The 72,089-nt window shown below is 44.2% G+C and overlaps 2 protein-coding genes and 1 non-coding gene across 3 annotated transcripts; 2 read left to right on the top strand and 1 right to left on the bottom strand.

Moving 5' to 3' along the window:
• Positions 1–9,991: 9,991 nt before the first annotated feature.
• On the top strand, positions 9,992–10,433 carry LOC144670221 (histone H2B-like). Its single transcript, XM_078532708.1, has one exon. It carries the CDS (start codon positions 9,992–9,994, stop codon positions 10,367–10,369), a length of 378 nt encoding a protein of 125 aa, XP_078388834.1. The 3' UTR covers positions 10,370–10,433.
• A 29,440-nt stretch (positions 10,434–39,873) lies between these two features.
• LOC144670390 (histone H1-like) lies at positions 39,874–40,542 on the bottom strand. Its single transcript, XM_078532872.1, has one exon. The coding sequence runs from the start codon at positions 40,540–40,542 to the stop codon at positions 39,874–39,876; it is 669 nt and encodes a 222-aa protein (XP_078388998.1).
• A 29,379-nt stretch (positions 40,543–69,921) lies between these two features.
• Positions 69,922–69,993, top strand: trnag-ucc (transfer RNA glycine (anticodon UCC)). Its single transcript has one exon. It is a non-coding gene; the product is annotated as a tRNA-Gly (tRNA).
• The last annotated feature ends 2,096 nt before the right edge of the window (positions 69,994–72,089 follow it).

Raw genomic sequence — 72,089 nt, 5'->3', positions numbered from 1 at the left:
ACAAGCTGGGAGAACATCAAACCTATTGGACCATTGCAGAGGCTCACACTCCTGCCCTCTGGGTCCCATTACCTGCCTCATTCGCAGTCACACCCTCCTGTCCCTGACCATATCAGAAGAACCTACTCTAAGATGTGTGACTGCCTCCTGGTATAAAGCATCAAGGAAACTTCCCCTCTCGCTGATGTGTCACAGAGTCTGCAGCTCAATGAATCTGAGCTGAATTTCCTCCAGCCGCGAACATTTACTGTAGACATTTCCTCTGGATCGCAATGTTATCCAGGAGTTTTCACTTGCTGCAGCTTGGACACGTCACCTATCATGCCATCCTTAATGTGTTTTAAATAATTACTTAATTATGTTATTCAGTTATGTATATTACATTCTTATATATTTTATTTACTTTACCACAAGTTTGTGTACTATTTTCAACCTTAGGGATAGAATCGACCTTTCACACGTACCGGATATTCATCAAACAGCTAGCTCCTTTCCCTGTAGTAGAGCAAGAACCAATTCCTATGGGGTGAGAAGGATAGAAGAAGGGAACAATTACCTGCTTTCCTCCCCCACCCTTCACCGAGCTCCCCTCTCACCAAACTCCAAGTCTTCACTCAGTTAGCTCAGCTGCACTCGGTCTACCTTGGCTGCACTAAAGAACCCTGAATTTATAGTAAACTGAACTGGGGCAACAGTAACCAGATTGAAAACAAAAACAAAAATACCTGGAAAAACTCAGCAGGTCTGATAGCATCTGCAGAGAGGAACACAGTTAACGTTTACCAGATTGAACCAGTTAGCTAATTAACTACTCAGCTCCGACAACTGAGAGTGAGCTTGCCCTGTCTAAACTGAAAGAAAGAATTTAGCCTGTTTACACAGTACTTTCCAGTTACTGATAATTACAGACTAGATTAGATTTTAAGAGTAAAATTTAAGAACGAAATTAACACTTACATCTCTCCCCCCCCACCCACCACCCCCCCGCCCCCCACCTTCCCCCCACCAAACTCAAGCCTTTAGCCAGCTTGATCAGCTGCACTCTGTTTGGTACTGTATGTATGAGTGGGATTAGTTCTGCTTATCTGTGGTATGGCATGTGAAAGTGGGATTAATTCTGTCCAGCGGTGGTACTGTATGTGAAAGCAAGATTCATTCTGTCAGTCTTTGATACCACATGTCAATGTGGGGTTAATTCTGTCAGTCTGTGGTACTGTACGTGAGAGTGGGATTCATTCTGTAAATCGGTAGTATGTTTGTGAGAGTGGGATTAATTCTACTGGGTGGTGATACTGTATGTGAGAATAAGATTGATTTTGTCTCTGTCAGGCTCCTGGACTCTGTCCGAGTGTTAGATACATTCTGTAACTCTCAATTCTTGATGCTGTGCATGTTTGTGGGATTCATTTGTCTCTATCAAACCTTAGTTCTGAACGTGTGTTCATGAATGTTTTGTGTGTGTGTAAGTTTGTGGCACTGTGTGAATTTCAGATTCTTTCTCCATCTCTACATCTCTGGGACTGTTTGAGGTTCATTCTGTATCTATCAGTCAGTTCACTGTGTGAGACATGGGATTCATTCTGCAGTTGTCTATCTCTGGCACTGTCAGTGAGTGTGTGATTTATTCTGTTTCTGTGTATGTCTGGTGCTGTGAGTGCCTTGGACTTCATTCTGTATGTGTCAGTGCCTGGAAACGTGTTGGATTTGTTGGGTACTTCACAGTGTCCAGTTTTTTGTGGATGTGGAGTTTATTCTGTCGCTCTCAATCTTTGATGTTGCTTGTGACTCTGGGATTAATTCTGTATCTATATTCAATAGTTATCTCAGGCATGGTGTTGGAAATGAGTTAACATCTTAAACCATCCAAATCCTTACCCAGACTGGTTTATATGTGATCTCAGAACAAACCTCAGTTATCAGCTTATCCCTGAACTGCCATCTACAATATCCAAGCAAACCATTCTGTTCTATTCAAGAAGGCCGCTCACCAATACTTTCTCCAGGGCAATTAGGAACTGGACAACATCCGGTGATTTAATAGAAAGCTCACATCTCCGACAGCCACCAGTCTGAAAATTTCGCCACTCCAGCTTTAAGTTCAAATATTCATGATCCATTCCTTCTTTTCAACAATACAACAAGATTGTCAGTCTTATCAAGCGGCATTGATACATATAACTGTTTAAACATGTCAGACTTATCAAATGAACTTTAAACTTATCTGACCTCATGATGTGAATGATGAGTCTCACTAATGAATAGTGCAAAATGGAAGTCTGGATGCAAATTAAATTCAATGGTTGGAAATCAGGTAGGGTGTGTGTGTGTAAATCTGTCATTTACATCCTGGACAAATCAAGCTTCTTAATGGGATTGTGAACTTGGAAAATTATGTTCTAAACCAAGCAAACCACAGGAGCTACCTTGAGTTAAAAGAAGGAAACATATTAAACTGGAACCAAACTAGTTAATTACTCATTTCAGAGGAGTAATCAAATAATAGCAGGGGTACTTCAGTAGGAGGATTGGAATAGGGAACAGACACAGCTGAGGGCAACCATATCTGCTATCAAAGAATGTACAGGGTAATAGAGAAGAGAACGGGAGCTGACTGCAGTGGGGTGGATCCCATGATAAAACTGAGGGTTTATAAAGCTGCTTTGTAACAGTTTTGCAGACTGAAGCTGATGCCGAGTTATCCCTATTGTGGTTGAAACCCCATTAGTAATCAGCATTGGCTGAGACAATTAACCCTGGGAAGCATTCATTTTCAGTGGAAATGATTGATGTCTGTGAAGGCAGCCAATCCTGTACAACGTGGATAGATTATTTGAGTGGGATAGGCAGGAGATGTATGTTTTCAAGGAGTTAGATATAACTCTTGGGGTGAAAGGGATGAAAGGATATGGGGAGAAAACGGGAGCAGGCTATTGAGCTAGATGATCAGCCATGATCATGATGAATGGTGGAGCAGGCTCAAAGGGCCGAATGGTCTACTCCTGCTTCTATTTTCTATGTTTCTAGGAGGGACATAGAAAAAAAGGGAATTAAACAAAAAAAAGAGTTAAAATAAGTCAAAAGAGGAAGAAGTTTTACTGCATGAGAAAAGGATGCTGATTGGTTGGCAAGTTGATTCCAATTGTTCGAGGTGTTGCCATGAAGAATTCACCAGGAAACTGTTGCCCTGCATGTTGTTGTTTAATTCAAGGTAGGCACAATAGACATGCTCCTTTTGCCTGCTGATAACAGGGCCCTGCACATGGATATATGTAACCTCTAGCATCTGTAATTGAGCCACATTGTGAAGAATAAGGAACTTCAGTTACTTAGTTGGTGAAGAAGTGGCCACTTTCCTCAGAGGAGTGAAGGTTGAGAGGAGAGGATAGAGGTATTCAAAATTATGATGAGTCTGGACACACCAGATTGAGAAAAACTGTTCCAACTACTGGATGGGACAAAGACCAGAGGGCACAGATTTAAGGTAATTGACAGAAGCAATGGATACTTTTTGGAGAAACGTTTTTATGCAGCGAGTGGTTAAAATCTCACATGTGGGTCCTGACATTGCTAGAGGCAGATGCAATCAAGGTAGTCAGGAGAGAATTGGATTATTATCTGAAAAGGAAGAATGTGCTGGGTTGTGGGCAGATGGTGGGGAATGACACTAGATGTATCACTCATTTGAAGGCCTGATGTAGACTCAAAGGGCTGAACCTCATTGTGTGCTGTGACAGTAATACTGTGTGTGTGAGCATGTGCATGCAAGTTTATGTGCGCTTGATTATCCTTTTGTCAAACTCTGGTGCTGCATGTGAATGTGGAATTTATGTTTCTGTCAGGAGTGCTAGTGGGTCTGAACGTGGGATTATCTAGATTATGTTAAGACAGTTCAGTCATCCTGTGTGCAAATCTGAAAATCAGACTGTAAGTAGCATTCTTTAATAGTGTCTATGTGTGTGTGTCATTCCATGTGTATTTGTGATCATTTCTGACTTTCATTGGTACCATATGTGTGTGTCAGATTGATTAATATCATTCAGGCTCAGGTATTGTGGGTGAGTGTAGTAAAAGTCTGCATCTGTCAGTGTCTGGTAATGGACATCTGCTCAATAATGATTCTGAATCTGTCAGTCTCTGCTACTCTGTGACAGTGTGGGATTCATTACAGTGCCTTCAGTCTTTTGGATTGTTTAACAATCTAGATTCATTTCATGTTGAAATTTCAGTACAAGAATAGGCCATTGATATTCTTGGTTTAATGGAATAATTGCGAGTTTGGCCTTATATGAAATCCCGTTCTGTGTAATTTTTTTACATGAAACTCCATTGTTATGCTAGTGTAACTCAGTTTATACTAATCAAATTAACGATGTGTCATTCAATCTGTTTCTGAGTGAGAATTTTAAACTTGGCTGTTGAGCTCAGTTTGCAGTGATAGAATTAATACAACATCTATCAGTCTGACACTCGGTTTTTCGGATTGCTCTGTGATTTGTATCTCAATCTGTACTAATCATTTTGATACAGTATCCCTTAGTTTAATAATTTGGGTGAGTTTCAAACTAGAATCTGAGTTTGTATCTTTCAGTTTTATCTGGTAATAATGTAATTGCAGCTAAGACTGATTCCCTGATCGGTGCTGCCACCATCACCTCCACTTTTTCCTTCTCGATCTTTTCCTGAAATCCATATTTCTAAATATTCAGCATCCAGTTCTCCCTCTTTTTAAACCACATTTCTTTCATTGCCAGTACATCATATTCCCACATTGCCGTTTGTCCTTCAAGCTCATCAACCTCATTTATCACACTGTTTGTTTACATACATGCATTGTAAACTGATCTTTGCATTCCTCATAGGCTTCTTAATCTGCCCCTATCTAATATGGCATTGCTTCCTTCTCCAGTATTATCCATCACTCTCCCTCCTCTCTGTCCCTATTACTTTCTGGTTCTGCTGTAAATTGATGACCAACCCCCTGCCAGTTTAAATTAAATCTTCACCAACCAGCCTAGTGAACCATAAACTAAAATTGGGTTTGGCGCCTGTGATTGCAGAGCACAATGGATCAGAACTCCAACAAGTTAACCTCTTGGCCACCTCTGCTCCCTGTGAGTGACACTGTACTTACTGTGTGTGAGGAGCTGACTGCACTTCCCCTTGTGTTGTCGAATCACGACATTTATTCTGCTGCTTTCAAGTATTTGCCTCTCGAAGATACAAAGAAACCAAAACAGTTATTAAATTAATAATCATTCCGAACAACTGCAAAGTCAGAGGTTCAAGAAGGCAGCTCACCACCACCTTCCCAAGGGCAACTCGGGATGGGCAATAAATGATGGCCCAGCCAGTGAAGCCCACATCCCGTGAATGAATAAAAAAGGTAAGACAAACAGAGTCAGTGTCTGAATCCACTGCAGTCCTGCAGCACTCAGCTCCTAAACACCAGGGACTTTGTTCCTGTTACAACAATTTCCTGCCATCCAGAAACAATCCACTGCTCCAGGAGTGGGACTGAGTGACGGAGCAGGGACTATTGTGTAGGTCAGATTTCTAATTGCCGCTCCCATGGACTAACCGTTCAAGTGAAAGCAAACAGCCGCTGTTTAAAATGTGTCTCTGCATTAGCGGCTGTTTTAAACCATCTTCTTCCACTCACAGGCAGTGCTGGGGAGGGCAGCGCGCATGCGCAGAATGATGCACAAATTCCGGACACACAAATATTGAAAATTTCAAGCACAGAACGAGGACATTCGGCCCATCGTGTCTGCACCAGCCCAAAAATAGTTTGATCCATCCTCACGTCACTTTCCAGCTCTTGCTCCGTGAGTCCTGTCGGTCCCAGCAGCTCAGTGCAGATCCAAGTGTTTGTTAAAGGCAGTGATGCGCTGCTCTCCCCCAGCTCTGCCTGGGACTGGAAGAAGATGGTTTCAAACAGCCGCCAATGGAGAGATCCCGCTCCCGGGGGAAGGGAACAAACAGCAGCCTCCTGGGAGGAGGGAGACAGAATGGAAAGAAGCTGTTATTGAAAATCATTGCTGCTTTCTCTCCACAAAACAACAATGAACATTTCTGATAAAAGCAAAATACTGCGGATGCTGGAAATCTAGAACAAAAACAAAAATACCTGGAAAAACTCAGCAGGTCTGACAGCATCTGCGGAGAGGGATACAGTTGACGTTTCGAGTCCGTATGACCCTTCATCAGAACTAAAAAATATAGAAATGAGATGAAATATAAGCTGGTTGAGGGGGTGGGGCAGGTAGAGCTCGATAGGGGGCCAGTGATAGGTGGAGGCCAAGAAGAGATTGCCAAAGATGTCATAGACAAAAGGACAATGGGGTGTTGGCGGTAGTGATATTATCTAAAGGATGTGTTAACTGGGATGTTAGGGGGAAATAAAGGGTTACAGTAATTATTAGGGGGAATCTAGGGGTACAGTAAGAACTTATTGAAAGGGAATGAATTACTTAAAATCTCCAAGCACATTGGCAGTTAAAGGTTACTAGATGAACCTTGCACAGCCTTAACGGCCTGCAAACAACAGAAAGGCCTTGGATAAAAGCAAAAAACTGCGGATGCTGGAAATCCAGAACAAAAATAAAAATACCTAAAAAAACTCAGCAGGTCTGACAGCATCTTTGGAGAGGAACACACTTAACGTTTCGAGTCCGTACGACTCTTCAACAGAACTAAGGAAAAATAGAAAAGAGGTGAAAGAGAAGCTGGTTGAGGGGGGTGGGACAAGTAGAGCTGGTTACAGGGTCAGTGATAGGAGGAGATAGCCAAAAGATGTCATAGACAAAAGGACAAAGAGGTGTTGAAGGGGGTGATATTGTCTAAGAAATGTGCTAATAGGTGACATTAAGGGTAGAAAGCAGGGCGAGCAAGGTACAGATAGCCCTAGTGGGGTGGGGTGGGGTGGAGGGAAGGGATCGAAATAGGCTAACAGGTAGAGATAAAACAATGGATGGAAATACATTTAAAAATAATGGAAATAGTTGGGAAAAGAAAAATCTATATAAATTATTGGAAAAAGGGGGGATCGGAAAGGGGGTGGGAATGGAGGAGAGAGTTCATGATCTAAAATTGTTGAACTCCATGTTCAGTCCGGAAGGCTGTAAAGTGCCTAGTCGGAAGATGAGGTGCTGTTCCTCCAGTTTGTGTTGAGCTTCACTGGAACAATGCAGCAGGCCAAGGACAGACATGTGGGCATGAGAGCAGGGTGGAGTGTTGAAATGCCATTGAAATATAGTATAACCTCAGCTGCAAACTCAGAATCCAGTTTGAAACTCACCTAGACCATTAACCTCAAGGATACAATAACAATTTGATTAGTACAGACTGAGATAGAGACCACATACCAGTCTGAAAAGCTCAGAGTATCAGAATGGCAGATACTGTATTCAGTCTCACAGAGCAAACTGAGCACAACAGGCAAGTTTAAAATTCTCACAGTCTGCTTAAATAAAAATGTATCAATTTGATTATTACAAAGTTAATTACACTTACACAGCAATGGAGTGTTAGATCCAAAGATACCTGAGCTTTCATAAGTGTGTTCACACACAAAGGGATTTAATACTAGGTAAAACTCAATTACTTTATTAAAACCTGCAGCATCAATGGCCTGTTTCTGTTCTGAAATTTCAACATGGACTGAACCTAGACTTGTAAACAGTCTCAGAAACTGAAGGTTATGCAATGAATCCCACACTGTCAGAGTAGCAGAGACTGACAGATTCAGAATGATTATCAACGACATGTCCAGTACCAAAAACTGACAGATACGTACTAAATACTACACTCAAAATTCCTGAGCCTGAATAATATTCCATTTACCTGACACAGATATAAAGTAGCACTGACAGTGAAAGATAGTCACAAACTCACATCACACACAAACTCACATGTTGGTGCGCTGCCTTTTTGAATACAACTGAGTGGTTTACTCGGCAATTGTAGATGGCAGTTCAGAGTCAACTTCATTGCTGTTCTTGGTCCTAGGATCCAATATAAGCCAGACCAGGTAAGGATGGGGATGATAAATCTACTTTCCTAAATATTTGAAGGTGTTAAACTTAGCATTTTGAACACTATTTCTGAGATAAATATGACATACAGATACACAATCAATCGTAGAGTCACATGCAGCATCAAAGACTGAGAACTAAACAATAACTGTCTCTCTCACATACAGTCAATTCACTCACCATCCTGAATTGGAATTGTATCGCTCTTCCTTCACTGTTGCTGGGTTAGAATCCTGGAACTCCCTTCCTAACAGCACTGTGGGTGCACCCACAACACATGGACTGCAACGGTTCAAGAAGGCAGCTCATCACCACCTTCTCAAGGGCAACAAGGGATGGGCAATAAATGCCGGTCCAGCCACCAAAGCCCACATCTCATGAATAAAAAAAAATACAGCACCAGAGACTACTCAGCAAATCTTACACAACACCAGACACTGAGACATACAGTATGAAGACCAATACATGCACAGTAAAAAAGAGACTAACACAGAATGAATCCCAGCATGCACACCATGCCAGAGACTATCAGAAACAGAATGAATTCCACAGTCACAATGTACTGGAGATTGAAAGATATACATTAAAAAAAAACCCACGTTCACCACAGTGCCAGAGAGTGACAGATACAGAAGGAATCCCACATCACACAAAGCACATTGACTGATAGATACAGGGTGATTCTCAAATTGTCCCAGAGATGTAGAGATACAGAATGTATCTGACATTCACACAATGCCACAGACTAAGAAACACAGAGGAATCTCAGAGCCAAGGACTGATAGAGACAAAATGAATCCTTGATTTCTGAAGACATCAGGCACTGAGTTACAAAAAGGCATCAACGCTTACACAGGGTACCAGAGTCCAACAGAAACAAAATGAATTGCAAGCTCCCATACAGTGCCACTGATTGAGAGAGAATTGATCCCACTCAGATCCTATACTATCCATTGAGGCAAATTCAACATTTAACACTCTTTGGTGCTGTAAGTGACAGTGGGATTACTTCTGTCAAAAATTGCAACAGATGGGCCTGTTGAGATTGAATCACACACTCTGAATCAGTACCAGAGACTGACCGATACAGACTGAATTTCACACTCCTATTCAGCAACGGATGTTGACAGGTACAGAGTTAATCTCACATTCACACACATTATCAGACATTGACAGTGAATGAGAAGTTCAGACTCAGAGACAGTACCACACACTGAAAGACATCGAATCAATACAACTCTGACCTACAATGCCAGAGACTGACAAATAAAAAAAATCATTAACATACAGTTACAGAGACTGACAGGTACAGAATAAATCCAATAATTTTCGTGGCGGAGAGAAACACATACTGATTTAATTTCGCACTGGCGTGTAGTCCCAAGAAGCGAATTATTTCATTTACATGCACCAATAACGGACAGATGCACAATGAGCCTCAGGATATCAAATGAATCCAACATTGAGACATGGTCCCATCAAGTCACAGATACAGAATAAATCCAGGCCACGCACACTGTACCACGGCCTTCCAAACAGTGAAGGAACCCCACACTCACACACAGCATCAGACAGTGAGTAAATCACGCACATTACCAGAGCCTCACAATTCCTGAATGAACCCACATTCCTATACAGTCCCTCGCACCGACAGCCAGGCGCCATTTCCCGGTGTATCTTTACACACTGAGAAACTCCGGCTGGAGAGGGGCTTTGTAAAATGTATTTCCTGATTGTAGTAAGGAGGCTTATGATTGGTGGAGAAAGCTAAATATAATTGGTCTATTGATCAATCCATACGGAAAATCACAAAAATAGATGACGTGTTTAGTTTTAGAAATGTCCAATCAGAATCATTGTCTCTCAATTCCTCATTAGCATATATCTGTCATACTGTCTATATAATAAGCGGACGGAAGGGGTTTGGTTTATTTCTGTGTCTGAAATTGAGATTGACGATGGTTGAAGAGAAGAAGAAACCAGTTGCTAAGAAGGGCGCCAAGAAAGCGGTGAGTAAACCGGCAGGAAAGGGCGGCAAGAAGCGGCGAAAGTCGAGGAAGGAGAGTTACTCCATCTACATCTACAAAGTGATGAAGCAGGTTCACCCCGACACCGGCATCTCCTCCAAGGCCATGAGCATCATGAACTCGTTCGTCAACGATATTTTCGAGCGCATCGCGGGTGAGGCTTCCCGCCTGGCCCATTACAACAAGCGCAGCACCATCAGCTCCCGGGAGATCCAGACCGCCGTGCGCCTGCTGCTGCCCGGGGAACTGGCCAAGCACGCCGTGTCGGAAGGGACAAAGGCGGTGACCAAGTACACCAGCTCCAAGTAAAACCCCACAACGGACTGAAAAACACTTGAAACACAACGGCTCTTTTAAGAGCCACCCACAATCTCTCTGAAAAAGCTATACGATTGCTTCACTTCTAAAGTTATGATTTTTACTGTGAAGAATTTTGAATTATCTAATTGTTATTTTCTTTTTGTTTCAATCACAGCAATTCTCGGTGATGTAGATTTAACCCTCGTTCAATTATTGAGTCTGGTTAATAATGCCTCATCAATTAATGACTTGCCGATTCCCCTCGGCGCTTTGTTTTAAGACGCGTTAATATTCGGCCCCTTTCCCTGGTTTTGGAGAGAGAGAGAATAGAAGCAAATGCTTCAGTCTGCAGTTCTAATCAAGTTTGGTCTCAATAATCGATCAGTTCACTTCCTATCAGCCCCGGTTGTGTAGGAACCTTCAGTCTCAACGCTGGCAAAAATGTTCAGTTTTTTCTGTCATAAATATCTACAATATACCGTCCGTTTGCAGAACGATGTAAATGGGACTTTCTGCGGCTGCTGACAGGGTTTCATAAAGGATCGAGATTGACCCCCGGATCACGGATTCGAAAAGCGATTTGGAACATGGGATAAAATGTGAAATAGTCCCATCAGGGACGCGTAATTTTAAAGCTTCGTCGTCATTTCCAATTCGTACTATGTTCTAAGAAGTCCGTTCTTTTTCTATTCTTTTTAAAAATTTGGCGGGCTTTTAAAATTTGAAAAAAGATCGTTTGAATTATCGAAATTTGGCGCCGTTATTTTCCGCCCTCAGCCCGTGGAGTCTCCGGATTGGTGAGTTCAGTAGATATCTGATTGGTGATATGAACAACATTATGAGACGCAGCACAAAGTGACCAATCAGCAATGCCCGCAGCACCATTCCTCCCGAAGCTATAAGAGAAGCGAATGTGAGCGGATTTCCTCATTCTGTGTGAAAGTGTTTTTTAGATTGTGAAATGTCTGGAAGAGGAAAGACCGGCGGTAAAGCTCGCTCCAAGCCCAAGTCTCGCTCCTCCCGGGCTGGACTGCAGTTCCCGGTGGGCCGTGTTCACAGGCACCTGAGAAAGGGCAACTATGCTGAGCGTGTGGGTGCTGGAGCCCCGGTCTATCTGGCTGCTGTGCTCGAGTATCTGACGGCTGAAATCCTCGAACTGGCCGGTAACGCGGCCCGGGACAACAAGAAGACCCGCATCATCCCCAGACACCTGCAGCTGGCCGTCCGCAACGACGAGGAGCTCAACAAGCTGCTGGGAGGGGTGACCATCGCTCAGGGCGGGGTGCTGCCTAATATCCAGGCCGTGCTCCTGCCCAAGAAAACCAGCGCCGCTGCGGGCTCCAAGACCAAGTGAAGCGGACATTCTTTAATCTAATAACCCAAAGGCTCTTTTCAGAGCCACTCACAGTATCATTGAAAGGGCTGCTCACTGTCAGGAGATGGAGTTATTGTAACGGTGGATTTATCTGTTTCTGATTTGTTTACTTGTGTTTTCAGTTCCCTCTCTGCATTGCGCTGTTTCTCTGCTCCCACATCTCCCGCTTTAGTGAACTGAAGAATTGAAAGACAGAGTCAGAGTCGACATTTTCATAAATATTTCATAGTCATAAATATCGAGTTTGTCCCGGTACATTCATGAAAACTATGAAAAATGTCACGACTGGTGCATTAAATGCTTTGTTTTTACTCTCGGGCGATCTGAGCGCCGCTCCAGAAATGGAGTAAACTCGGAAACGGAGCGGACATTTTCGGGCTCATCTGTTTATTCCGCAGTTTTCCCAGAGGCCGGAATCAGTGAGAGTTGAGCACTCGCAGGACCTGAGTCCATTTCTGCGGTTTCAGATCTGCACCCGCCCCCCTCCCCCCGGGTCTCCCTATTCTCCGGACACAAAGCTGCCTGTCCCAGGCGGTTTGGTGTCGGCGATTCTCTCCGCACTCCCTGTTGTAACATTCCCGGCCGCTTTTAACGGAGAGGATCAGAAATCAGCCGCTTTTCTCAGCCCCCGTGAAGTCTGTGTGAAGGCGTTGGTTGGTAATCTATACGTTTTTGCTTTTCCACTGATTTGAGCTGATTTAAATTGCTGAACGGGGTCTTATTACCGCCGGTTACAGATAAGAGGTTGACACATTCAAACTTGCGTTCAGTTATTTTGTATTTTTCCTGTACTGAAATTGGCGGGCATTTCGAATTTGAAAATGTAAGCCAATCCAAACTTCCAATTTCTTCCCCCTGGCTCTCCGATTGGTTAGGAATTTGATTGAGAACAGAGTATCCAATTAGAGCTACAGACTCTCAACCCGTTCATAATGATTATTAATAGACAGATTAAACTAAAGGAATCGGTGTCTTCAACCTCAGTTGCACTTGAGTTCAAAAATATACTCTATATTCTAAAATATACAGGCAAATAAATGAAGGAACCCGGAATAAATGTGATGTTTCCACCAGCCAAGTTAGAATGAAGATTCCCGCCAGCTCCTCTCACACAGTACGTACTTTATAACTGACAGAGCACAGAGACACAGGCAGGTCATCAGTTCCAGAGTGATATTTTCAATCCATCAATCAAACAAAGCAGGAGAGACAGACGCTGTTTCCATTTCAACATTTAAATATCAGAAAAAACGGACACAACGGTGTCAGTTTCAAGTTTACAGAATAAACCTGAATAATATACTCTGAGATTCATGTGAATTACCAGTCCAATATTTGCACACATCACGGGTTTATAAATTGCAGTGTCAATTCCCATTGTCTGTCCTCACATATACATTAGATGCGAATCCAAAACTCAAGTACATTTTCAGAGCGAGATATTCTGAAAGCGAGTATAACCTGAGATACAAACGTTGATTCCAGTTTTATGAATCAAAAAGATACAATATCATTTCGATGAGTATGAACTGAGCTGTAACTTTCATACTAATCCTAAATTTTCAATGTCAGATTGAGAATACTGTGCCAGTTCCAGACTGATCTCCATTTTACATCCATATCAAAATTCTTACTCAGAATCAAACTGAGTGTCACAGATCAAATCGATCAGTATAACCTGAGTTACACCCGCATCCCAAGTGAGTAGCAGGTTGAAAGATACATTATCTTTCACAAATGTGTTCACAGTGACAGACATTTAACACTGGGCCATAACTTACAAACATTGCTTGCTTAATAGCTACCACATCAGTGGTCTGTAACTGAGCTGGAAATTTGCATCGAATGAATCAAAACGTAAACAATCCCAGAGACTGCATGTTATACAATGAATCCCATACTCAGTCACATACACTGATTGACAGGGACTGACAGATAGACAATAATTCTCAACACACGTTCAGTGCCAGATGCTGAAAGGGGCAGCTGTTTTTTTCTCCCTATATTAATTCATGGGATGTGGGCATCGCTGGCTATGCCAGCATTTATTGGCCATTCCTAGTTTCCCTTGAGTAGGTGGTGGTGAGCTGCTTTCTTGAACCGCTGCAGTCCATGTGGTGTATGTACACCCACAGTGCTGTTAAGAGAGGAATTTCAGGATTTTGACCCAGCAACTGTGAAGGAATGGCGGTATATTTCCAAGTCAGGGTGGTGAGTGGATTCGAGGGAAATTTCCAGGTGGTGGTGTTCCTATGTGCATGCTGCCCTTCTCCTTCTAAAAACTGGTGGTTGTGGGTTTGGACGGTGCTGTTTCTGGAGGACTGGTGAGTTTCTGAAATGCACCTTGCAGATGGTACACACTGCTGCGACTGTGCATCAGTGGTGGAGGGAGTGAATTTTTTTGAATGGGTTGCCAATCAAGTGGGCTGCTTTGTTTTGGGTTGGGTCTAGCTGCTTGAGTGTGCTTGGAGCTGTACTCATCCAGGCAAATGGAAAGTATTCCATCACAGTCTTGACATGTGCCTTACAGATGGTGAGTAGGCTTTGGAGAGCCAGGAGGTTTGTTACTTGCCGCAGTATTCCTAGCCTCTAACCTGTGCTTGTACCAACTGTATCTATATGCCTAGTCCAGTTCAGTTTCTGATCAATCAACCAGGATGTTGATAGTTGGGAATTCAGCAATGGCAATGCCATTGAATGTCAAAGAGCGATGATTAGTTTCTTTCTTGTTGGAGATGGCCATTGCCTGGCTCTTCTGTGGTGCGAATGATAATTTCCACTTGTCAGGCCAAGTTTGATTAATGTCCTTGTCTTGCTGTATTTGGACATGGACTGCATCAGTACCTGAGGAGTTGCGAATGGTGCTGACCATTGTGCAATCATCAACAAACATGCCCATTTCCCGCAGTTGATGGACAAAATTCATTCCTAAAGCAAATGAAGTTGATTGGGACTTGGATACTCCCCTGGATAACTCCTGCAGTGACATCCTGGGACTCAGATGATTGTTCTCCAACGCTCACAACCACCTTCCTTTGTGCTAGAAATGACTCCAGCCAGCGGAGAGCTTTCCCCCTGTTTCCCATTGACTCGTGTTGCTAAGGTTCCTTGATGCCACACTCTGTCAAATGCTGCCTTGATGTCAAGGGCAGTCCCTCTCGCCTCCCCTTTGGAGCTCAGCTCTTCTGCTCATGTTTGAACGAAGGCTGCAATGAGGTCAGGAGCTGAGTAGCCCCGGTGGAATCCAAATTGAGCGCCATTGAGTAGGTTATTGCCACTTGTTAGCACTGTTGATGGCCCCTTCTATCACCTTACTAATGATCGAGAGTAGACTGATGGGGCAGTAATTGGTCAGGTTGGATCTGTCTTGCTTTTTTTATAGAGGACGTGCCCGGGCAATTATCAACATCACAGGATAGATACTAGTGTAGTAGCCATACTGGAACAGCTTGGCCAGGGGCGCAGCAAGTTCTGGATCACATGCCTACAGTGCTATTGCTGGAACATTGTCAGGGCTCATAGCCTTTGCAGTACCCAGTGCCTTCAGCCGTTTCTTCGTATCACGTGGAGTAAATCGAATGGACTGAAGATTGGCATCTGTGATGCTGGGGACCTCCGAACGAGGCCGACGTGAATCAGCCACTCAGCACTTCTGCATGAAGGTTGTTGCGAATGCTTCAGCCTTATCTTTTGCACTGATGTGCTGGGCTCCTCAAACTTTGACGATGGGGCTATTTGTGAAGCCTCCATTCATGACTGGATGTGGCAGGACTGCACAGTTAGATCTGACCCGTTGGTTGTGGAATAGCTCAACTCGGGACTATCACTTGCTGCTTATGTTGTTTGGCACGAAATTAGTCTTGTTTTGTGGCTTCAGCAGGTTGACACCTCCGTTTTAGTTATGCCTGGTGCGGTTCCTGGAATGCCCTCCTGCCCTCTTCATTAAACCAGGTTTGATTCCCTGGCTTGATGGTAAGGGTAGAGTGGAAAATATGCCGGGCCATGAGGTTACAGATTGTGGCTAAGTTCAATTCTGCAGCTGATGACCCACAGCACCTCATGGATGCCAAGACTAGAGGTGTTAGATCTGTTTGAAATATATGCCATTTAGCACGGTGGTAGTGCCACACAACACAATGGAGTGTATCCTCGATGTAAAGATGTGTCTTCATCTCCTTAGGGACTGTACAGTGTTCACTCCAACAGCTCCTGCCATGGATAGATACATCTGCCACAGGCAGGTTGTTGAGGATGAGTTCAAATATGTTTTTCTCCTCACGATCTGCCGCAGACCCGGTCTGCGGTGGTGCTACAATGACATTTTTGGTGATGGACCCACCCAGCTTGCATTCTGTGCCCTCGCCATCCTCAGTGCGTCCTTCAAGTGGTGTTCAACATGGAGGAGTATTGCATCATGAGCTGAAGAGTGGATGGTGGGCGTCAGTACGTATTAATCTGCAGGGGGTTTCCTTGACCATGGTTGACCTGATGCCATGAGACTGGAATCGATTTTGAGGACTCACGGGGCAACTGTTATACCTGCCGGTGATCTGTCCTTTCAGTGGTGGTGGTATCTGGGAGATTGTCAGGAATGTTCCCATGAGCAGGTCTATGTGAGGTTGTTGCTTGACTAGTGCCAAAACGTTGGTAAGGATTGACAGGGATTCCAGTTGATGCTAAGTGGTTCATTCGGTTTTATTCCTTTAATAGAACTGAGTGGCTTGCTGCCATTTTAAAATCAAGCATATTGTTGCGGGTCTGTTTGAAATCTATCCCATTTAGCACAGTGGCAGTGCCACACAACACAATGGAGTTTATGTCCCAGAGCAGGTTTCACCATTTATCGTGGTAGGATTCTAAACCCTGGAATATTATTCTGGATCAGCAGCAATACCAAGCCACCACTGCTGATGACACGCCAATTCTACCTCTGATAGATTTATAGAGAGTCCAAGACTCACATATGCTAACAGGTGCTGACAGATACAAATGGACGAACACACACACAGACACACACACACGTGACTGAAAAGCAATAAATGAATCCCACAATTGCATACAGTAATAGAGAATTATAGATACAGAATTAATCCCACTGACAGATAGAGAATTAATCCCATACTCACAAAAAGCACGAGGAACTGAAAGACACATATGATTCCCACACTGACATTGCATCACAGACATAGAATGCAATTGACTGAACTAGAGTGAATATCAATTCACTCACAGTACGAGAACTTTATATATATATCCTTGTGACAGATCCAAATGCCTGCCAAACTCAGACACAGCTCCAGAGAATAACAGATGCAGACTGATTGCTGCACTCCCATGCAATACCAGAGATTTCAGATTCAGAATGATTTCCACATTCACATGCGATAGCACTGGCTGATAAAGAGTCAAACACACACTCAAACTAACATGAGGTAGTTAAATATTTTTAAGGCAGGGGTAGATAGATGCTTGATAAGCAAAGGGGTGAAAGGTTATCGGGGGTAGACTGGAATTTGGAGTTCAGGCTAAAATCAGATCAACCATTATCTTCTTGACTATCGAGCAGGTTTGAAGGACTGAGTGGTCTCTTCATGCTCCCAATTCGTATGTTCACACACATTCTGAGATTCAGAACGAGTCGCAAATTCACTTACAATCCCAGAAAGCGACTGATAGAACAAATCCCTTGCAGGAGAGAGTTCATGGTCAGAAGTTGCTGAACTCAGTGTTATGTCTGGAAGGCTGTAAAGTGCCTACTTGGAAGATGAGATGCTATTCCTCCAGTTTGTGTTGGGTTTCACTGGAATATTGCAGCAGGCCAAGGATGGACATGTGGGCATGAGAGCAGGATGGGATGTTAAAATGGCAAGCGACATGAAGGTCTGGGTCATGCTAGCAGACAGACCAAAGGTGCTCCACAAGGCGATCACCCAGCCTACGTTTGGTCTCTCCAATGTAGAGGAGACTGTATTGAGTGCAGCGAACGCAGTAGACCAAATTGAAGGAAGTGCAAGTGAAGCGCTGCTTCATCTGAAAGGAGTGTTTGGGCCTTTGGATGGTGAGGAGGGAGGAGGTAAAGGGGCAGGTGTTGCACCTTCTGTGCTTGCATGGGAAGGTGCCGTGGGAGGAGGCTGAGGTGTTGGGGGTGATAGAGGAATGGACCAGGTTGTCCCAGAGGGAAAGTTCCCCACAGAATTCTGACAGTGGGGTGAGGGGAAGATGTGTTTGGTTGTGGCATCATGCTGGAGTCAGCAGAAATGGCAGAGGATGATCCTTACTAAGCAATCCTCACTGAGCTAAGAATTACACTTGCAGTGTGAACTAGAAGGGCAGAGTTTTAAAAATAAGGGATCTCCCATTCAAGGTGGAAATGAGGAGGAATTTCTTCACTCAGATGATTGTTAGTCTTTGGACTTTCCTTTCCCAGAGAGCAGCGGAGGCTGGATCATTGAATATATTCCAGACTGAAATAGACAGATTTTACAAGGAAATCAAGGAATGAAAGAGACAGGCAGGAAAGTGGAGTTGAGGCCATAATCAGATCAGCCATGGTCTTATTTAATGGCAGAGTAGACTCGAGGGGCTGAAAGGTCTCCTCTTGCTCCTATCTCTAATGTTCTTATGCCTGTAAGCTCTTCCCCTTTCTGGTTCCTTTTTCTTTGCACGTTTGGTTTTAATCTCATTTTTCTCTTGTTTTTGCTTTCGGATGGCAGCTGTTCATCATTCCTCCATTCACACTCCTTTAGACTCATCTCTGGTTTTTGTTACTTGTTCCTTTACCATTCCCTGTAGCCTTGCAGCACCAATTCTTTTGCCATTGAATCTCTCCTGCCCTCTACCCTGCAGACTGAACCACAAGAAAAAAGATTTTTAACTAAATTCACTAACGAGTAGCGAAGGAGAATTAATTAAAATCTGATAGTAAATGAGCATCTAAAAATCCCACAATATGTTAGGGACAGGCATTCAGATCGAGGAGAATGGTCACACACTTGCTACAGTTTTCACTTTAAGCAAGTCCGATAAGGAGGGAATGAGCGATAAACTGAACTCGTTAAAATTTGATCGGTGATTAACAGATAAAACAAGACAGGAAGCAATCAGACACTCAAAGAATTATTTAGCACAATATGTAGAATGCAAGCCCGAGGGAATGAAACTTCACGTTCTTGGTTCATGATGATTTGGGGGACAGAATTCCATGATTTGAGTCAGCGATTAAGAAGGAACCTGTCCAAATATTGATTACAAAAACAGAATTACCTGTAAAAACTCAGCAGGTCTGGCACCATCGGCGGAGAAGAAATCAGTTAATGTTTCGAGCCTTCATGGCCCTTCGGCAGATTGCCATGAAGGCTCGAAACGTTAACTGATTTCTTCTCCGCCGATGCTGCCTGACCTGCTGAGTTTTTCCAGGTAATTCTGTTTTTGTTTTGGATTTCCAGCATCCGCAGTAGCTTTTAGCTTTTTGTTTTTATCCAAATATTGATTAACTGTGTCTTTGACATGATGCTGTCTCCGCTATGCTGATACTCTCGATGGGACATGTCGAAGGGAGGACACTGTTGTCCAAATTAGCATGGTGAATTACTGCAGGGTGTCCGGTAGATCGGACATACTGCAGCTTATACGTATAAACTTCATTATATATATTATTTCCATTTAAGGGAATAGCTTTTGCACTTCAGGCAATAATAGCGTGTTAGAGAACAAGAGAAGGCCATTCGGACCATCATGCCTGTGTCAGCTTTTTGGGAGAAATGGGATGAGAGAAAATCTAGGCTTCTGTGTGTTTGCCGCATTTGCAGCTTGTGTTCTTGTGTGAATAAAAAACATGACAGAGATTTGTTACAGATTGAAGTGGTTACTGGAAGCGAGAAGCCGATTAAAATTGCTGTGTACGGTAAAGAAACATCAGGTATATTTGTGGGGAGAGGCCAAATGTTTCTTTCTGCTTTTAATGAAAACGTAAATAGCAGAGAATGGTTTCAATCCATCGACCTCTGGGTTATGGGCCCAGCACGCTTCCGCTGCGCCACTCTGCTAGCCCTTGATATTTTCCTGCTACGTTTTGTTGTGTCAAGCAACGTTCATTCCTGTTTTGTTGTTCAACAAGAGCACACGTATTCGGCGGCACGCCCTGGCAACTCAATTCCACTTTGCAACACTCCCAAGAATGTAACAGACAGAGCACGACACAGAAGAGCAGTAAGAGTCTGTCCGCGCACACGACGATAGGAAGGCAAAGGAGCATGGAATGAATCACCATTGATGTAAAGGCGTTCTCTCTTGCATAAATATGTCCCGCATTCGTAAGGACTTTGCTGTTGCCTAAATTAGCTCCCTGTGCATGTGTACTCTTGTTGAAAGGTGTTGCGGTGTTTAAAGTGCTTTCCCTTTTTAAAAAAAATATCTTCCCTGCTGTGCAACTTTGCTGTCTGCTTGGAACTGTGTTCACTGCTGAGTTAGAATCCCACCACGGCAGATGGTGGAACTTGAATTCAATAAAACATCTGAAATTAAAATTTTAATGATAACCATGAAACCATTGTCGATTGTCGTAAGTATCCATCTGATTCATTAATGTCCTCTAGGGTAGGAAATCTGCCGTCCTTAACTTATCTGGCCTAGATTTGACTCCAGACCCACAGCAATGTGTTTGATTCTTAAATGCCTTCGGAACAAGGCCAATTAAGGTTGGGCAATAAATGCTGGCCGAGCCAGCGATGTCCACGTCCCATGGACAAATAGAAGAAAAGAACTCTGCTCTCTGCTGTAGAACTGTGCTCTCTGCTGCAGTTCTGTCCAGTCTGATGTGGAACTGTGCTCTCTTCTGTGGAACTGTTGAGAGATATTCTCTGTTCTGTAAAATACTTTCCTGTCGTGCAAATCTGTTCCAGGTAGTGTAAATACGATCCCCTTTGTACTTCTTTTCTTCTCCATTCTGTAAAATGTGACCTGATCAGAAGGTGTCCCCTGTTGTCGGAAGATATTACCTGTTGTTCTTTGAAGACGTTTTCTGTGGGTAAATATTTTCTTCCTGGTCTCATAACGTCCCTCAGTCGTGTTAAAATGCCTCGTGTTATGTTTAAAATTTCCCATTTCCTATGTGAAAATCGTGATATGCCACAACTGGTCAGTTGTCAAATCTAAATTGCATCAATTAGCCTCTGGTCGTGAATGTGACTGTGGGGTACATATCATATCCATCAAACTCTGTTACTGTATGTGAGCGAGATTTGTCCTGTATCTGTCAGTCACAGGTAGTGCCTCTGAGTGTAGGATTCATTCTATAACTCAGTTTGTGGAACAGTTTGTGAAATAAAGGCAAAATACCGTGGATGCTAGAAATCTGAAACAAAAACAAAAAATGCTGGCACAACTCAGCAGGCCTGACAGCATTTGCGTAGAGAAAGACAGGGTTAACGTTTCGAGTCCGTATGTCTGTTCCTCAGAGCTGAATAAGAGTCAGACGGACTCATAATGTTAACTCTGTCTTTCTCTCCACAGATGCTGTCTACCCTACTAAGTCTTTCCAGTTTTTTTTTTCGTTTTGTTTTTGGACAGTTTGTGAGAGTGGGGTTTCTTCTTTATGGGTCATTGTCTGGTACTGTATGTGAGGGTGGGATTAATTCTGTATCAGTCAGTGGCACAAAACGTCCATGTGGGAATCATTCTGTATTTATAAATTCTCATTACTGTTATGGAAAATGGGATTAATTCTGTATCTGAATGTCTCTGGTATTCTATGTGAGTTTTGGCAGCATTATTCAGCTCTCAGTTACTCATACTTTGTGGGAGGTTGGAATTAATACTGTTTCAGTGAGTGGTATTGTGTGGAAAGTATTATTCATTCTGTGTTGCTCAGTCCCCCATATCAATGGAATGGTCAGGTGAGCAGAAAAGCGGCAACTGGAATTCTACCTGGGGAAGTGTGAGGTGATGCACTTAGGGAGGTGAAACAAGGCAAAGAAAAATAAACTACACAGTTAATGGGAGAATGTTCAGAGTTGTAGAGGAAGTGATGGAGTTAAAGTGAATGTCCACAGATCCTTGAAGGTACCAGTAGAGGTCGATAAGGTGGTTCAGAGGGCATGTGGAATAATTTCCTTTATTAGCTGACTGTAGAATATAAGAGCGGGGGGAATACGCCCTATCTCCATCAGAAGGGTCTCACTGCGCAGCTGCGGGAAGGCCCAGCCAGCGGAAAACGCCTGCTGCGCGGAGCATGCGCGGTGCGGCACCAGGAAGCTGAATGTGGGTGATCGTCGTCTCATTAACACCGACTCTCAGCGCCGCCGCCGCGGGGACGGGGAGCGGGTCGGCGCCGTGAAGCCGATGGTGCAGCGCCTCCCCCATCCTCACCGCCGCTTCCCGGATTCTCCCGTTTGTACCGAGTCTTTGATGCGGTAACAGAGAGGGTTGGGGAGGGTGATGCTGTTCATGTGGTTTACATGGATTTCCAAAAGGCATTTGATAAAGTCTCACACAACAGACTTGTCAACAAAGTTACAGCTCATGGAATAAAAGGGACAGAGCAACATGGATATGGGATTGGCTGAGTGACAGGAAACAGAGGGTAGTGGTGAATGGTTGTTTTTCAGACTGGAGGAAGGTTTAAAGCGGAGTTCCGCAGGGGTCGGTGTGAGGACCCCTGCTCTTCCTGATATAAATGAATGTCCTAGACCTTGGTGTACATTTCAAAATTTGCAGACTTGTTGAAAGTTGGAGGTATTGTGAACAGTGAGGAAGATAGTGTTAAGCTTCAACTGGATATAAGTGTAAAAACAGAAAATGCTGGAAAAACTCAGTTCTGACATCATAATCTGTGGAGTGAGAAACAGAGTTAACTTTTCAATTCTGTATGACCCTTCTTCAGAGCTAAAGATATAGAGAGGATATAGGCAGGTTGGTGGAATGAGTAGACAAGTGGCAGTGGTAAAAGTTTGGGATCAGAATGCCTTGGGGCCGGCTCTGGGGAACATGCACACTCTGTGCCTGGGAAAGTCAATGCATTGGATACAGCGGTTTCTCGGGCACAGAATTGTGGGAGTTGCAGCCACCATGAGCAGATGTCAGTAAGTGTTTTATTACAGGCTGATTGTCAGTGACCTGAAATATTAATTCTGTTTCTCTCACCACAGATGATGCCTACCTGCTGCATATTTGCAGAATTCTCTGTCTTTATTTAAGACTCCCAGCAGCCATGTTATTTTGACAGTGAATTATTGCAGGTGTTGCTCACAAACCCAAGGCCAGAAACACAAACTGACAAATGAAGAGTCCTTTTGCATCAGGGTGGATGTTGGATATGGAAGTCGGTGTCTAGCTTTCTGTGAAGGTATGTTCTTGTTGGCTGACTTTCAACTGGAGTGTAGATGGAGGAGAAGTTGATATGTTTAACCTTGAGTACTTTTGAGATAAGTAGAGCCTATCTATTTCTGATAAAAGGACACAAGCAAAAGTCATTAGCTGTTTCCTGTACTGTAAGAGACTGACAGAAAGTAAATTCCACACTCTGATTTGGTGACAGAGAGTGACAAACTGAGTTAATTCCACCTAGAGTCATATACTGTAAGAGAGATTGACAGGTAGTTCATTCATAGAACGGTCACAGTCCAGGAGGTGGCCATTCAACCTCTCATGTCTGTGCTGGTTATATTCATCTTGTGCCACTTCACCATCTTTTCCTGTAGCTCTGCACATTTTTCCTTTTCAGTTAATCCAAATCTCTTTTGAAGACATTGTTTGAACCTGCCTCCATCACACTACATAAGAACGTAAGTAATAGGAGCAAGAGTTAGCCATTTGTCCACCCTAGCCTTCGATGCTATTCAATAAGATCATGGATGATCTGATTGTGGCCCTTGTTATTCACAATAAGAGGTTGTGGTGGAAGAATTAATCCAGGCTGGTCTTTTTCTTCAAACTGGTTTATTTTCAAGACAGCCCCTCAGTGCTACAGACTTCCAAGTAGCTTCCCCACAGAGTGTTTCAGCTGTATCTTTTTATTCCGTTTAGGTTGGATAATCAATACCCGTCACCTGTTTAACTAACAATAACAAGACTTTTGTCATTCAAAAATCTGTCTAATTCAGCTTTGAACATATTCAATGACCCTGCATCCATTGCTGTCTGAGGTAGAGAATTTCAAAGATTAAAGATCCTTTGAGAGAAGAAATTCCTCCTCATCTTTGTCTTAAGAAGGAGACCCATCATTTTGAAACTGCCCCACCTTGTTCTAGATTCCCCCAAGAGGGGAAACATCCTCTCAGCATCTTTCCCCCTCAGAACATTTTAAGATCTAATACGATTACCTCTCATTCTTCTAAACTTAAATGACTATTGGCCCAAACTGCTCAATGTTTCCTCAAGGGACAACCCCTCATCCCAGGAATAAGCCGAGTGAACCTTCTATGAGCTACTTTTGTTTTGGAAAATTATACTTTATTCATAAAACATCTGAAAGAACATTGCAAAACATTTCCAAATGGCCATCACAAAAAGTGCAATCATATTCAACTTTTCCTCATGGATCACGAGGAGCAATTAATACAAACAATGAACATTACAGTATTTTCAATATGGTCATCACAGACAGTCAGATTGTACAATGGTATTGGAGTTATCGATATACAACATGTTGCACTCTGAAGTGCTTCAATATAATTGAGACACATGTTGCTTTCACTATATACATTCCTTGTGAGTCATACAGCCGAGGGGTCTATACAATTCCCAGCCCTTCGGTGCACTATGGCAGAAAGGTCTTAGACAGTGACCTTTCCCCATTGCGCCTTTGTGGCGGCTGCCCCAAGCTTTAGTGCTTCCCTCAGCACGTAGCACGTAGTCCTGGTCCTTGGAATGTGCCAGTCTGCAACATTCTGTCAGGGGCAACTCTTTGAGTTGGAAGATCAGCAAGTTTCGGGCAGACCAAAGGGCATCTTTTACCAAGTTGATGATCCTCCAGCTGCAGTTGATGTTTGTCTTGGTGTGTGTCCCTGGGAACAGCGCGTAGAGCACAGAGTCCTGTGTCACAGAACTGCTCGGGATGAACCTCGACAGAAACCGCTACATCTCTCCCCAGGTTTTCCACAAAGACACATTTCACAAGGAGGTGAACAATGATCTCTTTCCCACTACAGCCACCTCAAGGGCAGCGTGCAGAGGGGGTGAGACTCCTGGTGTGTAGGAAGGATCTGATAGGGAGGGCCTTTCTCACCACCACCCAAGTTACATCTTGGTGCTTGTTGGAAAGTTCTGGTGATGAGGCATTCTGCCAAATGACTTTGATAGTATGCTCGGGGAACCACCCGACAGGATCCACCTTCTCCTTTTCCTGCAGGGCCTCTAGGACATTACGTGCCGACCACTGTCTGAAGGACTTGTGGTCAAAAGTATTTCTCTGCATAAATTCTTCCACAAGGGGCAGGTGGTACCGCACGATCCAACAACTTGGAGCGTTCCGCGGCAGCGTGGCCAGACCCATCCTTCGCAACAGGTAGAACCTCTGCACGTAGTGACACTTGGTGTTTGTGAACCAGGGGTCTACGCACAGTTTGATACAGCCACACACAAAGGTGGCCATCAGAATGATGGCGATGTTGGGCATATGTCCTTCCTTCAACAAGATGACGAAAACTGTACACAGTGTTCGAGCTGTAGTCTCACCAATGCCCTGTACAGTTGCAGCAAGGCATCTCTGCTTTCATTCTCCATTGTCTTTGCAATAAAGACCAACATTCCATTTGCATTCCTAATTACTTGCTTGAGCTACATGTTAACTTTTAGTGATTCATGTCCAGGATCTGTCTGAACCACAGTATTTTGCAATCTCTTCACGTTTACATAATGATCTGCTTTTCTATTTTTCCCACCAAAGTGGAAATCCTCACATTTCCTGACAGTATAGTCCACGTGCCACATTTTTCCCACTGACTTAACATATCTATATTGTTTTGTAGATTCTGTGTCCTCCTCACAAATTCCTTTCCCACCTATCCATGTCTTGTCAGCAACTTTGTCTAGTCTGTCCTTTCATCCGAGTCATTAATATAAATTGTAAATAGCTGAGAACCCAGCACTGATCCCTGTGACACTCTGCTAGTTGCAGTTTGTTAACCTGAAAGTGACCCACTTCCATAGAGTAACAGAGACTGACAGACAGAGAGTTAATTACACACACGTTATGATAGATTGACAGAGAGTGAATTCCACACACTCAGAATAACTGTGATTGACAGAGTATTAATTCTGCACTCACACACAGTTACAGAGATTGACAGAATGTTCATGCCAAACTGACACATAGTAACAGAGACAAAAAGATCTCGAGTTAATTCCACACTCTCACACAGTAACAGAGACCAACAGATACAGAAATAATTCCACACACACATAAAGTAACGGAGACTGATGGAGAGTTAATTGTGCACTCACATACAGTAACAGAGATGGAGGGAGAGTTAATTCCACACTCGCATGCACTAATAGAGGCTGACACATACAGAATTAATTCCACACTCATACAGACTAATGGTCAATGACAGGTCGAAAGTTACTGTATTTCCGCCCTGAAACACAGTAACAGAGATTGACGGATAGAGAGTTAATCATGCACTCATGTACAGATGACAGATACTGGAGATTAGTTAATTCCACATTTGCATACAGTAGTAGAGATGGATAGATATAAAGTTAATTCCACCCACTCGTACAATAACAGTTACCTGGTTCACACTTGAAGAATTCATCTGACGTGTGTCATACAGACTCTTCATTGTTTCATGATATTTTCTATCTTCCTCATCATCCAAGGAGCCCTGGCTTTGGTTCCTCTCCATTTTCCTCTTATTGGAATGTACCTACTCTGTACCTGAAATATCTCCTCCTGAAAGATCACCCATTGTTCTGTTACAGTTTTTCCTGTCAGTCTCTGGTTCCATTTCACCCTGGCTAAATCCCCTTTCCCCCCATTGAAGTTCGCTCCCTTCCAATCACTCTTACCCAAGGGTCCACCCACAGACACTTGGTTCACGTGGCCAACCTTGGCCCACCTCCTTCCCCAGCACCAGATCCAGCAATGCCTCCTTCCTAACTGGACTGAGAACATTCTGGTTGAGGAAGTTCTCCTGAACACATTTCATCCATCTCCAGACATCACCACTCTATAGTTCTTAACACTCTTAAAAATAAGTGGTCGCCCATTTAAGACAGAGATGAGGATTTTTTTTTTCCCCAATCGGAAGTTATTGTGTCTTTGAAACTCTCTTCCTCAAAAGATGCTCGAAGCAGAGACTTTGAATATTTTTCAGGCAGAGATAGATTCTTGATAATCAAGGTGGTCAAAGCTTATCAGGGATAGGCACGGATGTGGAGTTGAGGTTCCAATCAGATCAGCCATGACCTTATTGAATGGTGGAGCAGGCTCGAGGGGAGGAGTGGCCCTACTCCTCCTAATTTATATCTTCCTATGTTCTTATACATCTGTGATTTCCCTGCAGATTTGCTCCTCTATCTCCCTCTCTCCCACCTTTTTGGAGGCCAGTTGAATATCCCCATGAGTGTGATCATCTTCTTATTATTCCTCAGCTCCAATAAATGAATTCTGCCCTTGTCCTTTGGAGGATATTGTCTATTACCAAGATTACAGTGACTTCCTTAATTAGTACTGCCACCCCATCTCCCTTTTCCCTTTTCTATCTTTTCTGAACACTTTGCATCATTGAAAATTAAGCACCCAGTCCTCACCATTTTTAAACACCGTTTTCGTCATTGCCACGACATCATATTCCCACACGGCTATTTGTGCTTCTAGCTCATCAACATTATTCACCTCACTTTGTGATAACACACAACTCCTTGTATCTCTCTTAGATTCCTTCTTCATCTGCTCCTATCTTGTATGTTCCTACTTCTTCCACAGTTATTCCTCAGTTCTGCTTCTATATACTGATGCCCACCCCATGCCTATTTAGTTCAAACCCTCCCGAATAACACAAGTGACCCTCCCCATGAGGAAATTGGCCCCAGTCCTATTAAGGTGCAACCTGTTCCTTTTGAATAGGTGTTTCCTGCCCCAGAACTGGTCCCAATGTTCCAAGAATCTGAATCCCTCCCTCCTGCACCAGCCTCAAACCACATATTGATTCTCCCCATCTTCACATTTCTACTCTCACTAGCACGTGGCACTGGCAGTAATCCAGATATTACTCCCTTTGAGGGCCCACTTTTTAACTACCTCCCTCGCTGCTGGAATTCTGATGGAGGGACCTCAATACCTGTCCTCCCTGTGTCATTGATACTGACGTGTACCACAACCTCTGGCTCACTCCCTTCCCCCTGCAGAATATTCTGCACCCTCCCCGTGATGTCCTTTACCCTGGCACCAAGGAGACAACACACCATGTGGGACTCTCAATGACGGTGACAGAAATGCCTGTCTGTCCCCCTGACTATGAAATCTCCAATAATGACTGCATTTCTACTCTTTGCTGTTCCCTTCTGTGCAGTTTCTTGCCCATTGATGCCATGGTCTGGACTGCACTCCTTCAGGGTGTCACCATTCCCAGCAGTCTCCAATGCTGAATACCGGTTTGACAGTGGCGCACACCTCGAAGACTCCTGCATTTCCTGCCTCTTCCTACTCTTCCGGATGGCCACCCATCTACTATCCTGACCTCTCTCTCTCTCCCTTTCAGGTGTTCAGCTCCTGGAATATACGATCCAGCGATCTCTCATCCTCCCTGATTCTCCACAGTGACTCCAGCTGCCCCTCAAGCTCGGAAATCCTGAGCTCGAGCTCAAGCAGCTGGAGACACTTCCTGCACATGTGGCCCCCAAGACACATGAAGTGTCCTGAGGTTCCCACATGGGGCAGGAACTGCAAACAACAGGTCTCAGCTGCCCATCCATGATCTAAAACAAACCTCTATTCCCTCTTTTAGAATCCAGTTTGTACCTTGATTAAACTATTAATTATATTAAACACCTCAAGACCTGTTCTGCACTAATACTCTTATAATTGCCCTGATTGAAATGTTTAATTTTCCAGCTCCTCGTTTAATCAATGCCTCATTTAGAGAAATCTCCACAAACCAACCAGCTCCCTTCTTTCCCCTGATATCATGCTTTGACTATTTATTATAACCATGGCCGGTTTGCTCCAACCCCTCCCTGACAGCTCTTTATCCCCCCCACCGCTCTCACTCTTCTCTCCTCTCTCTCTCACTGCTGCTCTCGGGCTGCTCTGCCGCTGCTCTTCATCCACACTCCAGCCTCTCTCAGCTCTCACTCACCCTCAGCTCCTGCACAGTCCCAAGTTTCTGACTGTTTAGGAAATTCTCTGATCTTTCTTTGCTCCAACATGGATGACCTCACACTTCCCCATGTTGACCACCATCGGCCACAGTTTTGTTCACTGACTGAATCTGTCAATGAGCCTTTGAAACTTGCTGCTGCTGCCTACACTACTGACCATGTCACCTAACCTAGTGCCATCAGCAAACTTGGATATAGGCTGGAAGTATTTGAAATGTAAGAGCTCTGGGAATGCAAACACAACAGCCAGCTGACGTGACAGAGAATCAGTTCTGTATAAATCTCTCCATGCTGAAAAACAGCCATTCACCACTACTTTCTCCTTTCTGTCCCTTATTCAATTTTGCATCTATGTTGCACCTGCCCCTTTACTCCCATCTGCTTGAATTTTAACCAATAACCAATCTGTGCTGGTTGTCATTTATCAACCCATGTTCTACCAAGTGACAATGAATTTTGTTCTGAATTATTGTGTCTCAATGTTTCCCCAACACCAGCATTAGACTAACTGGTCTGTTGTTCCTAGCTTCATCCCTCTCCATTATAAACATGGATGTAACATTAACAACCTGCAGTTCTCCAGCTTCACTCCCATATCCAAGGAGGTTTGAAAGATTGTGGCTCAAGCTTCCTCTATTTTCCCCCTTCCTTCCCTCAGGAATCCAGGATGTATCCCATCCAGGTTGTGTGATGTTTCTACTGTGAACGCTGCCAATCTTGTGATGGCCTCCTCTTTATCTATTTTCATCCTATCCAATTTCTCCACCAGCTCCTCCTTTACTGTGAGATTAGCAGCATCCGCTTGTTTCGTGATGACAGATGAACTGTTCTCATTTAGTACCTCAGCCCTCTGCCGCCACAGGATCTCCTAATCAGCTGACCTTTTCAGTAACTGTCTATACATTGGTAAAAGACTTCCGTTTTTGGTTAGGTTACCTTCTAATCTTTTCTCATACACTCCCTTGGCTGACCTAATTTCCTTTTCCAGCTCTCCTCTGTGCTTTCTATATTCTGCCTGGTTCTCTAATGTATTATGAATCTGACAATTATCATCATGCTTCTTTGCAGTTCCCACAGAGCACAGGATGTGTAGGCAACAGCTCTCAGCTGTCCCAACACTTCACTGAAATGAGCCATTTAATTAAAGTTCTTGTTATTTAGAGTGTTCCTCTCTTTCTCTCTTCTACTTTTGCTGTTGTCTCTCGGTTTCAATTACACATCAGCTCCTTCCCCGTCTGCACCTAATCCCCACTCTCCACAAAATCCACATTTTAAACTCTTCACTCTGCAATTCACTCTCTCTGTGTTTGAGCTTGCAGGTCACTCTGGGACTTTTTGTAAAATAATTGTTCTACTTTATTTATTCGAAATCAGTTTGTTTTTAAATTATCAATTCATTTGCACTGTAATTCTAGTTCATCAGAATTCAATGTTTCAATAAATTGGAACTCAAGAAAATCTAGAGATGACTTACTTGTTCTGCAATGACGTGTCTATTCCACTTAGTTCATTAAACCCTGTTCTAAACAGAAAGCTTAATCCAGATAATATCTCGACCTGATGAACTGATGATGCACAGAACTCTCAGCTTTTGACAGGAGTTATTCCGCTTTTGATTTTAACTTGTTTGCTGGTGTCGATTTACTTGGATTCTTCACCTGATTTCTCTGCCGTCCAATGAAGTTCTCCCAGCAGAGTTCTCAATAATAATTTGATTTTTCCTCACAGGATTTCAATCTTGATGGTTTTTGAACTGTTTTGTTAAAGGATTTAGTTTTGTAATTAGCTGTAGCTCCCTAGCTCTCAAGATCAGACAGGAAGTTTAACTGCTGCGTTTTCAAGCAGCTGACAGCTTAATTTGAAAAATCATTGTGACAGGATTTTGGGTTTGAATCCAGTCACAAATCTGGTTGTGATGCCTTGTGGCTCCAGCTGTCATGTGACCTGCCAGGGGGTGACCTCATAATTGCCCCAGTCATGTAGCTGTTGATTGGTCGATTTCTTAAACACTTTCACTGGGACTGACCTGGTCGCAGTCGCCTTTGGAACACAAAGGTGTTTTTTTCAAATCCCACACCGGAATTTGTGTGTAACAAAGAAGACTGATACTCTAGTACAGCACTGAGGGAGGGCTCCACTATTCGAGGTGCTATCCTTCAGAAGACGCATTAAAACAAAGCTCCCTCCAGCCTCTCATTTTGTTGTAAGTGATTCCATGGTGCTCTGCCGAAGACCCGAGCAGTGGCGTTATTCTCCTCCCCCCCGCCCGCGCAGTCACTGATATTTATGTCTCAATCAACAGCCCAAAACATGGTCACATTGGCGCTTTTGGAGGTTTCCTATGTGCAAATTAGCTGCCTCTTTCTGACAGAAAGTGTTTGTTCCTTTTCCCTGGATGAGTTTAGGTTTTGCACAAATAAAACATGAAATGTGACTGAAAACTCAACTCAGGTGGGACTCAAAATCACAACCAATGCATTAGTAATAAAGGATAGAGGGTTTAATTGATCAGAGTGTGTGATGGACTAATGCTTTCTGTATTAAGTACCGATTTCATTGAGATAATATTAGAGAGAGGGAAACAGCTGGATTTTAATTCCACTCCTATGGCTACTATTCCCAAAAACACCACGGAATTGGGTCAACGGGCAGATGTTCCTGCATTAAAATACCCAAATACTGATCAAAGGATTCACAGCTGGTAAAATCTGGGAAATGCAGCTTGGATAGGATACTGCAACATTTACTGGGAGCTGCGCTGTGTGTAGGATTCTAGTTCTGAACTGGAGATTTTCAATATTGAGGGAATAGTGGCATCAACAAATTTTGACAGGGCTGCACCTCGTTTCAGTTCCCTCCAATAACTATTGAGCACAGATCCAGAGTTAACCCTAGAATCATAACCCACATCAAAGATTGAGAACGATAAAATAAACCTCACATTCACACAGAAAATTGGACAGGGTGAACTACTGAACAAATCTAACATGTTACCAGGCACTGACAAACTGCACAATACACACACACATTACCAGAGCCTGACAGATACAGAATGAAGCCCACTACTCCCAGCACCAGCAACTGACCAGTACAGAATAAATCACCCACTCACTACAGTAACGGAGACAGACAAATGCAGAATGAATCCCACATCACACACAGTACAGCTGACCAGTAGATACAGAATACATCTGAGACCGTTTGATATTCAGAAGTTGAGAATACTTTCACATAGTGCCAAACACTGAGACACAGAGGAATCATAAGCACACGTTCAGAATCAAAGTCTGATAGAGACAGAATGAATCCCACAGTCATTAATGAAAATGAAAATAGCAGAAGATGGTTTCAATCCATGGAGCTGTGGGTTATGGGCCCAGCACGCTTCCGCTGAGCCACTCTGCTAGATGGGGAGGTGGTGGCACAGTGTTATTGTCACTGGACTAGTATTCCAGAGACCCAGGGGACCCAGTTTCAAATCCCACCATGGCAGATTGTGAAATTTGAAATCAAAATTCTGATTGTCGATTGTCGTCAAAAACTATGCAAAACCTGCCTCTTTTACATAATCCAACTGGTAACTCCAGGCCCCTACCCACAGTAACGTGGTTGTCTCTTAAATACCCTTAAATCCCTGCAATTAGAAATGGACAAAGTTGTGCACAGCATCAGGGATTGAGTGTTACAAAATGTATCCAACACTCGCACAGATTACCAGAGCCTGACAGACAAAATGAATCCCACTCTCACATACAGCATCACAGACTAACAGATGCAAAATATGTTTCAAAGATTCCCAGATATTGAGAATGACTCCCACATTCCTGTTCAACACTTGACACTGACAGATACAGACTGAATTTGACACTCACATTGAGCAGCAGATGTTGGAATGTCCAAAATTAATCCCACCTTCAGACACAGAACCAGGCTCTGACAGTGAATGAGAAGTCCACAATCAGATAGCACCACAGACTGAACGATCTAGAATCGATACCACATTGACTTACAGTGCCAGAGACTGACAAACACAGGATGAATCACATTTACAGACAGTTACAGGGACTAACAGGTATAGAATCAATCCAACACTCTCATATTGTGGTCTAGAATGACACATACAGCATTTATCCCAAACTGGTATATCATAGAAACAAGGATCAAGAGTAGGCCATTCGGCCCTTTCAGCCTGCACCACCATTCAATATGATCATGGCTGATCCTCTATCTCATCGCCACATTCCCTCTTTCTCTCCATACCCCTTGATGCCCCAAATATCCAAAAATGTACCAATTTCTTTCTTGAATGTACTCTGTGACCCGGCCTCCACAGCCTTCTGTGGTTGAGAATTCCACAGGCTGACCACCCTCTCAGTGAAGACGAGACCATGAAGCAGCACTGAAACATCTTTATGGGGTATGTGGAACATTCCTTGTTCCAGTCCGACTCAGATCCCCTCCCGCAACTCTTTCTTCGGTACACCGATGACCATTTCTGTGCTGCTTCATGCTCTCACCTGGACCTGGAAAAAATGATCAATTTTGCTTCCAATTTCCATCCCTCCATCACCTTCATGGTCCATCTCTGACACTTCCCTTCCTTGACCTCTCTGTCTCATTTTCTGTCGATAGACTGTACATCAATATTCAATACAATCCACTGGTTCTCCCTTATCTTTTCTACTAGTTACACCCTCCAAAAACTTCAGTAGATTAGTTAAGCATGATTTCCCTTCCATAAACCCATACTGACTTTGTCTAATCCTATTAATGCTTTCCAAGTGTTCAGTTACCATGTCTTTTATAATAGACTCTAGAATTTTCCCCACGACTGATGTTAGGCTAACTGGCCTGTAGTTCTGTTTTTTCTCTCCCTCCTTGTTTAAATAGCGGGGTTACAATTGCCACCCTCCAATCTGTAGGAATTGCTCCCGAGTCGAGAGATTTTCGATGATGACCACCAATGCATCCAATATTTCCAGGGCCACTTCCTATAGTAGTCTGGGATGTTGATCAAGTTCTGGGGATTTTCAGCCTTTAACCCCATTAATTTCTTGGCCACAATTTTTTTAACTAATACTAGTTTTCTTCAATTCCTCCCTCTTGCTAGACACTTGGTTCTCTAACATTTCTGGAAAATGATTTGTGTCCTCTTTTGTGAAGACTGAACTAAAATATGTGTTCAATTCTCCTACCATTTCTTTGTTCCCCATTATAATTTCCCCCGTTTCTGACTGTAAGGGTCCTACATTTGTCTTTGCTAATCTTTTTCTCTTCACATATTTATAGAAGCCTTTACAGTCAGTTTTTATGTCCGTTGTAAGTTTAATCTCATACTCCATTTTCCCCTTCTTGACGAATCTTTTTGTCCACTTTTGCTGAATCCTAAACTGCTCCAAATCTTCAGGCTTGCTCTCTTTTCTGGCAATTTAATATGTCTCCTCTTTGGATCTAATTCTATCCCTAATTTCTTTTGTAAGCCATGGTTGGGCCACCTTTCCTATTTTATTTTTGTGCCAGACAGGAATGAATAATTGTTGTAATTCATGCATACGTTCCTTAAATATTAGCCATTGCCTATCCACTGGTCAACCTTTTAATTACGGTTCCCCAGTCCATCATTGCCAACTCGTGCCTCAGACCCTCGTAGCTCCTTTTATTTAGGTTCAGGACCTTCGTTTTGAATTCAACTTCTTCACTATCCATTCTAATGAACAATTCCATCATTTTATGGTCGCTGTTCCCCAAGGGAGTTAATTCTTTCTCATTGCATGGCACCCAGTCTATGATAGCCTGCTCTCTAGTTGGTTCCTCAATGTCTTGGTCCATAAAACCATCACGTACACACTCCAGTAAATCCTCCTCCACAGCATTATTGCTGTGTGTTTTGTCCAATCTATATGTAGATTAAAATTACAGTTGTATCCTTATTGCATGCATCTCTAATTTCCTGCTTAATGCCTTTCCTTACATCTCCGTTACTGTTTAGAGTCCTATAGACAACCCCCACCAACGTTTTCTGTCCCTTGGTGTTTCTTATCTCCAGCCAAACAGATTCCTCATCATGATTTTCTAAGCCAATATCTTTCCTCACTATTGCATTGATTTCCTCCAATACTAACAGTGCCACCCCACCTCCTTTCCCGATTGGTCTGCCCTTCCTAAATATTCAATACCCCTGGATGTTCAGTTTGCATCCTTGATCACCCTGTAGACATGTTTTCATAATTGCAAATATATCATAACCGTTTAAACCTATTTGCACCGTGAATTCATCTACCTTATTACAAATGTTACACACATTAAGATATGATGCCTTTCAACTTTTCTTTAACTTTGTAACCACCTTCGCTTTATTTTGCACTCTGACCCCATTTGTTTTTCACACTTTTTTTTCTGCCTTTCACTTTTGATTCTAACTTTTCTGTCTTTTGTTTCTATCCTCGTTTCCCCTTCCTCTGTCTCCCTACTCAGGTTCCCATCCCCCTGCCATTCTAGTTTAAACCCTCCCCAACCGCACTAGCAAACACTTTCCTCCACCACCACCACCACCCCACCACCCCCAACGCCTCCACTCCCATCACCCCCCCACCTCCAACCCCTCCACTCCCACCACCCCCCCACCCCCAACCTCTCCACCCCTGAGGACATTGGCTTCGGTTCTGCCCAGATGCAACCTGTCCTGTTTGTACTGGTCCCACTTTCCCCAGAAGCGGTCCCAATGTCCCAGGAAACTGAATGCCTCCTCCCAACACCATTTCTTCAGCCATGTATCTATCTGATATATCCTGTTATTTCTACTCTCGCTGGCACGTGACACTGGTAATAATCCTGAGATTACTACCTTTGATGTCCTACTTTTTAGTTCACATACTAACTCCCTATATTCAGCTTGTAGGAGCTCATTGTTTTATTTTTTACTTATGTTGTTGGTACCAATATGCACCATGACCACTGGCTGTTCACACCGCCCTCCGCCCCCCCTTCACAATTCCCTGCAGCTCTCTGGGACATCCTTGATCCTGGCACCAGGGATGCAACAGACCATCCTGGAGTCTATTTTGTGGGCCACAGCAACGCCTGTCTGTTCCCCTTACTATTGAATCCCCTATCACTATAGCCCGGCCACTCTCCTTCCTCCCCTCTTTTGCAGCAGAGCCACCCGTGATGCCATGGACTTCTGCTGCTTTCCCCTGAGATGTTGCCTCCCCCAGCAGTATCCAAAACGGTATATATGTTAGAGAGGGGGACGGCCACAGGGGACTCCTGTACTACTTGCCTCCCTCTACTCTGCCTGGTGGTCACCCATTCCCTTTCTGCCTGTTCAGTCTTTACCTGCAGTGTGACCGCCTCACTGAATGTGCTGTCCCCGATAGCATCACAGATGCTCGAAAGTGAATCCACCCGCAGCTCCAGCTCCGAAATGCAGTTAGCCAGTAGCTGCAGCTGGACGCACTTCCTGCACACATGCTCACAGGGTCACTGGAAGTGTCCATGAATTCCCACATAGCACAGGAGGAGCATATCGCGGGTGTGAGCTCTGCTGCCTTCTGTTCCCTTTAATTTAAGCTTGTTAGTTACTCCCTTTTAAAGAATACTAAATACACTAGGGTCCTTATTCCACTCCTACTACAGTCCAAAGTCCTCACATTATTTTGTTTAAACTGATGGACTGCAGCAGTTTAATTAATAGAATAAGTAGAAGTACTTACCTGACCTACTTACTGCGTCATATTTTGAATCGTGATGTTACTTTGAACTCCACCGCCTGGAGGCCCTGAGGGTCCGCCTCTCCTCTCCGGACTTGGCGTCCGTCAGAGGGAGAGAATGAAACCCTCACTCACTCACATGCACAGCTAACTGACAGATGCACAATGAGTCTCAAACACTATCACAGTCAGACACAGAACAACATCAACAATCACTTTCAGTCCCAGAGCCTGACAAGCACAGAATGAATCCCAGACTCTCTCACTGTAGCACGGCCTTACAAACAGTGAATGAATCCCAAACTCATTCACAGTATCAGAGTGAGTAAATCCCACACTCGCACACCTTATCAGGGGCTCTCTGTTACAGATGGAATCCCGCTTTCCCGTATAGTCTCTCTCTGTGGAGAACGGACCCTCGCAAAACAATCAGGCGACATTCCCCGATGTATAGTAAAACACTGAGGAACTGTGGCTGGAGAGAGTCTTTGTAAAATGTATTTCCTGACTAAAGTAAATGGGCTGATGACGGGGTGGGAGGAGGAGTGAGGGCGAGAAATCACAATCTGATTGGCCTGGTTCCATATCCAATCCTGAAATTATATATTTAGAGGCTGGTTTAGCCTTTAAACTGTCCATTCAGAGTCATCTTTTCCCAATCCTTCATTAGCATAGAACTGGGAGACTCTCTATTTAATCGGCGCTCGGAAGGGGTTTGGTTTATTTCTGTGTCTGAAACTGAAGATGGTTGATGAGAAGAAACCAGCTCCCAAGAAGGGAGCCAAGAAAGCCTTAAAGAAGCCGGTAGCAAAGGGCGGCAAAAAGCGGGGAAAGTTGAGGAATTAGAGTTTCTCCTGACCATTTTCTGAACAGATTCACCAGTCAGAGTTACAAGGACTATTAATACAATCTGCTCGACAATCCGCCTTTTTAGACTCTGTGAGGAACCGCCCCGAACAGTAATTGGCTGCAGCCTTACGCCCAGGCAGTTGAGTCCAAAATCGAAGCAATGAATTAATCCCTGGCAACTCCGGTCCTCATTGGTCGAGTTGTTTTTAATTGTCCATTTAAAACTTCCGCCTTTTTTTGCAGCCGTTTCCCGTCTCGACAATAGACTTCGTTCTTCCCTTTTATGAAAATTATAAATACCATTTTTCACACTCTCTCACTATTTCCTAACCCCAATGAAATTCCAGTTCATGTAACCTGTCCCGGCAATTTGTAACCCCGCATCATCCTGGTGAATCTGCTCATTTTTGGATAGAAACACCAGTCTGTTGTTTGAACTGTGTAAAGTCAGTGCTGAATTTCCCAGGCAATAACTGAATTATTAATATAATAATAATTGAGTATTGCTCCATACAGCACAACCAACCTTTAAAATATCCGCTCGCTTAGAGGGCTGGAATGGGTAATAAAATAGAAACGGTGCTGGGGGCATCAGACCCCTTCCCATTGCCCTCATTCTGGGCTGTTCATTCCGATAAAGAGCGGGAACGGGAGCGGCTCGAAGCTCCCCCTGTTCCCGGTCTGAGTCTTGACGGACATCCGTGCGAATATTGGGATTAGGAGCAGGAGGAGGCCGCTCAGCCCATCGAGCCTGTTCCGCCATTCAGAGAGATCGTGGCTGATCTGATTGTAACCTCAACTCCACTCACGGATTGAACGGCTGATATCAGAGGAACCGCCGGATCCTGTCATTACTATCCGACCCATTATTCATCTAGAACAAAACCTTTCGACAATATGAAGCAGTGGAGAGACTTTTCAGTGTCAGTGCAGAATGTGCCATCCGGGTAAATAAACAACGAGCAAACTGAGATTCTCAGTACATTCCCCGCCAGAACAAACCAGGCACTAACATTCCCGATCACAGCCCATCCCAGCTCCCGAGTCTCTGCTCTCTCTGTGAGGCGGTGGGTGGCTCTTAAAAGAGCCTTTGTTGTGTGTTTGGTAGAAAGGGTCGAATTGTTTAGCCGCCGAATCCATAGAGAGTGCGGCCCTGGCGTTTCAGAGCGTACACCACATCCATGGCAGTGACCGTCTTGCGCTTGGCGTGTTCAGTGTAGGTGACCGCATCCCTGATCACATTCTCCAGGAAAACCTTCAGCACCCCGCGAGTCTCCTCATAGATCAAACCCGAGATCCGCTTGACACCGCCACGGCGAGCCAGGCGGCGGATTGCTGGTTTGGTGATGCCCTGGATATTATCACGAAGCACTTTGCGGTGCCGCTTTGCTCCGCCTTTACCCAGTCCTTTGCCTCCTTTCCCTCTGCCAGACATGATGATTCTTCACTGAGATCGCTGCAGTATGAGAGACGAACGGCTTCACGCTCCTCTTTTATATAGCCCGCCCCGACCTAACTGAGAAAGGAGCAGTGAGAGAGGAGGGGCAGTGAGGAGACTGAGTGACAGACAGAACAGAGGGGTGTCTTTGATAATCCAGCTCCGCCCCCTGCCTGCTCGAACCGACGTTTCTTTTTCGATTATCGACAATGGAAGTTAACACAGCGCTCTGCACAAAACTTATAGATTGGAGCTTCATGTTCAAAGGTTCTAGAAACCCGCAGCTTTTAAATAAAGTGCTTTACAAAGAAAATTCAGTACTACTCCCGCCCAAGTACATACCCTGTTAAATCCGTCTGTTTCCGCTTCACTCCCAGCTTCTGTTCTATCCCCACACACCTCCCCTCCAGGAGGGTTGAGCAGTTTACCGACACCTCACTCCAGCTGAACTAGACAAACTCATGTGTTGGGCTTTGAGTTGTAACGCGGGGTTTCTGCGCCCGGGTAACTGTCTTACACACACTCACCCTGAATCTGTGAAAAGGGAACGAGCAGAAACTGACAGAGCAGCTGAACAAATCCCCAGTTACAATGGGGCACGGACACCGCTCTGTTTTATTGCAGATTGGGGGAGGGGCTGGGTATAGTGCATGTCAGTGAGATACCGGGAATTTTCAATTTAATATAAATCATTCCAGTGTGAAACCTGCTCCCAGCGCCGGGACAGGGACATTTGATTCGGGGATCAGCTCTTTCCTGAGAGACGTGGGCGGCTCTGAGAAGAGCCTTTGTGTTCAGAGGTTTACAATTTGCTCGGCTGGTTTCATTTCTTTCCTGGCGCTGCTTTCTTAGCCTTTGCTGCTTTCACTTTGGGCTTGGCCTTCGATTTATCCACTTTTTTTAAAGCCTTTCCGCCCGTGAGCTTCTTGGGGGGAGATTTTTTCTTCAGCGCTGCTTTCTTCACCGCCTTTTTTGGAGTTGCCGCCTTCTTGCTGCTTGTTTTCTTGACTGTTGCTTTCTTCGCTGGGGATTTCTTGGCTGCTACTTTCCTGGCTGGAGATTTCTTAGCTGCTGGTTTCTTTGTTTTCACCTTCTTGGCCGCTGGTTTCTTCACTAAAGATTTCTTGGCTGTTGGTTTCTTCTCCTTCTTTCCCACTTTCCCCTGGGATTCCTTCTTAGGGATTTTGAAGGAGCCGGAGGCGCCCTGTCCCTTTACCTGCACCAGGGAGCCGCTCTCCACCTTCCTCCTGATACTGAGCCTGATCTGGGAGCCGAGCTTCCCCACATCGACACCGCTGCCAGACAAAGCTTTCTTTATCGCGGCCAGGGACATCCCCTTGCGATCGCTGCAACCCGCCACAATCTTGAGGATCTGTTCGCCTAACTTGGGACCGGCTGCCTTCGATCGGGAAGCCGCCTTCTTCTTCTTGGGAGATTTGACTTGAGCGGCAGCGGCTGGAGGAGCCGTTTCGGCGGCTGCAGTATCAGTCATATCCGAGACTGTGTGTAAAATCTCTCTGACAGTCAGAACTGGATCAGAAATGAAAGCAGTGGTGGCGGCTCAGAGCAACTTAAAGACAGAGAGCGGACGGGGCAGAGACAACCTGCTGTCAGCTCCCGGCTCCTCCAGCCTCTCTGTGTTTCTCTCTCCTCATAAACTCCCCAATTCCACTTCAAATTGGACATTTCAGATTCCCACACTCGCTTCCTTCTGTTAACAAAATCCGAATCTTTGTTGTCGAGAAAGTTCCATCTGAATTAAAGGCAGCAATTTCGATTTAAACCCGTTTCTTTGCTGCTTTGATCGCGCCCTCTCAGCCGAGTGCTGACTTCTTCTCTGTGTTTCCACTGAAATCTTGAAATTAACGAAATATTTCCCTTAAATTCTCTCTTCAGGGCTGAGCAGGGGAGCATCGCGATCTTATGACAGGGAAATGTTGTGATTTTATACAAGAATGACTCGGAAATCTGGCGCTGAGGCCGGACACACAAACACAGTGACATTAGTCTAACCCGCCCGCCCCTTTAACACACTCTCGCTGATACAATGTCACCGTCAGCCTGTTCCTGCCCCACGGAACTCATTTCTTGCTATCTTGACTCCATTTTCTCTCCCCTTGTCCAGTCACTTCTCACCTGCATCCGTGATTCCTCTGACAGCCTACATCATATCAACAATTTCCAGTTCCCTGACCCCAACCGCCTCCTCTTCACCATGGACGCCCAATCCCTCTGCACCTCCATCCCCGACCAGGATGGTCTGATGGCTCTCTGCTTCTTCCTCGAACAGAGGCTCGAACAATCCCCATCCACCACTACTCTCCTCTGTCTGGCTGAACTTGTTCTCACACTGAACAATTTCTCCTTAAACTCCTCTCACTTCCTCCTCATAAAAGGTGTGGCTATGGGTACCCGCATGGGCCCCAGCTATGCCTGCCTCTTTATGGGTATGTGGAACATTCCTTGTTCCAGTCCTACTCCGGCCCTCTCCCACAACTCTTTCTCTGGTACATCGATGATTGCTTCGTTGCTGCTTCATGCTCTCCTCTGGACTTGGAAAAATTTATTAATTTTGCTTTCAATTTCCACCCCTCCATCATTTTCCATTCATGGTCCATCTCTGACACTTCCCTTCCCTTCCTTGACCTCTCTGTCTCAATTTCTGGTGATAGATTGTCCACCAATATTCATTACAAGCCTATCGACTCCCACAGCTACCTCGACTACAGCTCCTCACACCCCGCTTCCTGTAAAGACTCCATCCTATTCTCTCAGTTCCTTCACCTCCGTCTCATCTGTTCTGATGCCACTTTAAAAAACAGTTCCTCTGACATGACTTCCTTCTTCTTTAACCGAGGTTTTCCACCCACGGTGGTTGACAGGGCCCTCAACCGTGTCCGGCCCATCTCCCGCGCATCCACCCTCACACCTTCCTCTCCCTCCCAGAACCATGATAGGGTCCCACTTGTCCTCACTTATTACCCCCCCCAGCCTCCGCATTCAAAGGATCATCCTCCGCCATTTTCGCCAACTCCAGCATGTTGCCACCACCAAACACATCTTTCATTCGCACCCCCCCTGGTGGAATTCCACAGGGATCGTTCCCTCCTGGTCCACTCCTCCATCAACCCCCTCCCACGGCGCCTTCCCATGCAACCGCAGAAGGTGCAACACGTTCGCCTTTACTTACACTCTCCTCACCATCCAATAGCCCAAACATTCCTTTCAAATGAAGCAGCTTTTCCCTTGCACTTCCCTCAATTTAGTTTACTGCATTCGTTGCTCCCTATGCGGTTTCCTCTACATTGGAGAGACCAAACGCAGACTGGGTGACCACTTTGCAGAATACCTTCGGTCTGTCCGCAAGCATGAGCCAGACCTCCCTGTCGCTTGCCATTTCAACACTCCACCCTGCTCTCATGCCCACATGTCCGTCCTTGGCCTGCTGCATTGTTCCAGTGAAACTCAACGCAAACTGGAGGAATATCACCTCATCTCCCGACTGGGCACTTAACAGCCTTCTGGAATGAATATTGAGTTCATCAATTTTAGATCATGAACTCTCTCCTCCGTCCCCAACCCCTTTCCGATCCCCGTTTTTATTCCCCAATAATTTATATAGATTTTGCTTTTCCCACCTATTTCCATTATTTTTAAATGTATTTCCGTCCATTGTTTTATCTCTACCTTTTAACCTATTTCAATCCCTTACCTTCACCCCACCCGCACGAGGGCTATCTGTACCTTGCTTGTCCTGCTTTCTACCCTTAATTAGCACATTCCTTAGATAATATCACCACCTTCAACACCTCTTTGTCCTTTTGTCTATGACATTTTTTGGCTATCTCCACCTATCAATGGCCCTCTATCCAGCTCTACCTGCCCCACACCCCCTCTCCCTTAAACCAGCTTATATTTCACCTCTTTTCTGTTTTTACTTAGTTCTTAGTTGAAGAGTCATACGGACTCGAAACGTTAACTGTGTTCGTCTCTGCAGATGCTGCCAGACCTGCTGAGTTTTTCCAGGTATTTTTATTTTTGTTCACATCTACACTTTGACAGGACAAACATGTTCTCAGATTTACCGCTCCCAGGACAGGCTTTCCTCTCCTCTCGGCCTGTGCTGTGGATTCTCGGGAATTAGTTGTAGTTTCCCAGCTCAGTAACTGTTAAACCCTCTGAGGCCGGAGCTGCTCACAGTGTCTGTTCCCCAGATTCAGGAGGCTGCAGCCAATCACAGCTGTGCCTGGATTAACCCGTGACTGGTTTAAATTATTATCTTGTTCACAGGCAAATTTATTTTTGATCATTGGAGGGGTCATCGAATGAAACTTTGTGGGTAGAGCTTAGGAATAAAAAACGGGCAACCACATTATTAGGTGTTTATTATAGACCCCCAGATAGTCAGCGGGAAATTGAGGAGCAAATATGTGCACAATTTGTGGAGGTGTGTAAAAACAATGACAATAGGGTGATTATATTAGGTGATTTCAACTTTCCCAACATTAATTGGGATAGACAGAGTGTTAAGGAATTGAATGGAGTGCATTTCATGAATTGTGTACAGGAGAACGTTTTCGGTCAATATGTAGAGGGTCTAATAAAGGACGGTGTATTCCTGGACCTAATTCTGGTGAATGAAGCTGAACAGGTGGCTGAGGTGGTGTTGGGCGAGCATTTTAGTGATAGCGACCACAACATGGTACAGTTTAAGTTTGTTATGGACAAAGAAATCGAAAAGTTGCAAAAAAATGTTTTGGATTGGGGGAGAGTGGATTTTAGTTAAATAAGGCAAGATCTGGCCAAGATAGACTGGGAACAGTCACTTGTGGGAGAATCTACAGAGGAACAGTGGGGGGTGTTCATAAAGGAAACGGAGTGGGCACAGGTTCAACATGTTCCCTCTAGGGTGATAGGAAGTAGTAACAAGCCCAGAGAACGATGGATGACCAGAGATATTCAGGTTAAGATGAGATAGAAAATAGAGGCTTTTAGCAGGTACAAGGAATGCAAATCAGCAGAGGCATTAGTGGAGTACAGACAGTGCAGTGTGTAGCTTAAGAAAGCAATTAGGAGAGCAAAGAGGGGATATGAGAGAGCTCTGGCTGGTAAAAGAAGGGAAAATCCCAAGATATTCAATCAGTATATCAATGGGAAGAGGATAACCAGGGAAATAGTATATGGGATCAAGTGGGCATTCCATGGGTGGAGTCAGAGGACATCAGTTTTGAATGAATACTTCACGTCCGTCTTCACCCAAGAGAATGAGGATGAATGTATTGAACTCGGGGAGAAAGACTGCGAGGTACTTAAGCAAATTGATATAGCGATTGACAAGGTATTGGTGGTGTTGGCAGGTTTAAAAGTGGACAAATCTCCAGGTTTGGATGATTTGTGTCCCAGACTGCTTAGGGAGGCAAGGGAGGAGATCACAATGGCTCGGACCCAAATTTTAATTCCTCTCTGGCCACGGGGAAGGTGCCAGAGGACTGGAGAACAGCTAATGTGGTTCCGCTATTTAAGAAGGGTTGTAGAGATAAACCAGGGAACTACAGGCCAGTGAGTATCGCGTCAGTGGTAGGGAAACTATTGGAGAAATTTCTGAAGGAGAGTATCTACCTCCACTTGCTGAGGCAAGTTTTGATCAGCGATAGTCAGCATGGCTTTGTCAGAGGGAGGTAATGCCTAACAAATTTGATTGAATTTTTTGAGGAGGTGACCAGGTGTGTAGATGAGGGTAGTGCAGTTGATGTAGTTTATATGGATTTCAGCAAAGCCTTTGACAAGGTCCCACATAGGAGACTTATAAAGAAGGCAAAGGCACATGGGATACAGGGTAATTTGATAAGGTGGATTCAAAATTGGCTTAGTTGAAGGAGGCAGAGGGGGATGACAGAAGGATCCTTTAGTGACTGGAAGCCAGTGTCCAGTGGCATACCACAACGATCTGTGCTCTGCCCCCTATTGCTTGTCATTTGTATAAACGACATAGATGACTATGTCGGGGGTAGGATTATTAAGTTTGCAGATGACACAACGATTGGCTGGGTGGTTATCAGTGAGGTTGAGTATCTTGGGCTACAGGAAGATATAGATGGGATGGTCAAATGGGCAGATAAGTGGCAGATGGAATTTAAACCTGAAAAGTATGAGGTGATACACTTTGGATGGAGTAACTTGACAAGGAAGTATTCAATGAGTAGCATGGCAGTAGGAAGTTCTGAGGAACAAAGGGACATTGGCGTGTGTGTCCATAGATCTCTGAAGGCGGAGGGCCAAGTTAGTGGGTTGGTGAAAAAGGCATATGGGACACTTGCCTTTATCAATCGAGGCATAAATTACAAAATTAGGGAGGTCATGTTGGAGTTGCATAGAACCTTGGTGAGGCCACTGTGCAGTTCTGGTCGCCACTTTATAGGAAGGATGTGATTACACTGGAGGGGGTGCAGAGGAGATTCACCATGATGTTGCCTGGGATGAAACTTTTAAGTTACGAAGAGAAGTTGGATAGACTTGGGTTGTTTTCGTTGGAGCTGAGAAGACTGAGGGGCGACCTGATCGAGGTGTACAAGATTATGAGGGGCATAGACAGGGAGGAGCTTTTCCCCTTTGAGGAAGGGTCAGTCACAAGAGGGCATAAGTACAAGGTGAGGGGCAGGAGGTTTAGTGGGGATGTGAGGAAAAACTTTTTTACCCAGAGGGTCGTGATGGTCAGCAATGCACTGCCTGGGAGGGTGGTGGAGGCGGGTTGCCTCACATCCGTTAAAATTTACCTGGGTGAGCACTTGGCACGTCATAACATATAAGGCTATGGGCCAAGTGCTGGTAAATGGCATTAGGTAGGTAGGTCAGGTGTTTCTCACGTGTCGGTGCAGACTCGATGGGCCGAAGGGCCTCTTCTGCACTGTGATGCTGTGATTCTGTGATTTGAAGATAGACTGTGTGCACTCAGCCACTAAACAACAGTATCGCACCTTCATGTGGAGTTCAAGAGAGAGGGGGTGGACGGATAGACAGAGACAGAGTGAGTGAGGGCGGTGAGACACAGAAAATGCATCAGTTGCAGAAATCTTTGTAAATTCTGGTGTTATCCAGAAAGATTCTCATGGAGAGGCAGAAGCTGCAGTCTCAGATCTTAATGATATTGTAGCAGAGACACATCATTAATCCCACACGCAGGAATAATGCTGTATTTTAACAGAAATGAGGCAGTATGAACATAATGGTCCAGTTCTAAAAATTGTGCAAGGAAAGAGGGACCAAGAGTCTTTATATCTTTGAAGGTGACAGGAGATTTTGAGGGAGTGGTTAGGAAAGCAGATGGGATCTTTGGTTTCATCAACAGAGGTACTGAGCATAGAAGCAGGAACGTTTTGTTTAACATTTATAAAGCTCTGGTTAGGCTGCAACTAGAATATTGCCTACATGTCTGGTCACCACGTTTTTGGAAGGATGTGAGAGTCATTGAGAAGCTGCAAAGGAGATTTACCAGAATAGTTCCAGGCATGAGGGATTACAGCTGCAAGGTTTGTTTGCGGAATCCGGAGCTGCTCTCCTTGAAACAACCGAGATTGAGGGGAGGTCTGGGAGAGGTGTACAGGATTATAACAGGTTTAGATCACGTAGACAAAGGAAAGCTGTTCCCATTAGCTGAGAGCAGAAGGATTAGGCAGCACGGATTTAAAATTTAGGACAAGATGTTCAGGGGGGATGTGTGCAAGAAATTTGTTACACTCTGGGTAATGACCTGGATCGTTATCGCTCTGGGCATTGTGGAAACGGAGATGGTCAATGATTTCAAATGGAAATTGGGAAATAAAGTTGCAGGGATGGAGCAGGAGAATGGGACTGACTGGATTATTCTACACACAGTCAGACTGGATGGGCCATATGGCCTCCTTCTGAGCAGCAATGTCTCCATGACTCTATGTCTCTCTTTCCCTATGACAGTGTCAGTGAGTGAGAAACAGTGGCCCATGTTTAACCCTCGGTTCCCTATTGTACTCCCTGCAGCTCAGGGCCGTTGGGTATCACTCTCAGTGAGTGAGTGTTTCACTCGGATTGAATGAATCTGTTAGAGTTCCTGACAGATATTAACTCCTGCACGGTCCTAGCAAACACCCCGACTCCCGGGTTCCTCCAGTGATTCTACAGGATTGCTTTGTGATGACGGGCCCTTGAACAGCAAAAAGGCTGCACAGAAAGATCCCAAGCAGAAATTCTTAAGGGGGCGAGTCCTAATTTTCATCATTCCCTTTCTCAGGAGCTCCACATCTTTTGCTGATCGCGGATATAAGTGAATCGGAGAACGCTTCAAAACAAAATTGTTTCACGGAATGTTGTAGAATTCTGCGTCATTCCGACCCACCAGAGCTCAATGGGTGGGAGCGGAAGAGCGCATGGGCGCTGCTCTCCCCCAGCTCCACCTGGGACAGGAAGAGCCGCCAATGGAGAGACCCCGGTCCTGGGGGAATGGAACAAACAGCAGCCTCCTGGGAGGAGGGAGACAAAATGGCAAGAAGCTGTTATTGAAAATCATTGCTGCTTTCTCTCCACAAAGCAACTGTGAATATTCCTAGTTGAGTTCCCACTCCCCAGGTTTGTTGATATTGGACAGTGAGGAGTGGGAACAGAGCCGGACAGTCGGGACGTGGGGAGTCAGACAAGGAACAGCTATTGCAGGCACAAGTTGAGAAATAGGACGGGCACGTTTTAAACGGCGGCTGCTTGGTTTCGGTGGCAGTTTTATTCGTGGAGATGGTGGCGTAGCGGGAATCTAGAGTTTCAGGTTAATGAACATAAGAACAGAAGGAATAAAGAGCAGGAATAGGCCGCTCGGCCCCTCGAGTTTGCTCCACCATTCAGTCAGGTCATGGTTGATCTGATTGTAACCTCAACTCTACATTCCTGTCTACCCACGATAACCTCTCACCCACTTGCTTTCATGAGTCTACCCCTGCTTTAAAAGTATTCAGAGAATCCGCTTCCACCCTCTTTTGAGGAAGAGAGTTCCAAAGACTCAAGACCCTCAGCGAGTAAAAAAAATCTCCTCATCTCTGTCTTAAATGGACGACCCCTTGTTTTTAAACAGTGATCACGAGTTCTAGATTCTCCTCCAAGAGGAACCATCCTCTCCACATCTACCGTGTCAAGAAACATCAGGGCCCCCTCAGGATAATGTTATGGAGGCGAGGGATCAAATCCCACCACAGCTGCTGGTGACATATAATTCAAAAAAACCTTGAAAGTCACGTTGATAAAAACCCATCTGGTTCACGCAATCTCCAGCTCCGTTTGAACGAATATACATTCCTGAGACTTGGGCTCACTGCCGGACTAACTTAGTGCTAACAAAAACAGAAAATGCTGGAAAACTCAGGAGGTCTAACAACATCTGTGGAGAGAAAGACAGAGTTTACCTTTCATGTCTGTATGACTCTTCAACGTTAACCCTGTCTTTCTCTCCATAGATGCGGTTAGACCTGCTGAGTTTTTCCAGCATTTTCTATTTTTCTTTCAGATTTCCAGCATCTGCACTATTTTGCTCTTATCTCACTGTGCTGTTGGTGCTTGTGGAACTGGTGTCTCTGCTCTCTGTGAGTGATACTGTACTTACTGTGTGAGAAGGAGCTGGCTGCACTTCTCCTTTTGTCACCGAATCACTATTTCGATTCAGCTGCTATCAAACTTTTGCCTGTAGGAAGAAAAAGGTATTTATAATAATTCAAAGAGAGGTGATGTAGCAAATACAAGATAGACCAACGCATTTGTTTCCATTAATAGTCAATACGAAAAAACAGAAAATTAAAAGCAGCAACTCAAGCAGGGTCTGGTCTGAAGGTCTCGGCAACTAATTCTGGCCTTGTCAGCAACTCCTACATCCCATGAACAAATAAAAACATAAGTGGATCCCGAGTGTGGGAAGTAGTAATTTGAACTGTACAGAACTCCCTGCTCTGTCACTCAGTCCCATTCATGGAGCAGTGGATTGTTTCTGGATGGCAGGAAATTGTTGTAAAATGATCCAAGTCCTTGGTCTGCAGTAGCTGGGTGCTGCAGGACTGTCGTGCAATCAGACACTGACTCTGTTCAGAGAGAGAGAGAGAGAGAGAGAGTGGATGCAAATCATCCTCTAACCCGAAGGTCTGAATAATAGTAAGAATAACGGAGACATTCCGATACAGAATTAACCCCACTTCCCCTGGCAGTAATGGTGTCTAATAGACACAGAATGATTCCCACATTCACAGTCAGTACCACTGCCTGATACACAAATAATCCCACTTCCCCTGGCAGTAATGGGGTCTCAAAGACACATAATGATTCCCACATTCACATTCAGTACCAGTGCCTGATACAGAATTAACCTCACCCTCACATATAGTACCAGGCATTGACCTACAAAGAAGGAACCCTGCTCTCACAAATTGTTCCAGAGACTGAGTTGCAGAATTAATCTTACACTCACAAACACTATCTGTGATGGACACATACAGAATAAATCTCGCTCAAGTCCAATAACAGAGTTCTCAGGATGTATCACACAATCACATTCATCACTAGAAGGTAACAGATACAGCTGAGAATTGACGACTGTTTTCCAGTTGGGAATTAACCAGATTTTCACTCAAGAAGAGGGAACATCTGAACACAACATGGAACAAATTAACATGACAGGGAAAATTAAGGCCCCTGAAAGAAAATAATTACCCGATAGAAAACACCCTCACTGAGCAACAGAGAACATCTTTGCAGAACAGGGAGCACTTTGAAACAACAGAGAACATTTTTACGCAGCTGGGAACACGTTTGCATGACAGGGAAGCGCGTTACACAACGGTGAAGATCTCCCAACAGCAGAAAGCATATTTACACAATAGAGAGCAGAGTCACACAACAGAGGGCACAGTCACACAACCAGAGCACATTTACACAACAGAGGGCACAGTCACACAACAGAGGGCACAGTCACACAACGGAGAGCATTGTTACACAACAGGGACCCAAGTTAGACAACAAAGGGCACAGTTATACAACAGATATACAATTACATAATCGTGAATACAGTTACACATCAAATGGCACAGTTCCACAACAGAGAGCACAGTTAAATAACAAAGGGCACAGTTTCACAACAGAGAGCACAGTTAAACAACAAAGGGCACAGTTCGACGACAGAGGCCACAGTTAAACAGATGACACAGCTACACAACAGAAAGCACAGTACCACAGCAGAGAGCATATTTACACGACAGATAACACAATTACACAACAGAGAGCGCAGTGAAACAACATAGGACGCAGTTACACAATAGAGGGCGGAGTAACACAACAGAGAGCACAGTTATACGAGAGCAGTTACACAAAGAGAGCACAGCTACACAACAGAGGGCACAGTTATACAACAGAGAGCACAGTTATACAACAGAAGGCATAGTTAGACAACAGAAGGCACAGTTATACAACATTGAGCACAGTTAAACAACAGAGAGCACAGTTATACAACAGAAGGCAAAGTTAGACAACAGAGGGCACAGTTATACAACATAGAGCACAGTTATACAACAGAGAGCACAGTTATACAACAGAAGGCAAAGTTAGACAACAGAGGGCACAGTTAAACAACATTGAGCACAGTTACACAACAGAGGGAACAGTGAAACAACATAGAGCACAGTTCAACAACAGAGAACAGAGTCCCGCAACAAAGAACACCGTTACACAACAGAGAGCACTTTTATACAACAGGGTGCACATGCACAAAACAGAGAGCACAGTTACACAACAGAGTGCACAGTTACACAACACGGTGCACAGTTACACAACAGGGTACAAAGTTACACAACAGAGCGCACAGTTGCAAAATAGGGTGCACAGATACACAACAGGGTGCACAGTTACACAACAGAGCGCACAGTTACAAAACAGGGTGCACAGTTACACAACAGGGTGCACAGTTACACAACAGGGTGCACAGTTACACAACAGAGCGCACAGTTACAAAACAGGGTGCACAGTTACACAACAGGGTGCACAGTTACACAACAGGGTGCACAGTTACACAACAGAGCGCACAGTTACAAAACAGGGTGCACAGTTACACAACAGGGTGCACAGTTACACAACAGGGTGCACAGTTACGAAACAGGGCGCACAGTTACACAACAGGGTGCACAGTTACAAAACAGGGTGCACAATTACATTACACGATGCAGAGTTACACAACAGGAGACATTATTACAAACAGGGGACATCTCTGTGCAGCTGGGAACTTTTTACAGAAATGATTAGTTTCTCCACCTCAGTGTCTTGCTAATTTTCTAGGCGTGTTTCTCTGTCATCTTGTGTATCCAAACAGTCTCTTGCTGCCTTTCTGTGTGTGTTTTTCTGTTTGTTTCTGGTGTTTCGCAGTGGAATTGTGCAGCCAAGATGATCCACCCAACGCATCTCCTCTCGCTCAAAAGCACTAAACAAGTGACCATTTAGCTTCCTAATACACAAAACTAACATTCATCAACTAGTGACAATACACAGCAGAGTGGCGCAGCGGAAGCGTGCTGGGCCCATAACCCAGAAGTCTATGGATCGAAACCATCCTCTGCTATTTATATACTCACTGAAATAAACATTTTGCTGCTACCCACAAACTTATCTGATTTGTAGGTATTATAATTGGCATCTCGCTTCCTGTAAACACTTCAGTCTGCAACAAATATCTCAAATTGCTTTTATTCACACAAGGATACTAGCTGAAATTGCTACAAACACACACCAGCCGAGACCAGCCCATTTCTCGCAAAGAGCTGGCACAGTCTGAATGTTCTTCTCTCGTTCACTCTCACCCCATCATTACCTGAATAGGAAATTCCTGAGATGGGAAAATATAGTGAAATTGGTATTTATTACATGCAGTCTGTCCGATCTATATGACAAGCAGCAGTAATTCACCATGCTAATTTGGACAACAGCTTCCTGCACTGCGACATGTACCATCGAGGAAGAGAGAATAATCATAATGAAGACAGCATCATGTCAAAGGCAGTTAATCAATATTTGGGTAGATATCAGCGTTCCTGCTTAATTACTGGTTTAAAACTGGGATAGTGAAGTTTCCTTCCTTGGGCCTTGCATCAGATACCATTTATACAGAAAACACCTTTGAGAGCCTCTGATTGTTTCCTTTATCCTGTTAGTAGCTGTTCGGAATTTAATGTGTTCAGCTTCCTGCTCATTCGGCCCTTACCGACCTTACTTAAGGTGAAAATTGTAACATTTCTGTGACCTTTCTTTGCCTCCAACATATTGCGGTCACTCAATACTAGATGCTCATATACTGCCAGAATATGAATTAATTATCTCTCGTTACTTATTACTAAATCTAATATAACATTTTTCTCTTGTGGTTTCCAAATCAGGGTGGACGGCAGGAGAGGTTGAATGACAAGAGAGTTGATGGTGCAAGGTTAAAGTAACAAAACCAAAGATGTGTCTAAAGGAGGTGTGAATGAGGGCATGATGAACAGCTGCCATCCAAAAGCAAAACCAAGATAAAAATGTGAATTCAACCAAAATATCCAATGGAAAAGATATATAATGGGGATTGAGATTACATTCTCAAATTGTTGTACTCAGTGTTGAGTCTGGAAGGTTGTAAAGTGCTCAATTTAAAGATGAGACACGGTTCGTCGAGCTTACATTGAGATTCATTAGAACACTGCAGGATGCCGAGGACAGAAAGGTCAGTGTGAGGACAAGATGGAAAATTAAAATCACAGGAGATCGGAAACTCAGAGTCGTACTTGCTGACAGAGCAGATGTTCATCAAAGCAATCACTGAAACTGCCCAACATAGACCATTGTGAGCAGTGAATGCGGGGTGCTAAATTGAAGAAATTACACATAAATCACTGTTTCAGCTGGAATGAGTATTTTAGTTAGGACAGGTAATATTCCATACCAACACTGCTAATTTACCTTCCTTTTTTCTCAACTGGTTATCTCTCCTCTCTGTGATTGACAGGGCCCGCAAGCATTTCTGTTCCATTTCGCGAACTCGGCTCTCATCACTTCCCTCGCTCCCCGTACACCGATAGGCTTCCCTTGTCCTCACCATCCTCCCCACCATCTTTCACATTTAATGGATCACCCCTTGTCATTTCTTTGCAAGGCAGAGAGCTGTTGCGGTCTTAAACCCTCTGCCGTAATTGGTGGTGAAAGCCTAATCAAAATAAACTTTCAAAAGTGAAGCGAGTAAATACCGAAGGGAAAATATTTTAAGGCTATTGTAAAGGAGAAGGGGAGTGGGACTGATTTGTTGCTGTAGAGCTGGCACAGAAACGATTAACACGAACGTTTCCTCCCGTGTCGCTGTTTAGAATGAAATGGCGATAAACACTTCCCAGAGTGCTCTGGGGGATATAAAACGGCCTATCTCGAGCAGAAGGGCCGCACTGCGCAGGCGCACCTATGTCCACCGGAAATCCTGTTTATGCCGAGCATGCGCGGTACAGTTCTCGAAAGCTGAGCGTGGTCGAGGGCAGTCTCAGTAGCACCGATTCTCAGAGTCCGAATCAGAGCCTCCGGGTCCGGCGGACGAGCGGCGAGGGACCCGGGCGACTGCACCATGAAGCCGATGTGCACCATCCCAGGCGCCGCTTCCCGGTTTCTTCTCCCGTTTGCACCGAGTCTTTGATGCGGTAACAGAGAGGGTTGGGGAGGGTGATGCTGTTCATGTGGTTTACATGGATTTCCAAAAGGCATTTGATAAAGTCTCACACAACAGACTTGTCAACAAAGTTACAGCTCATGGAATAAAAGGGACAGAGCAACATGGATATGGGATTGGCTGAGTGACAGGAAACAGAGGGTAGTGGTGAATGGTTGTTTTTCAGACTGGAGGAAAGTTTATAGCGGAGTTCCGCAGGGGTCGGTTTGAGGACCCTGCTCTTCCTGATATATATTGTTGACCTACTCCTTGGTGTATGGGGCACCATTTCAAAAGTTGCAGATGACATGAAACTTGGAGGTATTGTGAATTGTGAGGAGGATAGTATTAAACTTCAAGAGGTCATAAGCATATTGGTGAAATGGGCCGATAAGTTCGACCTCAGAATGATCCGGGGCCGGCCCTGAGGAGCAAGCAAACTCGTAATGCCGGGGAAGCCAGTGCATTTGATAGAGCCGTTTCTGGGATGCAGGGAATTGTGGGAACTGCAGTCACCATGGGCAGATGTTAGTAAGTGTTTTATTGCAGGTTGATTTTCACTGACCCAAAATGTGATTTTTTCTTTCTCCGCAGATGCAGTCTGATGTGCTGTGTATTTCCAGGATTTTCTCTCTTTATTTCAGATTGCCACTATCGACATGATGTTGTCAGTGAATTATCGCAGGTGTTGTTCACAAAACCAAGGTCAGAGAATCAAACTGACAAATGACGAACACTTTTGAATCAGAATGGATGTTGGACGTGGAAGTCGTTCCTCGCTTACTTTGAAGGTATGTTCTTGTTGACTGACTTAGAACTGGAGAATAGAGAGAGGAGAAGGTGGTGGGTTTAACCGCGAGCACTTTTGAGAACAGTAGGGCCCAAGCATTTCTGCTAAAAGGTAATTTACTGTTTCCTGTACAGTAACAGAGACTAACAGGAAGTATATTTCACATTTATATGTAACAGCAGACATTGACAGATGGTGTTAATTCCACCCACACTCATATATTGTAAGACAGATTGACAGAGAGTTAATTCATCGAATCATAGAATTATTACAACACAGACGGAGGCCATTCTGCCCATTATGTCTATGCTGGCCTTTTGAAGGAGCAAATCACCTCTTGCCACTTCACCGACTTTTCCACATAGCCCTGCACATTTTTCCTTTTTGGATAATAATCCAATTCTCTCTTGAATTCCTTGATTGAACCTGCCTCTACTACATTCTCAGGCACTTCTCCTATCCGGTCACTGCATGACAAGGTTTTTCCTCATGTTCCCACTGCTTATTTTGCCAGTTACCTTAAATCTGTGCCCATTGTCCCTCCACCTTTCCACCAATGGGATAAAAAGTCTTCCTGTCTGCTCTGCCACACTCAGTAACAGAGACGGACAGAAAATTAATTCCACATACATTCAGTAATGCAAATTATTAGACTTTTTATTCAAATTCACTTACAGTAACAGACTCTAACAGAGAGTTAATTTCACACTTAGATCCAGTAACAGACATTGACAGGAAGTCAATTCCACAATCACGCACAGCAACCAAGACTGTCAGAAATTTAATTTCACACTTACTCACAGTAACTGAGACTAGCAGAGAGTGAATACCACACTCATAGCATAATTGATACTGACAGGTACAGAATTAATTCTGCATTCTTGTACAGCAAAGAGGTTGATATGTAAGGTATGAATTCCACACCCACAAACAATGCCAGAGACTTAATGATGGAGATTTAATTCTTCACTCACATAAAAGAGACTGAGAGTTAATATCTCACTCATATTCAGTAACACAGATTGGCAGATGATGAGTGTGGAATTAACTTTCTTGAAGTAGCAGAGCCTGAAAGGAGTTCTTTCCATGGCCCGATACAGTAACCGAGACTGACAGATACAGAATTAATTCCACGTTCTGATACAGTGACAGAAACTGACAGAGTTAATTCTATATTCACCTACAGTAACAGATTATCATACAGAGTTAATTTCACACTCACGTACAGTAACCGACATGATTGGATAGAAAGCTAAATCTGCGCTTGCATATGGACAGAGATTGAAAGTTAAGCTTAACACAATAGGAAGGATCTGAATGCATTGCAGAGAGTGCAGAAAAGGTTTATGAGAATGATTCCAGGGATGAGACACTTCAGCTATGAGAAAAGATTGGAGAAGTTGGTACTGATTTCCTTGGAGAGGTGAAAGCTAAGAGGAGATTTGATAGAAGTTTTCAAAATCATGAGGTGTGTGGATCGAGTAGATAGAGGGAAACTTCCCGCTTGTAAACGGATCGAGAACCAGAGGGCATAGTTTTAAAGTGTTTTGCAAAAGAAGCAAATGTGATGTGAGAATAAACTTTTTCACACAACGAGTAGTTAGGTTTTGGAATGCACTGCCTGGAAGTGTGGTGGGGGCAGGTTCAACTAAGTCATTCAAGAGGGCATTGGACGATTATTTGAATAGAAACAATGTGCAGGGTTAAGGGGAAAAGGCAGGAGATTGGCACTAAGTTAAAATGCTCAGAGAGCTGGTGCAGACACGATGGGCCAAATGGCCTCCTTCTATAGCGTAACAATTCTGTGATTCTGTGAATTCACACTCACAATAACAGAGACTGACTGATAGAGAGTTAATTCCACACACTCAGTAACAGAGGCTGACAGATTGTTTGTTTATTCCTCACTCACACACAGTCACACAGGCAGACTAATATGTGAGTGTGGAACTAACTCTCTCACTTTCACTCAGTCTCTGTTGTTGTAAGTTAATTCCTCACTGAAATATTAATGGAAATTGACAGGTCCTAAATTCCACTCTCAGATGTCACAACAGAGACTGGGAAAGAGAATTCCACATTCACAGTAACCGAGACTGACCGATAGAGAGTTAATTCCACACTCACATACAGTAACAAAGACTGACATAAGGAGTTAATTCCATATTTTCATACAGCAAGAGGCTGACAAAGAGTGAATTCCACACTCATATACAGTGTTCGAAATAAAAACAAAAAACCACTGCGGATGCTGGAAATCCATAACAAAATTACCTGGAAAAACTCAGCAGGACAGTGTTCGAGAGTTAATTCCACTCTCATAACCGTAACAGAGACTGACAGAGATTTAAATTACACACTCGCATTCAGTGAGTGATGGACAGAGAATCAATTCCACACTCACATGCAGATAAGACTGAATTAATTCCACACTGAAATACAGTAAAAGAGACTGACAGACAGAGATTCAATTCCACACTGACAAATTAAAAATATAAGAAAGAGAAGCAGGAGGAGGCCATTCAGCCCATTGGGCCAGCTTCGCCATTTAATAAGACCATGGCTGATCTGATTGTGGCCTCAAACCCATTTTCCCACCTGCCCTATAACCCTCGACTCTTCTGCCGATGAAAAATCTGTCTACCTCAGCGTGAATATATGCAATGAGCCAGCCTCCACTGCTCTCTGAGGTGGAGAATTACAAAGATTAAGGACACTCTGAGAGAAGAAATTCCTTCTCCCCTTCTTCTTAAATTGGAGATGTTTATTTTTAAACTGTATCCCCTGGTTCTATATTCCCCACAAATGGAAACATTCCTCTCAACATCTACCCTGTTAAACCCCCTCAGAATCTTATGTGTTTCAATGAGATCACCTTTCATTCTTTGAATCTCCTATATGGATCAGCCCAACCTGCTTAAACATTCCTCAAACGACAACTCCTTCATCTCAGGAGTCAGTCTAGCACCTCTGTGAATTGCCCCCTATGCAATTATATCCCCCTTTAAATAAGGAGACTCCAACATAACACAGGACTCTCGGTGTAGTCTCACCAATGCTATGTCGCTGTAGCAAGACTTTCCTACTTTTATTCTCTCCCCCCCCGCCCCACCGGAATAAAGGCCAACATTCCATTTCCCTTCCTAATTACTCGCTGCAGCTGCACATTAACTTCTTGTGATTCATGTACAAGGAGATCTTGATCCCTCTGTACTGCAACATTCTGCAGTCTCTCTCCACAGTATCACTGCATCGAAGGAGGCCATTCGGCTTATCAAGTCTGCATTGGCTCTCTGAAAGAGCTTTCTACCTATTGTCATTCTCCTCCCTTGTCCCCATAACCTTGCACATTCTTTCCTTTCAGGTAGCAATTCAATTCCCTTTTGAATATCTTAAGCAAACCTGCCTCCACCACCCTTTGAGGAAGTTTGTTCCAGACTCCAACCACCCTCTGGGTGAAAAAAATATTAAATTTTAAATGAAACTTTGAGTCTATCTCACATCACATTTACTCCTTTTGCCAATTATTTTGAGTCTGTGCCTTCTGGTTCGTGATGTTCTATTGAGTGGGAACAATAAATTTGTCATTTATTTACTCTGTCCATACCCCTCAGGATCTTGAATACATCCCTCAAGTCTCCTTTAAGCCTCCTTTTCTCCAGGGAAAACAGCCCCAACCTCTCCAATCTGTCCCCATTGCTACAGTTCTTTATCTTGGAATCATTCTTGTGAATCTTCTGTTTACTCTCTGCAATGCCTTAACATCCTTCCTTAAGTATGACACCCAGAACTGCACACAGTACTCCAGATGAAGCCTTAAAAGAGACTTATAAAAGTTCAACATGACCTCCTTACTCTTCACAGAATCACGGAATCTTGTACTCAGTGCCCCTGTTAATAAAGCCTAAGTTACTATATGCTTTATTACCTGCTCCCTCAACATGCTCCACAATCTTCAATGACATATGTACATATACAATGCGGTCCCTCTGTTCCTGCACCTCCTTTAGAGGGTCTCCCTTTATTTAATACTGTCTCACTATATTTTTCCTACGAAAATGAATCACCTGACACTTCTCTGCATTGAACTTCAGCTGCCACTTGCCTGCCCAATCCACCAACATGTCTATGTCCTTTTGAAGTTCAACACTATCCCAATCACAGTTGACAATGTTTCCAATCTTCGTATCATCTGCAAATTTTGAAATCATGCCTTGCACACCACTGTCTAGGCCATTAATATATATATCATTTGTATAATGTGTTGTTTTTCTATTCTTCCCATCAAATTTCCCAACCTTGTATTTCATCTGCCAAATGTTTGCCCACTGATTTAATCTTTCTATATCCTCTTGCAGACTCTTTGTGTCCCCCTCACAATCTGCTTTTCCACCTATTTATGTATTGTCTGAAAATTTAGTGATGCTCTCCCCAATCATCTGAGTCATTAATATAGATTATAAATAGCTGAGAACCCAGCACTGATCCCTGTGACACTCTACTGATTACAGTTTGCTAACCTGAAATTGACTCACTGCCAGAGAGTAACAGAGACTGACAGACAGAGAGTTAATTACACTCACATTATTATAGATTGACAGAGAGTGGTTTCCACACACACGTAGTGTAACATTGATTGATAGAGTATTAATTCTGCACTCACACACAGTAACATATTGACAATATTTGTTCCACACTGACACACAGTAATGGAGACAAAACGATTGAGAGTTAATCCCAGGCTGTCAAACAGTAACAGAGACCAACAGATACAGAAATAATTCCCCACACATATAAAGTAATGGAGACTCATGTAGAGTTAATTGTGCACTCATGTACAGTCACAGAAACTGAGAGAGAGTTAATTCCATCTTCAATTACGGCAATAGAGACTGAGGAAGAGATAATGCTGCCCTCATATACAGTAACAAAGACTGACAGTTAATTCCACTCTCACATGCAATAATAGAGATAAACAGAGAATTACTGCCCCACCCACAAACAGTCATAGAGAATAACAGAGACAGAATTAATTCCACCCTCACATACACTAACAAGATGGACAGAGAGGTAATTCCACCCAGAAACACAGTAACAGAGACTGACGATAGAGAGGTAATTGTGCACTCATGTACAGATTGACAGATACTTGGAATTAGTTAATTCTAGATTCACATACAATATCAAAGATAGACAGATAGAGAGTTAATTCCACACTCTTGTACAATAAAAGTCACCAAGATCTCGTTGAAGAATTCACCTGACATGCATGATATAGTCTTTTCATTGTTTCATCATATTTTCTATCTTCTTCTTCATCGAAGGAGCTCTGGCTTTGGTTACCCTCCCTTTCCCCCCCCTCATTGGAATGTACCTAGTCTGTACCTGAAACATCTCCTCCTGAATGATCACTCATTGCTCTGTTACAGATGTCCCTGTCAGTCTTTGGTTCCATTTTACTCTGGCTAAACCCCCTCTCCTCACATTGAAGTTAGTCCTCTTCCAATTTAGAAGTTCTACTTTTGATTGCTCCTTGCTCATCTCAAGCTTGTGATACGATGATCACTCTTACCCAAGGGTCCACCCACAGACACTTGGTTCACGTGGCCAACCTTGGCCCACCTCATTCCCCAGCACCAGATCCAGCAATGCCTCCTTCCTAACTGGACTGAGAACATTCTGGTCGAGGAAGGTCTCCTGAACGCATTTCAGAAGCCCCTGGATATCACCACTCTACAGCTCTTGTCGCTGGTTAAAAATAAGGGGTTGCCCATTTAAGACAGATGAGAATGTTTTTTCTCTGACAGGGTCTTGAGTCTTTTGGACTCTCGTCCTCAATGGTGCTGGAAGCAGAGTCTTCGAATATTTTTAAGGCAGAGGTTGATAGGTTCTCGATAGGCAAGGGTGTGGGGGGGGAGGTGAAATCTTATCACGGGTAGGCACGAATGTGGAGTTGAGGTTACAATCAGATCAGCCATAATCTCATTGAATAGTGGAGCAGGCTCGTGGGGCCGAGTGGCCTCCTCCTGCTTCTAATTCATATCTTCCTATGTTCTTAGACACCTCTGTGATTTCCCTGCAGATTTGCTCCTCTATCTCTCTCTCACTATTTGGAGGCCGATTTAATATCCCCATGAGTCTGATCATCCCCTGACTATTTCTCAGCTCTAACAAATGAACTCTGCCCATTTCCGGTCAAGGACATTGTCTCTTCCCAATATTACAGTGATTTCCTTAATCAGTCCCGCTAACCCACTTCCTTTTTTCCCTTCTCTATATTTTCTGAACAGTTTGTATCAGTGAATATTAAGCACCAGCCCTCACCATTTTTAAACCACATTTTCATCATTGTCTCTACATCATTTTCCCACGTGGCTATTTGTGCTTCTAGCTCAGCGACATTATTCACCGCACTTTGTGCGATTACACACATGCATTCTGAACCTGTCCCTGTATTCCTCTTAGAATCCTTCTTCATCTACTCCAATTTTATATGGTCCTATTTCCTTCTCTAGTTATTTCTCCTTTCTACTTCGATATACTGATGCCCACCCCCTCTGCCAATTTAATGCAAACCCTCCCCAACCACTCGAGTGAGCCTATCCATGAAGACATTGGTCCCAGTCTTGTTAAGGTGCAACCTGTTCCTTTTGATTAGGTGTTTCCTGTCCCAGAACTGGTCCCAATGTCCCAAGAATCTGAATCCCTCCCTCCTGCACCAGCCTCAACCACATATTGATGCTCCCTATCTTCACATTTCTACTCTCGCTAGCACGTGGCACTGGCAGTAATCCTGAGATTACTCCCTTTGTGGTCCTACTTTTTAACTACCTCCCTAGCTGCTGAAATTCTGACGGAGGAACCTCAATACCTGTCCTCCCCGTGTCGTTAATACTGACGTGTACAACAACCTCTGGCTCACTCCCTTCCCCCTGCAGAATATTCTGCACCCTCCCCGTGATGTCCTTTACCCTGGCACCAAGGAGACAGCACACCATGTGGGGCTCTCAATGACGGTGACAGAAATGCCTGTCTGTCCCCCTGACTATGAAATCTCCAATAATGACTGCGTTTCTACTCTTTGCTGTTCCCTTCTGTGCAGTTTCTTGCCCATTGATGCCATGGTCTGGACTGCACTCCTTCAGGGTGTCACCATTCCCAGCAGTCTCCAATGCTGAGTACCGGTTTGACAGTGGCACATACCTGAAGACTGCTGCACTTTCTGCCTCTTCCTACTCTTTCGATGGCCACCCATCTACTATCCTGAACCCGCTCTTTCTGTTTGGAGTGTTCACCTCCTGGAATGTACAATCCAGGAAACTCTCATCCTCCCTGATGCTCCACAGTGACTCCAGCTGCCCCTCAAGCTCGTAAATCCTGAGCTCGAGCTCAAGCAGCTGGAGACACTTCCTGCACATGTGGCCCCCAAGACACATGAAGTGTCCTGAGGTTCCCACATGGGGCAGGAACTGCAAACAACAGGTCTCAGCTGCCCATCCATGATCGAAAATAAACCCCTATTCCCTCTTTTAGAATCTAATTAGTACCTTGTTTAAATTATTAATTTTATTAAATGCCTCTCGACCTGCTCTGCACTAATACTCTTATTATACTTACACTTACTGTTATACTTACCCTGATTGTAATGTTTAATTTTCCAGCTCCTATTTATCATGCTCTGACTATTTATTTTAACCATGGCCGGTTTGCTCCAACCCCTCCCTCACAGCTCTTTATTCCCCCCCCGTCACTCTTCCCTCCTTCTCTCTCTCACTGCTGCTCTCGGGCTGCTCTGCCGCTGCTCTTTATCCACCCTCCAGTCTCACTCAGCTCTCACCCTCACTCTCGGCTCCTCCACAGTCCCACGTTTCTGACTGTTTAGGAAATTCTCTGATCTTTGCTCCAAGTTGGATGATCTCATGTTGACCACCATCGGCCACGGTTTTTTTCACTCACTGAATCTGTCAGTGATGCTTTGAAACTTGCTGCTCCCACCTACACTTCTAACCATGTCACCTAACCTAGTGTCATCAGCAAACTTGGATATAGTCTGGAAGTTATTAAAATGTAAAAGAGCTCTGGGAATGGGAATAGAACAGCCGGCTGACGTGACAGAGAATCAGTTGTGTATGTATCCCTCCACCCTGAAAAACACACCGCTCGCCACCACTTTATCCTTTCTTCCCCTTATTCAATTCTGTAACCATGCTGACACTGCTCCTGTATTCCCATCTGCTTGAATTTTACTAACAAATCTATGATGTGGGATTTTTGCAAACCCTTTTGCAAGTCCGGACACACTTCATCAACCTCACTCCCCTGGTGAATGTTTTCTGAAACTTCATCAAATAACTTCATTATGTATTTCAGTCATGAGTTTCTGTTAACCAATCTGTGCTGGCTGTCATTTATCAACCCATGTTCTACCAAATGACAATGAATTTTCTCCTGGATTATTGTCTCTGAACCTTTCCCTACTACCAGCATGAGACTAACTGGTCTGTCGTTACTGGGTTTATCCCTCTGGCTTTACTGGGTTTGTCCATCACTGGTGCTTTACCTGAGTGTGTGATTGGTTATTTAATTATCACTCGCCAGTCCTGTGTCAGGATTACATTAATTCTGTACATCAGTTTCTTGTCTCTCCTGGCCTATGTCAGCATGACATTGAATTTGTTTCACTCTGAAACATGATCTTTGTGAGTCTGGCAGTCATTTTCCGACTGTTAGTCCTTGGCACTCTTAGGCAATGTTTCATACATTTTGTATCTGCCAATCTGTGACACTGTCAATATGAGAACCATTCTCAAACTGTCAGTCTCCATTACTGCCTGTGAGCATTGTATTATTTCTGTTTCTGACAGTCTGTTGTTCTCCAGGTGAAATTGTAAATCCTGATGTTCAGAGAGATTTGAGTGAACTTGTATATGGATCATGGGAAGATAGCATCCAGAAATCAATGTGGAAGGCAGCTAGCATGTTAGACTTTATGACAATGGAGGTGCCAACTCCATAAAATTAAAGCGAGCACTTGCAAAAGATGGAGAGGGAGATGCACCAGTAAGTTTTAAAATTTACCGTTTTTAGCAGACCTAACAGGACATGTAGACGTAGTACAACAGTAAGGAAGACTTACTACACTTCCATACGGCTTTGCTGAGACCACACATGTTAGCTAGCCAATCTTCTATCCATGCCAATATGTTACCCCCTTCACCATGAGCTTTTATTTAATGCAATAACCTTTGATGTGGCACTTCATCAAATGCCTTCTTGAAATCTAAGTACAGTACATGGACTGGTTACCCTTCATCCACAGCACATGTGACTCCTTCAAAGAACTCCAATAAATTGGTTGGACATGATTTCCCTTTCACAAAGCCATGTTGACCCTTGAATTTTTCTAAGTGCCCTGCTATAACTTCCTTAATAGCTTCTAAAATGTTCCCTGTGACAGATGTTAGGCTAACTGGCCTATAGTCTTCAGCTTTCTGTTTCCCTCCCTTTTTGAATGAAGGAGTTATGTTTGCTATTTTCAAATCTAATGGAACCTTCCCTGAATCCAAGGAATTTTGGGAAATTAAAACCAGTGCATCAACAATCTCACTAACCACTTCTTTCTCGACCTTAGGTTGAAGCACATCTGGACCTGGGGATTTGTCAGCCCGCAGCCCCAACTATTTGCTCAATACCACTTCCCTGGTGACTGGAATTTTCCCCGAGTTCCTCCGTCCCTTCCATTTCCTGATTTACAGCTATTTCTGGGATGTTACTTGTGTCCTCTACAGTGAAGAATGAAGCAAAATACCTGTTTAATTCATCCACCCTTTCCCTACTTTCCATTATCGATTCCCCTGAATCTAGTACATGTGGGCACCATGTCAGCATAAGGGGTTGATCATTTTGGACTGAAATTTGGAGAAATTCTGCACTCTCAGCGTGTGAATATTAATACTTATCTGTCCTAGTGAAATATGGATGCTTCATCCTTGAATATATTTAAGGATGACGCAGACAGGTTATTCAGTGAATCAATGGATATGGGGTGTAGGCAGGAAAATCTAGTTAGGCAGAAGGTTAGGCCTCTGACCTTATTTTGTTTGCGATGATATTGCCCCTGAGTGAGTGATTTATTTGGTGTATTTCAGTCTTTGGTATGATGTATGAGTGGTTCGGGTTCTGCAAGTCAGCCTCTGGTACTCTATCTGAGTGTGAATATCCTTTTATTTATCTTTTAGTCTCCCACTCTGAATAAGAGTGAGTGATTTTTTTTTTCCATCAGTATCTGTTACTGACTGTCAGCTTGAGATTCATTCAACATCTGCCAGTGTTTTATATTCCATGTCAATGTGGAACTAATTGTGTTTTTCAGTGTGAGTAGTTGCAATTAATTCTGCATCTGTCAGTATCTGGAACTGAACAGGGCTATGGGATTCATTCTGTATCTTACAATCTCTGTTAATGAATGTCAGTAACATTCATTTTGTGTGCATTATTTTCCGGTACTGGAATTGATGGCGGGATTTAATATTTAACTGTTATTCCCTGGTACTGCATGTGAATTTGTGTCACATCCTGTATCAGTCACTATCATTGTGTGTGTCTGTATGTGCGTGCAGGGTTCATTCTGTATTTGTCAAAATCTGGTACTGAATGGGAATTTGGAATAATATATTTTAATATATGTCTACATCTGGGGCTGAGAGTTACTGTGGGATTAATTGTAAATCACTCGGTTACTGGAACTGTGTATGTAAGTGGGATTCATCCTCTATCTATGTGACTAGGGAGCTGTATGTGAGGGTACTTTTCTTCCATATCTGTATTTAATAGGTATCTCAAGAGTGTTCGGCAAAACCATTTATTTCACATTGTAGACTGTAGTTCAGGGTTAACCTGATTATTGTGATTGGTTCTAAGATCACACATAAGCCAAATTGAGTGAGGATTGGGATGAGAGGTTTCCTTCCTGACAGGGGTTAAGCTGTGAATCATTTACAACACCATGCCTGAGATAACTATTGAGTACAGATCCAGAATTAATCCCAGAGTCATAAGCAACGTCAAAGATTGAGAACAATAAAAGAAACCCCACATTCACACACATAACTGGACATGGTGAACTACTGGACAAACCCTATACGTTACCAGGCACGGACAAACTGCCCAATACACAGACAGCACCAGAGACAGATAAATGCAGAATGAATCCCACATCTCACACAGTATAACTGACCAGTAGATACAGAATGAATTTCAAACAGCCTGAGATGTAGAAATAGAGAATGAATCAGACTTTCACACAGGAGCACAGACTTACAGACACAGAGGAATCATGAGCACACGCTCAGAATCAAAGTCTGATAGAGACAGAATGAATCCCACAGTCAGTAATGAAAATGCAAATAGCAGAAGATGGTTTCAATCCATCGAGCTCTGGTTATGGGCCCAGCATGCTTCCGCTGAGCCACTCTGCCAGATGGGGAGGTGGTGGCACAGTGTTATTATCACTGGACTAGTATTCCAGAGGGACCCGGCTTCGAATCCCACCATGGCAATGGTGAAATTTGGAATCAAAAGTCTGTTGATGATCACAAAACCATTGTCTGTGGAGAAAGAAACAGAGTTAACGTTTTGAATCTGTATGACCCTTCTTCAGAGCTAAAGAGCAGTAGAAATGTGATGACATTTATACTGTTTAAGGGGGCGGAGCAGGTGAAGCTGGAAAGAAGGTCAGTGATAGGTGGGGGCTAGCGAGAGATTGACAAAGATGTCATGGACGATAAGACTCTGAAGAAGGGTCATACAGACTAGAAATGTTAACTCTGTTTCTCTCTCCACAGATGCAGTCAGGCCTGCTGAGTTTTTCCAGCATTTTCTGTTTTTATGTCAGATTTCCAGCATCAGCAGTATTTTGCTTTTATCTTAGTGTTTAATTCACTGCCACTTCTCTTCCAGGAATGCCCACCTTGAAGAAGGACTACTCTTCTGTCCGACAGGATTTCCATTTGTCTCTTTCGTCCTGTTCACCTTCATTGCTTTCCATATCCCTCCTGGTGTTTGACAAGGTGTTTACCAAAACTCGCTTCCACAGCCATGTTTCCTTCCTCAGCAACTGTCTCCGTCTCCAACTTACCCCACATGGATTCCAACTAAAGCTCCATCCCTCATGTTTCGAATCCTCCCAGCATTACAGGTATCTTCAGGACTTAAAACATTCCTCGGGCTGCTGTTCTTACCGCATCCTGAGATCCACACCCAGTGCCATGTGCCGCCATATGAACACACTCGACCTCTCCCTCCAGCAACACTGACTCATCCTACCTCAAATCTGTCCTTGTCCCCGGTTTCATTTTATTCTTCATCTCATCCGACGCCTTAATAAGAAACTTTTCCTTTCAGGTGTTAAGGAACGCAAGCTCCAACAACCTATTGATACCAACGCCCATCCAGGACCCTCCATCCCTTCCCATCCCTCTGACCCCATCCCGCCTTCTAATCCCAGCCCTTGCCGTATATTCACTGCACCCTCTGACCTTCCCCTCTCTGATGCTGAATGTTCTGTACTCAGCAAAGGACTCAGTTTCATACCCTTACGCCCTCACCTCAATGAATGTTGGGCTCGGCACGATGCTGAACTCTTCTTCCGCCGCCTTCATCTCCGTGCTCACTTCTTTGGGCAGGAGTCCTCCCTCCGTTCACCGAATCCTTTCACCCACCTCCAGGATTCTCCCTCCACCTGGACACCTCCCTCTGGCCTCTCACCTGCTCTTGATCTTTTCATTGAGAACTGTCAGCGTGACATCGGCCGTCTCAATTTCTCTGTTCCTCTCACCCACTCTAACCTGTCACCTTCTGAACTTGCTGCACTCCGTTCTCTTAGGTCCAACCCTGACTTTGTTATCAAACCTGCCAACAAGAGCAGTGCTGCTGTTGTCTGGCGTGCTGACCTCTACCTCGCCTGTCTATTTATGGGCTGTGTGGAACATTCCTTGTTCCAGTGCTACTCAGGCCCCCTCCCACAACTCTTCTCCACATCGATGACTGTTTCGGTGCCGCTTCATGGCCTCATCTGGATCTGGAAAAATTTATCAATTTTGCTTCCAATTTCAGCCTCTCTATCACCTTCACATGGTCCATCGCCAACACTTCCCTTCCCTTCCTTGACCTCTCTGTCTCCATTTCTGGTAATAGACTGTCCACCAATATTCATTACAAGCCCACTGACCACTACAGCTCCTCACACTCTGCTTCCTGTAAGGACACCATCCCATTCTCTCAGTTCCTTCAACTCTGTCCCATCTGTTCAGATGATGCCACCTTCTAAAACACCGCTTCTGACACATCTTCCTTCTTCCATAACCGAGCTTTCCCACCCACTGTGATTGACAGGGCCCCTCAACCGTGTCTGACCCAACTCCCCCAGCTTCTGACCTCATACCTTCCCCTCCCCCCCCAGAACTATGATAGGACCCTCCTTGTCCGCACTTCTCACCCAACCAGCCTCCGCATTCATGGGATTATCCTCTGCTATTTCCCGCAACTCCATCATGATGCCACCACCAAACATATCTTCCCCTGACCACCCCCCCCGCCCCTGTCAGCATTCCATAGGGACTGTTCCCTCATGGACACCCTGATCTTCTGCTCCATCATTCCCAACAACTCATCCCCTTCCCATGGCCACCTTCCCATGCAATTGTAGAAGGTTCAGCACCTGCCCCTTTTCCTCCTCCCTCCTCACCGTCCAAGGGCCCAAACACTCCTTTCAGGTGTAGCAGAGCTTCACTTGCACCTCCTTCAATTTGGTCTACTGCATTCGCTGCTCCCAATGCGGCCTCCTCTACACTGGAGAGACCAAACGCAGACTGGATGACGGCTTTGTGAAACACCTTCAGTCGGTCTGCAGGCATGACCCAGATGTTCCTGTCGCCTGCCATTCGAACACACCATCCTGCTCTCATGCCCACATATCCATCCTTGACCTGCAACGTTCCAGTGAAGCCCAACGCAAACTGGAGGAACAGCACCTCATCTTCCGATTAGGCACCTAACAGCCTTCCGGACTTAACATTGAGTTCGACAACTTCAGGCCAGGAACTCTCTCCTCTATCTTCACCCCTCTTTCAATCCCCATTTTATTTTAAATTATTTTTTATCCACTTATCCTCATTTTTATTCATTGTTTTATTCCCTTTTTATCGCATTATCATTCCTTTTTCCCCAACCACTGCCCCCTTCCCCAAAAGGGCCATCTGTTACTTGTTCCATGTTGTTCTTTCACAGCGCTTACCCTTGTTCTGCTATTAACACATTCTGCTTTCTTAGCTTTACGCCACTATCAGCACCTCCTTTAGCCCTTACCACCACCATTAACGCTCCCTTTGCCTTTTTTGTCCAGTCCATTTTTGTCAATTTCTCCTTAGCCGCCACCCATCGCTGACCTTCTCTCCAGCTTCACCTGCTCCACCCCTTAAACAGTATCAATGTCATCACATTTGTACCTCTCTTTAGCTCTGAAGGAGGGTCATACAGACTCGAAACATTAACTCTGTTTCTCTCTCCACAGATGCTGACAGACCTGCTGAGTTTTTCCAGCATTTTCTGTTTTTATTTTGGATTTCCAACATCCGCAGTATTTTTCTTTTAACAAAACCATTGGCGATTGTCGTCAAAATCCACCCATCACTAATGTCCTTTACCTGGTCTGGCCGACATTTGACTCCAGACCCCAGAGCCACAGCCCATTTAAATGCTCGATTAACAAGGGCAATTAGGGATGGACAACGTTGTGGGCAAAATCAGGGACTGAGAGTACACAATGTATCTAACACTCACACAGATTCCCACAGCCTGACAGTGACAGAATTAAACCCATTCTCACATTCAGCACCAAAGACTAACAGATGCAGAATATGTTACAAAGAGTCCCAGATATTGAGAGTGACTCCCACATTCCCATTCAACACCAGAAACTGACACATCCAGACTGAGTTCCACACTCAACATGAGCATCCCACACTCACACGCAGTATCAGAAAGTGAGTCAACTTCATCATCCCTTCCAGTGGAGCCGTTGTAGTTGGTCACTATCTTTGTCTGTTTCACGGCCCATTCCCCGGGCAGCAACAGACCTTTTCCTGTCTCGATGTGTCCACAGAAAGAGTAGGAGCCAATTTATTGTGGACTGGTGCCCTCTGCTGGCTGCACGTGAGACGTGCAAAGAGGTAACTTCTTTGGGGACATTTTAAATGTGTGTAAAACAACATAAACATGGTGAGAGTTATTGCAAAACAGTTTATCAATCAGATACAAGATGCCAAAGATATAGTGTTTTTCGCAGTATTATAAATGCTGACTGTAATTTAAAGAAGTGTGCGATGGTGGTATAGTGGTGAGCATAGCTGCCTTCCAAGCAGTTGACCCGGGTTCGATTCCCGGCCATCGCAGTAGTGATTTATTTTCAGCCTTATTCGTGGTCAGACCACAATTCCGGGCCCACGGAATTCATCTCTGTGGTTTCCAGAATGAGATAAAGAACAACAGAAAGTGTGGGAAGATATCCAACAAGAAAATAATGGACTAACGAAACAAAGTAGATCTAACATTTTCATCACTCACGTTTTTGGATCGTAAAACTGGGGCCTTGGGTGGAAAGACGCCTCACCTCCTCCCTCTCGCATATTTCCGATATATGGATGATACGTTTGCTATATTTAAATCCGCAGCTGCATGTAACAATTTCCTTACATGCCTTTATGGGCTCCATCCTGCGCTCAAATTCACCTATGAAATGGAGCAGTCAAAATAACTCCCCTCCCTTGACACACTAGTTGTGAAATCTTCCAGAGGATTCTCTACCAGGTTTACCGCAAGCCGACCTTCACCGCTCTGTAAGATTGGTCTTATCGGCAACCTTGTAAATAGTTCCCGAGCCATTTGCTCACCGTGCAAGCTTGATGCTGAAATCGGGCTCATCAAAGGCATCCTGCAGGGTAATGGCTACCCTGATCAGATCATTTCGCGCTGTGTATCACACAAGCTCATGACCGGGCCTAAGACCGTCACTTTCCACCCTGAAGTATATTCTCTATCAGTATAAATTGTTGTCTTCCCCTTATATTGGTTTTCTTGGGAGTGTCCTGTTGAGTGCAGAAGGAAAACCTTTGACATGTCTCTTTTTTCAGCCATTCTCAATACATTGGCGCTAATGTTCAATTTGAAAACCTGTTTCAGCTCTGCCAGTTTGGCTCAGTCAATCTCCGGCCCATTTTCTCATTGAATTTGAAAGTTGGTGAAATAGGCTGCTCTCTGACTGGTTACGAAAGCCACCCAATGAGATTCCGAACACTTTGACCATTCAGAAGTGACCGACTGCATTCCCCAGAAGATAGGGGAAGGGTAAGTGCGGGAGGAATTCTTCATTCGTGGTGTAAGTGTGTGTAAGATTGTAGAAAGACCGGCGGTAGAGCCCAGGACAAAGCCAAAGCCAAGTCTCGCTCCTCCCGGGCTGGACTGCAGCTCCCCGCGGGCCGTGTTCACAGGCTCCTGAGAAAGAGCAGCTATGCTGAGCGTGTGGCTGCTGGAGCGCTCCGCTCTTCCGATTGTAACATTCCCGGCCGCTTTCAGGAGACAGGATCAGAAATCAGCCGTTTCTCTCTGTCCCGATGAAGCCTGTGTGAAGGAGTCGGTTGGTAACCTATGTTATTGCGTTTCCAGTGAGCTGAGATTGGTTGTTTTAAATCGCTGCTTTGTTACTGCCAGTTACAGATAAGAGATTGACACATTTAATCTGTTCCTAAAATAGCGCCAGGATTCTGAGACGCAAAATGCAATATTACAGCTCCTAAAGTGTGAGACAAAAATTGCCTGGAAATTAAGCCGTTCGGCTATTATCTTTTTTGCCCTCTATTTGGCGGGCTTTTCGAGTTTGAAAATATAAGCCAATCGGCACTTCCAATTCCTGGTACCTGGCTCTCCGATTGGTTGAAGATTTAGATTGAGAATGGACTGACCAATCAGAGCTTGAGCCTGACTAAAGTTTCTCAAACCTTTCACAATGATTATTTATAGAGGTCAAACTGATCGAATCTGTATCTTCTACCCCACTTGTACGTGAGTCCTAAAATATACTTTTTTTCCAACAGGCAAATAATTGAAGGAACCAGAATAAATATGGTGTTTCCTCCAGCCAAGCTAGAATGAAGATTCCCGCCAGTTCCTCCCACACATTCCGTACATTATCACTGACAGAGCACAGAGACACAGACAGGTCATCAATTTCACAGTCTCAGACAGCAGAAGTAGTTCCAGAGTCACACTTTCCATCCATCAATCAACAGTGCAGGAGAGATAGACGTTGTTCCAATGTTACCTCGACGCAGCACCACAGACGGGTAGTCCAAATTCTCACCCACGATCCAATTTTTAGCAGGTCAATCCCACAATATTACAGCCTCAGTTACAAACTAAATGTCAAATAAAACTGATGCATGTTCCCAGTTTCAAGTTTACAGGCTTAACCTTGATAGTGTACACTGAGATT

This window comes from Cetorhinus maximus, chromosome 31 (genome assembly GCF_964194155.1).
Source record: "Cetorhinus maximus chromosome 31, sCetMax3.hap1.1, whole genome shotgun sequence".
Classification (NCBI taxonomy): Eukaryota; Metazoa; Chordata; class Chondrichthyes; order Lamniformes; family Cetorhinidae; genus Cetorhinus; species Cetorhinus maximus.
This window is presented reverse-complemented; position numbering and strand designations above follow the sequence as displayed.

Coding starts and splice junctions, on each gene's coding strand:
- LOC144670221 (XM_078532708.1), top strand. CDS start 9,992: ATGGTTGAAGAGAAGAAGAAACCAGTTGCTAAGAAGGGCGCCAAGAAA.
- LOC144670390 (XM_078532872.1), bottom strand. CDS start 40,542: ATGACTGATACTGCAGCCGCCGAAACGGCTCCTCCAGCCGCTGCCGCT.